This window comes from Eublepharis macularius, chromosome 11 (assembly GCF_028583425.1).
Source record: "Eublepharis macularius isolate TG4126 chromosome 11, MPM_Emac_v1.0, whole genome shotgun sequence".
In the NCBI taxonomy this organism is placed as follows: domain Eukaryota; kingdom Metazoa; phylum Chordata; class Lepidosauria; order Squamata; family Eublepharidae; genus Eublepharis; species Eublepharis macularius.
In genome coordinates, this window is record NC_072800.1 from 13,830,946 (window position 1) to 13,903,034 (window position 72,089).

The following is a 72,089-nucleotide window of genomic DNA, read 5'->3' on the forward strand; positions in this document are numbered from 1 at the left end:
TCCAACATTCCGCCAAGCTGCCTACATTTCCCATCAAAACTTGAGGGAAGCTGACAAGTGTCCAATCTGTGCCTTTTGTCACTTGTGGTTCTGCTCTGACTTGATGGCACATCACACATACACACACGAAGGATAACAAAGTCAAAGAATAAAAATCTGTAAGACTAAATTAAAACAACAAGGAGAGAAATGGTGCGCTGCTACTAAAAAGAGAGGTGTGTGGGAAGCAGTGGAACGTTCTTTCTTAGGAATGCCTCGCCACTGAAGAGCTTCCTCCTTTTCTCAACGCACTTCCATAGACATATGTGATCTTAGGATATGCGGCTGTAAGATCATATGTGATCTTAGGATATGCATTTAGGAATTAGCAGACCCCACCCCCCATCTCTATCACATATTAAAACCCTTTGGTAATTCAGTGAAAAACACTAAATAAGATATGGAGTTGTTTGTTTCTATTGACAGGGGCTTTTTTCTGGGAAAAGAGGTGGTGGAACTCAGTGGTGGAACTCAGGACTGCACAATGATATCACTTTCAGTCAGCTGGAACAAGGGGGGACTTTTTTAAAGTTTAAATTGCCCTCGGCGAAAATAGTCACATGGCCAGTGGCCCCGCCCCCTGATCTCCAGACAGAGGGGAGTGTAGATCGCCCTCTGCACCGCTCCAGAGGTGTGGAAGGCAATCTAAACTCCTCTCTGTCTGGAGATCAGGGGGCAGGGCCACTGGCCATGTGACCATTTTCAAGAGGTGCCGGAACTCCGTTCCACCACTTTCCAGCTGAAAAAAAGCCCTGCTGTTTACCGAAAGAAAACTGTAAGTGGTCATTGGCAGCACTTTAAGGAGATTGTTTATTACTGTGTTTATTACTGTGTGGGTGAGAACGTCCTAAAAGGTCCAACTTCTCTCTTCATTTTGCCAAAAGAAAGAAACTGGGATGGAATTTTTCCCCATGGGAAAAAAGCGATGGAATTCTACGGCGGGGTTACGCTCCAGATTTTCTGTTTACAAAAAGTAAGTAACTGTAATTTGGGGATATAGTTTATTCCTATGCAGTGGGGACATCTAAAAGACAAAGCTGTCAACCAATTTCTCTGTGTATCCTGCCAAAGTAAAATACAAGTGGAGTGGTCATTTTTCACTGACCGCCTTGATTAAGCTATTAATGCCAAAGCAAGTTAGAATTGCCACCATTATTATTGACCCACCTCCTGGGCTTTTAGCCAGAGAGACAGAGTCTCTCTACAGAAGACATCTTACACGGGGATGTTTAAGTGTAGGGAGATGCAATGTTAACTAGGAAGTGTAGTTTTAAAAGGCAGAGCCGAGGGAGATTAATCCTCTGAGGAGGATTAGGTGAAAATGGCAGAGCCTTCCAGGCTAACATTGCGTCTCTCTACACTTGAGTCTCCTGGTGTAAGATGTCTTATGTAGAGAGACTCTGAATTCTAGCAGGCAAAATCTTTTCTGGCAAGGAGAAATGTGATTGACAAAGCCTCGCTGGCTTCATTTCAGACCATCAGACTGCAGAGGAGAGAGCTGGAGGAAAAGTTGGCACCCTCAACCAGGCAGAGTGGCACTCTATTGGTTAGGGAGAGGGGGCACTGTGGGCTGTTCCTTTATAGGAATGGGCTGAGTTCCGGAATCTTTTGCCTGTCGTGTGTTCTCCAGTTGAATAATATCTTTCTAGTAGTCATCTAGCTACACACTTTGGACTAGTCACTTTGAAATAAAGACTGCTTCTATGCAAATACCCCAAAGCTAGCAGGATAGCTGCTGTTGGGGTTTGATTTTTGAAGAAGAAAAAGAGTCTTCTAGACTCAAAAGAAATAAATTGAAATTTAGTGATTAATTTATACTTCCCCATCCTCTTTAAACACATTATTTTTCTCCAAATTTGTTTTCACGATGTCAGGACCAGGGACACCAGCTCACCCCCATGCCATCTTATTTTCAGCCATCTATTTGTTTCTGTGTATTGTTTATCCAAGAGACATTTCTCTTTCACTGGGTATATTCATTAGGAAATAATTCTCTGAGAAGATACAGGCCACTGATTTTTTGCAATTTGCATCAGCGCACTCTTAAGTTATGTTGAAAGCTAAGCTTTTTGGTCCCCTTGCTTCAGAAGTGTATTAATATTTCCATGACCTTTATCGGATGGCAGACGAGAAGCATTAGGAATAAAATAACAGATAAACCTCGAGCGACGGGGCACTTGAAATTGCATATTTGTGATCCTGGGCCAAGAAGGAACATGAGGAATAAGAAACTGATCTTTGCAAATCCGTCACCAAAGTTTAAAATAATCCGCTACTCTGGGCTCAGATCTGCGGGCAGCACTAAGTTGTGTGAAGTGGAGCTCTTGCCAGAAATGGTAGCTCTGTATCAATTTCCGCTTCTATAAAAGAGCAAGATCCGGTTTCAACTGTACTTTAAAGACCAACTAGATTTCCAAGCTGGAGCTTTGACTCTTGAAAGCTCCTATCTTTGAGATCTAGTCGGTCTTTAAGGTGCTGTTGGACCCGGATCTTGCTCTTTGACTGCAGACTAACATGACTACCCACCTAAAACTCTTCCATAAAAGGATATAATTGTAATGTGTTTTCCCTGCCTTTTCTCCATATGATTGACTATTGATGACAGGGACTAGAAAACGTACAACAGAGTAATGACAATTGGGGCACAGGGTCAGGTGCAGGACACGTGGCCGAGAGGAACGAGTATGGCTCAAAGCACCGTCCCTACAATAACACCTTTTATTACGACCCACCTCACGATGATACATAACAGTGTACAAGATTTTGAGTTCCATAGAACTCCAGCATGCCAGAGGTTACAAAATACAAAAAGAGAGAGAAATCAGATCTTAAGCAAATTCTTCAGGTTTTCAAAAGATCGGCTTAAAATATGTTTTTCTTCTTTTAAAATTTTTTTTAAACCTCTGGCCTGATAAAAATGAACCTGTGTTTCTTTGGTGCCACATTGACTGATTTGTTTGCCTGTGATGTTCATCCACTCCTGAGGAAGACTGCAAGAAACATCAGGAACCTTGCCAGCCCTGAATGTTGGGCGGAGGGACTACAGTTCTCGCCTCTTGGGCATTACTTTGTTGGACACCACAGGACTGTGAAAATAATTTTGGCATTGTTTCATAATATGCACTTATGAGTTGACTCTTACCAGTCCTACAAATGCACTTTTGAATGTTTATGGCGCTTGCGTCCTTGAATTCAATTCTGTTTACTTATGTAATTTATGTGTGAATTGCTGTCACTGTACAACATACATACAGTTTGATTGTAACCAGGGCTTTTTTTCTGGGAAAAGAGGTGGTGGAACTCAGTGGGTTGCCCTCAGAGAAAATGCTGTATAATGAGGGAAACCCCAGGAACCTCACATCTGACAATAAATATATCAAACAACTTTAATCACAGATATCCATCTCATTCTATAAGAATACAAATTCAGTTCATACAAAAATACAAATTCAATTCATGTGATATTGTTCAGTTCATACAATATTACCTAGAGCCCACACTATATATGAATACAGCTAAAGTCCATACAATAGGACTAGGCTCGAGACCCGTGTAAGTCCAATGTATAAATATCAATAAGTAGCTAATGCGCCAATAGCGAGTCCCAAGTAGCTGTAATTCCTGTGTAGATTTCAAAGCGACTGATACCACGCTACATATGTAGGAGCCCCGATCGGGACTCCCAACGAATGGTGCGTAAATTTCGAAGCGGCTGAATCCGCGCTGAAGGTGCCAGAGCCCCCTCTGGGTCTCCTGGCAGATGGCAACGAGCCCGCCAGCAAAATGGTCACATGGCTGGTGGCCCCACCCCCTGATCTCCAGACAGAGGGGAGGTTAGATTGCCCTCTGCGCCAGCGTGGAGGTCAATCTAAACTCCCCTCTGTCTGGAGATCAGGGGGCGGGGCCACCAGCCATGTGACCATATTTAAGAGGTTCTGGAACTCCGTTCCCCCGCATTCTGTCCTAAGAGTCACAAAAGAGTCCTAAGATTCAGAGGAGTTAGCCGTGTTAGTCTGCGGTAGCAAAATCAAAAAGAGTCCAGTAGCACCTTTAAGACTAACCAATTTTATTGTAGCATAAACTTTCGAGAATCAAGTTCTCTTCATCAGATGATGAAGAGAACTGTGATTCTCGAAAGCTTATGCTACAATAAAATTGGTTAGTCTTAAAGGTGCTACTGGACTCTTTTTGAAAAGAGTCCTAAGAGTCACAAAACAAGCTTTTTTAGTGTACTCATGAAAATTATCTTGGCTATATATGTAAAGAATAAAACGCATCAAATGTGTACTAGTCTGCTAATTAGAGAGCCAAGTTTCATTACATTGTTCCATCGAGTGGATTCTTAGTTGCAAACCCAGACTTGCTGCCATGTAATGTGTGGAAAGGCCACTAACCAGATTTTTAAAAAAATGTAGCTGCAATCCATCATACACCCAACCAACATAAAACGGATTTGAGATTTTTTTTTAAAAAACAACACTTGGCCATTTTAAAAAAAGCAAGAAATTAAAGTTATTTTTCTGTACTGTGTTTAGGTTGTAGTATTGTCTAAAAATCTATTCAAAGTGTCAGGTAAATAGTTTGATGGTGAATGACTTCGGGTGAATTCCGTTTCAAAGCCTGCATGTTAACTGGTAAAGTTGTCACAGGCAAGCTACAAGTGGGATTTTCTTTTCACCATCAGCATCAAGTGCCCTTTTACACATGAAAACCAGCCTGTCCCTGTCCCAGAGCTCTTCTTTGACTGCACAGTTTTCTTTTTCAGTGGTTTAATGTCACACACACAGGAAGTCAGCCCTGTTCTTCTTCATTTAAATAACAATCAGGGCTTTTTTTCAGCTGGAACGCGGCGGAACAGAGTTCCAGAACCGCTTGAAAATGGTCACATGGCCGGTGGCCCCGCCCCCTGATCTCCAGACAGAGGGGAGTTGAGATTGCCCTCCACGCCGCCAAGAGGTGCCGAGGGCAATCTCAACTCCCCTCTGTCTGGAGATCAGGGGGCGGGGCCACCGGCCATGTGACCATTTTCTCAGTGTGCCCCCCACACTGAGTTCCACCACCTCTTTTCCCAGAAAAAAAGCCCCGGTAACAATAGTATAGTTTTAAAAAGACAAGACAAAGTTGGGGCACGAAGGAGACAGAGGCAGCTGGTGCCCGTTGTATCTGGTGGGGCAGAGGATGGCCAGCCACAGACGATGGTAAGGAGAGCAAACTAGGTCTGGTTTTGTATGGTGATTCCTGGATTTGTGCAATACTACAAAAAAAATTAAAGGTAGCAGTCCTTTTACACTTAACCTAATTCTTTTACACTTAACTTGCTTTGCCCACCCAAAGCAGACTCTCCTATTGCAACTGTATTTGTAACAACAGTAGAGATACCCAATACATGCCCCCGCCTTTCCTAAAACCCACTACTGAACACACAAGATGAGAACAGCAGGATGTATGAGACAAAGAAGGATATGTGCTCTCAATATAATCCATAGGCTTGCAGGGTCCCTGCAGATGGCAAGCAATCTCCCTACAACAATCCCCACCAGCCATGGCTTTTGTACGTTCAGCTCCCATGTTTCTTTGCAAAGCCTTTTTTGGTGGTCAAACTGCACCTCTCCTTCGTTTCTCACCAGCAGAAAAAGATGGTTGGGTCCAACCATGTATGTTGATATTTCAAGAAAGTCGATTCCCACCTCGTCATGGTGATAGCAAGTGGAACCAATTATCTAGAGGGCATGAGCTCTGCCTCTCCAGAAGTCTTGAAGCAGAAGCTGTTGGAAGAAATGTCATGTGCCTCAGAACTTCCACTCAAAGGTCACTGTAACTGGGTCTACACTACAGGATTGTTCTCTCCAAGTTAGTTGATACACCAGGGAAACGCAGTTTGGGCTTGACTCATCTTACAAGTACAAAGCAACATGGTGTCTTACAAATGTAAATGACTCAAACTTGGGAGCACAAAGAGATACCAGCCCCCAACTCAGAATATAGAGTTTTACTGACTTGCAAGGGAGAGGACAAAGGGAGACTATATATTCCCCGGCCATGAGGAAGAGGAAATAGTGGCTCTTAGCCATTTTGTCTCAAGACATAAAGAACTATGCCTTTATCTAGAGACTCCATCTTGACCACATGTTGAGGGACAATGGGAGCAGTCCTAACTCTGAGAGCAGAGGGAATTATGGGCTTTTAAATTACTGCATTTTCAAGAATTACTATCCTATCCTAATTAAACATTGTTTAGGATAAGCACCCAGTGTACGTACGAGGATTGTGTGTTTTCACCTTTTCTTTGTATCCTTGCTCAGCCTGATGTTTGAACATCCCATATGCACTCTTTTTATTTGTTGAATATATTTCCTTTTATTTTTAATACTGTAGTTTGAACTCTGTGAGCCACAATTTGCCCCAGCTGATCATGTTTATCCAGAGAGAGGAGACTCAAAGAAGGGAGGGAGGGCGGGCCACAGTTAAACCCCTTAAGCCTCTAGTATACAAATGAAGACACTCGTCCCCTGGACTAGCTAGGCACGGAGAGCAGCAAAATGCCCAAACAAAGCCTCTAAAGGCATTAGGAGAAATCACATTGCTCTGGTGGGAATTCCTTTGATACAGTCTGTGGTGGTAGCAGCTATTTAGGGGTGCAGCGAAAGGGGGGCACGCTGGATGGCGATTCAGGCCATCGTCATATGGCCATAAATATAGCACCAAGCTAGCGCCATCTCCCACTGAATGCTCACCTTATTCCGGTTCTGTTGCGATTTCGCCATTCTCCCCAAATCACGCTTTGTGACTCTTTATGTCGTCCTTATCTGCTTCCATGTGAATGCCCTGGATCGACTGTGAACGCTTTGCAACGATAAAGCACTCACTTCCATGATCATCTGTCCCACCTAACGTTGATTCTCCCACCCTACATTCCCAGAAGCCCCAGCGTGACCCGCAATTAAGCCTCAAAGTATTTTTTTTAAAAGGTAAGCCTTATAGAGCTATCGCGATATTCTGCCATGCAAGAACAACTGAAGCAGTTTACACCGAATGAGTACACTGACATTTCCTCTAAAATTTTAGTGCCAAGTAGCTGTGGATTCGCTGCCTGTCTTGCCCCCCTTTTAAATATATATATCAATGTTGACCCAGCACAACATTGGTATGAAGTGCGATATAGTGCAAATATGCAAAAAAAAAATTAATTAAAGGAGGGGTGGGATTTTTTTGGCCCCGTTTCTGGAGGCACTTTGACTGCCCGTCAAATTGCGCTTTTCCCTGTTAATGTGACCCACTGGAAGCGCAAGCAGTCGTCAAAAGATGGGAGAATCCGTTCTCATAACAATAACAGAGGAAACGATTTCTGGCGCAAAACTGACGAAATAAGGGTGTGTGTGTGTGATGACGGCCTCAGTTAGATGAGCATTGGAGAAGAGGCTGTTTGCGAGGGCCCTTTCTTCTCAAGCTGAAACGCTTTTTCTTGAGGTTACTCAAGCTTTGGATTTCCTGCCTTGAACGGAGCTGGACTCAATAGCCTATAAGTCTTATTCCAATTCTGGGACTGAAGAAATAATTAAAACTGGCTGGAAGTTTCAAAACAGTAATAAAGAGACTGTGTCACTTTGTAAGATGCTGGTGGGTCATTGATGCAGCAAGTAAAAAAACCCTAGTGCATACAAAGATAAATATTTTTATTACACATATATTGCTATCTATTTAAATATGTTATCAGGTAGAATATAAGATTTTCTCTATCACTTTCCTTTCACACAGTTTCGATTCTTGAGCATTTTTTGCCTGCCGTCCACAAACATCTCTTCTGTATTCCATTGGCTTTTGAGACTCATCATTGAATCAATGGATGAAGCTCACATTCAAATTTTAATTCTTTCTTTCACCTTCTTATTAAAAGAGTTTTGAGGTTCAGTGGGTGTAACAAGCTGTGACAAGGGGCCCAGATGTGGAAATTTAGTTGGCTGCCCTTGCTTAACCATGTGCCTACAAGGATAAGAGAAAAAGTGTAAATAATGTGAAATAAAATTTCAAGCTCAAGGTTATTGCTACTGAATTGGCTGCACTGTCACTTGTTGATCAAAACCACCTTACAGTTATAGGCATCCATCTTGGCACTGGCTTATGGCCCCCTACACACACTCCCACAAAGGCCTGAGAGCTGTTTCTCTGTGGTGTGATGTAGCATCAATGTAACATGCAGCACTGGAACCAGAGCGGGAGGGCCAGTGTCAGATAGTGGAAACCCATGCCCAGAAGTGGAAACTTTGCCAGCCCTTGCATGGGCCCAAGCTGATATTTCCAGGGCAAGTCCTTCTTAAATGCAGCAATGGCTATGGTTGCCATCCTCCAGGTTGCCTTCCTCCAAGCAGGGCCTGGAGATTTCCCAGAATTACAACGGATCTCCAGGTGACAGAGATCAATTCCCCTGGAGAATATGGCTGCCTTGGAGGGTGGACTCTATGGCATCATACTCAGCTGAGGCCCCTCCCTTCCCCAAACCCCACCCTCCCCAGGCTCCACTCCACAATCTCCAGATATTTCCCAATCCACAGTTGGCAACCCTCGCACTGAGCCACACATGGTGCCCTTGTGGTATGCCAGAGAGAGCGCTGCCAGGTCCCCACATTCATCTGGTGTAGACCTCTGTCCTTTTTTTAGGTCTCTTATTGAGCCTTAGGTTCGCTTATTTATTACTAGCTTGATACATGTGCTTTGCTATGGTATTCAATTACTTTAAATCCAGTTATAATACTTATAGGTGTGTAACTTTTTTTTTTTGAGTCAGCAACCCTAGTGAACTTTTAGGGGAAGGCTGGGAGGTGCATTTTTCCTCATTCAGTGACTCCCAATAGCAACTGCAGACTGTTTAGAATGTTGGGGGTAAGGACCAATCAGGCCACATAAGCAAATGACATCTGTTTTCCAACTGCTGGGGGTGGGGGTGGGCATGAGGTATGGAATGTTGTGAGCCCCAATCAGCCTGCATATGCAAATGACCTTGAAAGGCTGGCCCAATCAGGGAAGAGTGGTCAAGCTGGCAGTGGGTGGGGCGCAAGCAGGCAGCAGCCTGCCAGCCACACAGGGAAGCTATATCCCTTTAGGAAAACACATTTTACTCCTTTTTACCCCTTTAGGGGGTGAATTTCTTAAAATCTCTTATTAGTGGGTGTTTACATGATGAAAGGAATGTTCTCCCCATATTTCATGTTTCTAGATCCAGGGGTTTGGGCAGGGCATTGATGAGTCAGTCAGGAGGACACTTGGGTTTATATGTATAGAAGATTTATTGCCAGAGGCCAGCTGGAATTGACAGAGGCTTGGGACTGGTGTTGGCTGGCATCCTTCTGTGGGTCATCAGCGTGGATTTTTCTCAAGAAAAACCTGAAGAGGATTTTGAGAGGCTTTCATGTTGCTGCTAGTTATAATGGCATAGATACTTAGGAGCTTACAATTAATGTCAGGTGAGAGAAAAAGATGGTAGGAAGTGATATGAGGATTTAAAATTTGAATTTAAGTGGATGTGAAAGGGGAGGAGTTGACCTGTGACCTGGATATGACATCACAGGGTGTGACATCACACACACCCTGAGCTCTATTCCCAAACTCTGTCCTCTGCAGGCATTACTCCCAAATCTCTAGGAATTTCCGAAGCTGGAGTTGGCAACCATAATTCCATGGCCTTCCCTTTCTGAAGCTGAGGATTTCAAAAAAAGTTTATTATATGGCTGAGTTGGTGTGCGTGGGAGAACAGAGCTGGATTAAGGCATGCTGAGGTACTAAGCTATGTCAAACATAAGAGGCCCCATAGCATTATTTTAAAAATGAGCATTGTTCTAGCATTGAAATTTAGTATTTTTTTTTATTTAGAGACACATCATAATTTAGAAACATCATAATCTGAGGCCCTAGCCTCGAGTATAAATCTGGAGGGACAGGGGAGTCCCTTGTTCAAAGAAAAATAATCAGACATTTCCACTGGGAATATCCAGTTCCATAAAATGGAAATTTTCAGGCTTTGATCCACTGAAAGACATGCCTGTGACCTGTGGAAATCCACACAGCAAACCACTTTATTGACACCAATAGGATGTAACTCTTTGTGGATCAGGGCCTCTGTGTTTTAGAATTCTTTTCCCTCATCGTATTTGAAAAGGATATGCAAAATGTCGAAGGGAAATAAAAAGGAATTCGTTTTTTAAAAAAGGGGGGTTGGCAAAGAATCTTAAGAGCTTCACAGTGGAATTCGATTCTTGGTGCCTCCCCCCCGCCCTGGCTCCCAAATGTCATGCTTATTATTTAATTGTTCTTTAATGAAATAACCATAATTAGGATTTTCCTTCGAATGTATCTGAGCAAATTAAGTAACGTGCCTCACACTTACCCATGCATTCGTGAAATTGTGGATGGCGATGTTGGTGGAAGATTAGAATTTGCTGGTTGGGTAGCTGACCAGTGAACCTTGCCGGTGTATCCAGAGGTGTTGAGAGCGCTGAGGGGAAAAGTTAAAGGGAGAAGCGGAGGAGAGGAATTGATTAAATGGGCACAGGCTTGAAATAATGACTTCCTGATAGTGGTAATTAAGGCCAAGATGCTGGAGACTGTTGCTGCTTATCGGGGAAGAGTCAAGTGAAGCTGTGGGATGGAAACGTATAAAGCTGGGTGCAGACAGGAAACAGGTGATTTCTTCCGTGCCAATTGTTACAGCTCAACTGATTTTCCTTGGGCAAGCTGAAAGTGGGGACACATATGCTTGCTTTTTAAAATATCAAAATATTTGGGAGACGTTTACATATTTTACATTAGATATGGCATCCACATTTCCCAGAGTAAGAGCCACGCGGTTAAGCGATTCCACGATGTAAGCTGCGAAAATGGAACCCAAGCGTCTAAGAAAATCTGAAAACAAATTGTTTTTGCATCTGAAAGTTGAAATTCAGAACAAGAAGGCCTATCTTGTAATAGATGCCTCCGTTCCAGCTCAGAGCAAGCCATGTATGGCCCTTTTCACACTACTTACTGGCTTCCGAAACACCACGAAATGTAGTGCAAAAAACGCGGAAGATAGCGCCTTCTTGCAAGAGTTTTCTTTTTCTGTCTCTTTTTCTCATGGTTACCCTATTCTTCCTACAAGGATATCTGGGCCAGTGTGGTGTAGTGGTCAGAATCTTGGAAGAGGATCTGGGAGACCCATGTTTGAATCTGCACTCTGCTATGGAAGCTTGCCAGATGTTCTGAGGCTGGTCACATATTCTCAGCCTAACTCACCGCACAGTGGAGACAGATCAAGATGGGTAGCCATGTTCATCTGTCTAGCGGTAGAAGAGAGCAAGAAGTCAATAGCATCTATAAGACTAACAAAATTTGTGGTAGGGTATAAGCTTTCGCGAGACACAGCTCACGTCTTCGTTTTAATCCTCACAACACCCCTGTGAGATAGGCTAGGCTGGTTCATGGTTCAGTGGGGATTTGACCTCTCATGTTGGAGTCTCACATTGATGTTTGTGCTGTGGACCTACACACACTTTGGGGGAGGTGATTTCTAGCCGTTGCTAGGAGGAGGAACAGATATCAATGCTTGCGGAATGAAGGCTACGTTTACTTGTATGTAAAAGGCTGTCTTAAAATAATTGGCGCAGTGGCCTCACTTATAAGACAACTTTTGTCAAGTCAGGTGGAACCAACGACCCAGCCCAAAGAATGGAAGATGAGGATCCACGGCATGAAATTCCATTATACCTCGCAATCTATCCAGCGATATTGGAAATTAGTGCACATCTAATAACTGTGTAAGGACGGGGACATCTGAATTCTCATTACACACTGCAAAGAATTTTTATTTGTCAAATGGCCTGACCTTTAGCGTATGCAAACCTAGATCCGCTGCTGTCAATAACTGTTGTCACTGGCCACTTTCTTTTCAGAAAGGAGATGAGAAAAGATTTGCATCTACTTGCTAAGATGGCAGCAGGATTGGAGTCCGGTGGCACCTTTGAGACCAACAGACTGGCTGAATCCACACACCCACGGAGCATCCCGGCGTTGCGCTAAATGTTCGCTAAACACCCGGAAGTGTAGCGTCTTTCTAGCGCGATTTCTGAATCGCGCTAGAATCGCGATTTCTGAATCGCGCTAGAAAGATGCTACACTTCTGGGTGTTTAGCGAACATTTAGCGCAATGCCGGGACGCTCCGCGGGTGTGTGGATTCAGCCACTGTTCCTGCTCAGAAGCTGTAACCCAAAAAACCTGCTCACTGCCCCTCGTCATACATCTCTGACTTCTTCCTCCACCAGCAGCAGTATTCAGTGGTTGATTACGTCTTACTGAGTTCATGTACAGGAAGAGTGCCAATCAGAAATTGCTCAGCAGCACTATGCCTGACCTGCTGCCCCCTCTAAGCCTCTGAGCAAGCTGGTATCCAGTTGGCTTGACTCAATAAAAGAAACCACATCCTCCAGTTTGCAGGATCTGAGCAAGTCTGTTAATGACAGGACATTTTGGAGGCCTTTCATTCATAGGGTTGACTTGGGTCGGAGGCGACCTGGCGGCACATCACACACATCTACCCACTGAAAACTTGCCTGGTGATTCCATATTGCAAAGAAAATATAAAAGTATTGTTTTAATATTTGAATAGGTGGCCTGAACATTTTCTTAATAAGTAATTGCCATGGGCTGCATAGAGCATCAGTTAGCATGTAGAACTAGAATTTGGGAGATCCAGATTCAAATCCCCAGTCTGCCAGGAAGCTCAATTGGTGACCTTGGAGCATTCTCTCATCCTAATCTACCTCACAGGGCTATTGTGAGGATAAAATGGGGGAAGAGGGAACCCGATATGCCACCCTAAACACCTTGGAAAGAAAGCAGGATAAAAATGTCCTAGATAGAGACATATGCCTGAGGCTGAACCCCTTGTTACAAAGATTGTGTCTGGGGGCCAAGCTACAAGTGATGAATGACACTTGCCTGGCAAGTGAACAGAATAACATGTATTCCTCCCTGTTCACTTGCCATTCACTTGTGCACATGAACAGGCAAGTGAACAGGGAGGAATACACATGAGTCTGTTCACTTGCCAGGCAAGTGTCATTCATCACTTGTAGCTTGGCCCTGGGTCTGACTTGACATATGCCAAAAGCACACTTCAGATTCCTGACTACAAACTCAGATGTGCAGGGGCTGATTTGGATTAGGAATGCAGTGTGTGCAAAGAGGTTGCTTACACCTTCGTCTTCCACAGTTCTTCAAACTTGCAATGACCCCACAGAGGTGACATTTTCCCCACTGGAGAAACCACTGTGCACCCCATCAGTGCACACCGAGCCCCAACTGGAACAAATAGTACCCTGAGGTGGTTTCATGTTGGGAAAAATGGTACCTGCGGGTGGGGGAGGGGGGAGCCAGAAGCTCCATCCCCTCAAGTGCCCTGGTCCCAAGGCATCTGACGAAGAGAGCTGTGGCTCTTGAAAGCTTATGCTACAGTATAGTTGGTTAGTCTTAAAGGTGCTCCCGGATTCTTTACTATCTTGATCCCAATGTGAATCAGCTCCCTGCATACTATGGAATGAATAGCCAGCCGGGAATTTACAGCAAGAGATATCTGATGGAACATCTTTGTGGCAGACAACCCAACACATTTGCAATTCATAGTTAGACACTGAAATCGTCAGTAATCCCAAGACGCTTATTCAGCTCAGAAGCCAGGAGGGTGGACTCTGGGTCCAGGGGGAATTCGTTGGGGTTTCCGGGCCTAAACGGCCAAGCTCTGCAAGAAACTGCAATACTCAAGCATGTGAGTACACCAGGGCTTTTTCAGGGAAAAGACGTGGAGGAACTCAGGACTGCACAATGATGTCACTTTGGGTCAGCTGGAACAAGGGGGGAGTTTTTAAAAGTTTAAATCATCCTCTGCGAAAATGTTCACATGGCCGGTGGCCCCGCCCCCTGATCTCCAGACAGAGGGGAGTTTAGCTTGCCCTCTGCGCCACTCCCCTCTGTCTGGAGATCATGGGGCGGGGCCCCCAGCCATGTGACCATTTTCAAGAGGTGCCGGAACTCCGTTCCACTGCGTTCCAGCTGAAAAAAGCCCTGGTATAAACTCTACATGTATGAGCCAGCATGGTGTAGTGTTGTACTAGGAATGGGAAGACCTGGTTGTGAATCTCCCCTCTGCCATGGAAGCTTGCTGGGTGACCTTGGATCATTCAGTCTCTCTCTCAGCCTTCCCTACCTCATAGGGTTTTGGCGACGATAAAATAGAGGAGGGGAGAATGATGTTGCACACTCCTTTGGGTCTCCGTTGGGGATCAGCCCTGTGTCTCCCTCTTCTCTTTCATCCGGCACATCTGAGAATTCTCCACATGCTCAGATTTCCTCCAACCAGGGTTTTTTTCCAGTGGGAACGCAGTGGAACAGAGTTCCAGAACCTCTTGAAAATGGTCACATGGCTGGTGGCCCCGCCCCCTGATCTCCAGACAGAGGAGAGTTTAGATTGGAGGGCCATCTAAACCCCCCTCTGTCTGGAGATCAGGGGGCGGGGCCACCAGCCATGTGACCATTTTCTCCAAGGGCAATCCACTCCCACCACCTCTTTTCCCAGAAAAAAGCCCCGCCTCCAACGGACAGCGGCCAATTTCTCAGCATCACAGCACCCACTGAGATTCTCTAGACATCACAAGGGTGAGAGGGAGACACAGGGCTGTTGTTTTGGGCAATCCCAGAGGTTCCACCGATCCTCTGGACAGAAAGCAAGTGACATGCAACTGGACTGAGGATCCCCGATGGCATGAAACGTACAGCTTACCTAGAGCAACTGTGAGCACATAGTGCCAAGATCTGTCAGCCAGAGTTACAGGAATGCTCGCAGTGGAGAGGGGTGATTTATGCAGAGGCCTTGACATCTCATGGAGCATTTTGCACAGCCCTTCCCCCACCCTTCCTCCCCGTGAACGTTCCACAGGAAATCCCCGTCAGCAGGGCCCCCATTTTTTCCCCATTTACTCTTAGAACACCTGCAGAATGAAAGAGTTTCTGAAGGGCTGTAACCTCCGGGCGGCACTGGTGGGGAGGGGAGATCATTAAAGACTAAAGTCTGAAGGGTTCAGGAGGGGAGGAGACAGCGAAGAAGACACAACAGGAGCAAGAAGTGCTGCTGCAGATCCAAACGTAGACGCTGGGGGAGAAAGTTTCGCCCTGCTCGTGTGTCATTGTCAGCTTTTCAAAGAGATGTGTATGCCCTTGTGTCGATCGACAGCGCAGAACGAACGGCACTGTTGTTTATGGCCAAATCCTGCTTCCTGTAGAATTCTCAGGGATTGGAGGAGGGTTCTCCTCCAGCAATATACAACGGCAGGTGGGCAGCGGGGTGTGTTTCAGGGCGCACTCTCTGTGCACGAGAGAAAAATAATGCCCGTGGAGGTAGGGCCATATTGCCATATGAACTGAACCTAAATCACGCCACTTACTCCTCTCTCAGGAGCCCAGCAGTGGATGCGTTGCCTCGCCAACGCAGGTGCAGCACGGGTCTTTTGAAGGCGGACCGTTTGGGAAACCACTGTGCCGCTTTTTAGGCAATTCTGTGACCGTGCAGAGGAGGATGGGGGGCTCCTGAACCTCCACAGGGGTCACTTTTCTTGGCTTCAACATGGGACCCGACCCAAATCTCGCTCTTCTGTACAGTTATGACTGGGGGCCAAGCTACAAGTGACGCATGACGCATGAACGGCAAGTGAACGGACTCGTGTATTCCTCCCTGTTCACTTGCGCTCCACTTGAGCTCCACTTGATCATTACGTGAATGCACAAGCGAACAGGGAGGAATACACGTGAGTCTATTCACTTGCCGTTCAAGTGTCGTTCGTCACTACAGATTTGATCAGATCTAAAACAAACTTGCTGTCTAGCAAAAAATCAGATTGGCAATTGATCTTGTTCATGTTATACTTAAAAAGTACATAGATGTACAAGTGCTAGAGAATAACTGCCCTAATAATTTTCAGGTCCTACTTCTCAAAGGTGATCATTTTAGAAGTATACTCCGTGTTAACGTATAGATCCCTCCTCGGGGCTTATCACCCCAGAAAGGCGAGTGTATCTGGGATCTTCTGTCTGACACGATGGACAGGCGAACGTCTCGATGCTTAAAAGTAAGTTCCACTGATTTCAGTGAGACTTACTCTAAAGCTTCGGGGCATGGCATGTGAGTATATAAAACAAACAAACGGACAAACTCTGACTCGGACGCTTTTCAGGTCCATACTAATTAAATCCTTAAAAAGTTACTGAGAAGGCCATTTTAAACCCATGGGGGGAGAAGTTAATGCAAATATAATTTGAAAAAATGAAATGAAACATCAGTGATATCAAGATGCTCTTTTCTTCCTTTGGGGGGGGGAGGAGCTGTAGCTCAGTGGAAAGAGCCTCTGCCTTGCATGCAGAAGTTCCCAGGTTCAATCCCCAGCATTGCCTGTCAAAAAGGACCAGGAAGTAAGTGATGTGAAAGTCCTCTGCCAGAGACCTGGGTGGAGAATACTGACTTCGATGGACCGAGGGTCTGATTCAGTATAAGACGGCTTCTCGTGTGCTCACACGTGTGTCTCTGCTCAGTATCACTGCTGCTGGGGACCAATCTTTTTGTGAAGTGGACCACAAGCCAAGAATGTCTTGTGATAAGGTCACACTGGACTATACAAACCGGCCCCAGTGCCTTGCAACGGCTTTGCATTTTATCTGTTGAACTGGGGAACAGAGATCTGTGCACCTGAGGAGAGTCAGGTAACTGAGCTGGCTGGGCTTGCCTGCTCCGAAACAAATGTACCCAGGGGTCATTTCGTAGAAAAAGAGCTGCAGGAACTCATTAGCATAACTCATTAGCATATGCCACGCCCCTTGCCATCACCAGAAGTGTGTCATTAGCATAACTGATTTGCAAGTAAGTTATAATTGATTTGCATATGCCACACCCCCTGACCTCACCTATCCTGGCTGTTTTGGACCCAATCCTGGTCATTCAGTGCTGAAATTGGGCCCAAAATGGCAAAAAGGGGCTGAAAATGGCTGAAAAGGGGCCCAAAATGGTTAGAATTGGGCTGCTGCTGAGCGGGAATGTGATCCACCACCCATCAGAGGCCCAATCCTGGCCGTTTCGGGACCAATCCTGGCTGTTTTAGGACCAATCCTGGCCACTTTGGGCCCAATCCAGGCCAAAACGGGTCCAAAATGACCAAAAATCAGGTGGGCAGGGTCACTTGACATGTGACCTCTTTGGAGAACTACCGGAACTGCGTTCCTGCACGTTCGCCCTCGAAATGAGCCCTGAATGTACCACACATCTCTGCAGTCTATGATATATCTGCTGGGTGTGTCCCTGTTGCCATGTTTGGCCATCAGCTATCTACAAAACAGCTGAAATCAGTCGTGGCAAGAACAGAACAAAATAGTTTCAAGTTCCAGAGAACTTGAGAGAGACAGACTTACGGCGACTCCAAAGGGTTCTAAACTCAAGAGACATTCCGAGGTGGTTTGCCATTGCCTACCTCTGCATAGCAATCCTAGACTTCCTTGGATACCCCCCAGCCCAAGACTGACCACGGCCAACCCAGCTTAGCTTCCAAGATCAGAGAAAGTGGTGCTACCTTGACCATCCGGGTCAGGAGTACATTTCTTTTTATTTATGGGTCTTTCTCCCAGGAAAGGGTTCTTAGGATTTCAGCCTTAGTAAATTATAACAAAAATGACTGAGTCTTAACAGCATTGCAGACTAACAGATTTTGTTGTGGCATTAATTTTATGCCACATTAATCTGTTAATGTGCTGTTTGACTTTCAGTTACTTTACTTGAAAAAGTACATTTCACCCTGAAGAAAGATAAACTTTTGGGGACAGGTCCTTGAGACCATTGTCTGAAAAGCAGATGCAGTCCTGCTGTGGTTTGCAAATGGGCTACCTTCAGAGCACCCTTTCCAAAATGACACCTGCTGGGAACGATCTACTCCCAAACTCTTGAGCTTTGCAGGGAGGATTTGGTGACACAAAGAATAAAGCTTTAGCGTGTTCAGAGGACATCTAGTGGTCAAACACCATAACTACATGTTACTACGGAGATGCATCACTTACAGGGGTGAAAATTCAAAACTAGTCCCATGAATTTTTCTATGCCGTTAATTTTATAACTCTCCAGACATTACAGATATGACTCATGCAGAAACACATTGGATCGAAGGTGGGTAAATCTTATTCTTACAGACTCAACAAGAAATGTTTTTTTGGCTGTACGAGTCGATGCTTCCACAATCCATTGGGAGGGAAAGAGTATGTTTGCTAAACATCCAAATAAATCAGTAATAATCATGAAATCCTCCTGTCTATTTTAATGGGTATCAAGCTGCAATTTCTCCCAGCATTATTATGAGAGAATTATGAATCTTTCACATACTTCACAAGCAGTAAACTATCGAGCCCTCAGGTGCTTTGACTACACATAGGGTTGCCAGGCCCCCTCAATCTCCCGGTGGGAGATTGGGACCTGGCTCTTACCTGGGGAGGGGGGAGTGCGCGCATGCTTCGCGCGTGCGCTCCTCCAAGCGTGATGATGTCACTTTGAAGTGATGTCATCACACAGCCCCCCTGGCTTGCGCCGTTGGGGGCTGCTGCGGAGTGCGGGAACGCTCCTGCACTTCGCAGCAGCCCAAAACAGGGCCAATCCACACCAAAATGGGCGCGGATTGCTCCCGCGCTCCTCAGGGGCCCCAATCCAGGCCCAAACAGGCATCCTGGCAGCGGCTGTGCGCGGGGGCGCGCATGGAAGGTGCGTGCCCCCCTCCGCTGGCCAGGTAAATAGAGGCAGGAGTGGGAAGGAGGGGTGGGGGTGGGGGCGGGGGATCCCCCGCCCCCACCGGGGATCTGGCAGCCCTAACTACACACTAAACCTGTGCAGTGCCATCCTAAACACTCAGAATCCTAATTAGTTCTATTCAAAGGGGTTTACTCTCAGGAAAGCGTTCTTAGGATTGCACTGTAGCTGTTTGCAGTCTGAGGAATAAGAGTTCAGTCCGGCAAAGGGTTAGGTGTACCCAGGGGTCATTTTGTAGAAAAAGAGCTGGAAGAACTTATTAGCATAACTCATCAGCATATGCCACGGCCCTTGCCATCACTGGACATGTGTCATTAGCATAAGTGATTTGCATATGCCACACCCCCTGACATCAACTATCCTGGCCATTCAGGGCTGAAATTGGGCCCAAAATGGCAAAAAGGGGCTGCAAATAGCCGAAAAGGGGCCCAAAACGGTCAGGATCAGGCTGCTGCCGAGTGGGAGAGTGATCCACCACCCGTCAGAGGCCCGATACGGGCCATTTTGTCCCCAATCCACGCCGAAATTGGCCCAAATGGCTGAGAGTCAGGTGGGCAGGGCCATCTGACATGGGACCTCTTTGGGGAACTGCCGGAACTGCGTTCCTGCGCATTCCCCCATGAAATGAGCCCTGGGTGTACCTAAAAGCAGAAGTATATAATTTATTAGTCTAGAGAATCACATTGTGCTAAGTCTTGCCCGACAGAGCCCTTTCCAACAGCTGAGAATTATGGGTGAGGAGATCATCACATATTTGAATGACCTCCTGTATCAAATACTTGTACAAAGAAAATTAGCACATAACTGGGAAGCCCTCTACTCTAGCTTTCTTAGTGGCATGCTCATTTTCTAAGTACAAGGTGTTTTGTGTATATCAAGAGGTATTCCAACAGATGTCCCCCTTTGCGTGCCCAATCTGGAGAGGTACGGCTCACCATTTTATTAAAATTAAAGTGCTCAATTCAATGTATCTCATCAAAATCAAAGGGAATGAAGCTAGCAGACCCTTAACTTCTCATAGGCTACCCATTGAGTTAATAGCTGAGTCCATGTCTGAAGAACATGTGGTCTCGCCTGTCTACATACAACATCTTTATCTTGCCATTTCTCCAACAAGCTCGGGGCAGCATACATGGATTTCCCCTTTACCTGCTATTCCTCACAACAACCCTGTGAGGTAGGTGAGATTGAGAGGGATAGGGTGATGGCTTGAGGTCACCCAGCAAACTCCATGGCGGTGTAGGGATTTGAACCTGTGTCTCCCAGATCCTAGTCTGACACTCTAACCATTGCACCATACTGGCTGTCTCTCGAATTGTTACACCACCTGGCAGCATGACGTAGAAGGAAACTCCTACATTTTCTATGGCAAAAACTCAAACAGCAGTGACTATGTAAGCAAAGAAAAAGAAAATTACTTACTAAGACGATTTCACGTAGCAAGGCTTTACGGTACGAACTTTGCCATGCATAATTAAGTCAACATTCGCATTGTCAACATCGTCAAAATTCTCCGCACCAATATGGCCTCTGTTTGGAAGAGAGTGGGGAGCAAACGGCAAAGATATATTATTTATCATACAGCTGGCCAAGGCCGCTGAAGCCAGCTCAAAACTTTTCGTTATTTATTTAAAAGGGGTGCAAGAAGATACACAGGGACAAACTGCCCGATGTGTCCCAAGGTGAAAAGAAAGCCAGGTGTCGCTTGCAGAAGAACACGGCTGGAAACACTGTACCAGATATGCAAAGCGAACAGATTTGGGAAAGCTGAAAAGAATATGAGACAGGTGGAGTTCCCAGACCCCTGGGAGACTTTTACATTTCGCCCTCGAAAAGTGTGACAAGTTAAATCAGGTCTGAAAAACTTGTAAGTGACCAAGTTAAATGCCACCTCCCAGCCAGGTAATGCAGCATGCTGGGTGCTTTAATGCCCCCCCCCAGCTTTCCCTCAGTATTCAGGATAAAGCTATTCCACAATAGGAAAGTACATCAGATAGATGTGAACAATGCAGCATAACTTCATTTGCTGCAATTTCCATATTGGAGGAAATGAGGCAGTGCAGGCAATGGAAATGAATTCAGCCTTGCATAAGCTTCCACGCTGAATGCAACCTGCATGTTGTAGTTTGCCAGGTAGATAACAACCACTGTGGGGATGAAGGGCTGATGTCAGGAAAACAGCATGGTGTAGAGAACCATTTCCTCTTCACTGTAGACCAGGGCCTTTTCCAGACGGCCCCCTGTCTCGCGAAACATCGCGCATCGTCGCGCGTCGTCGCGCAGAAAACACGAAATATCGCGTTTTCTCGCGCGAGTTTTGCGCGACGTCGCGCAAAACTCGTGCGAGAAAACGCAGTATTTCGCGTTTTCTGCGCAACAACACGCGAAGACGCACGACGTTTCGCGAGGCGGGGGGCCGTCTGGAAATGGCCCAGATCTGAACTCCAGCCCTTTGTCTGGCTGCCATTTACACACACACACAATCACAGGAGATCCGATTGTGGGTTTCCCAATGTCATGTCTATTTTGGTTCTAAGTTATGACATTTCCCACCTATTGGGTGGGCTTGAGAACAATAAACAGTCTCAGTTGTCTGGCTCTCTCTGTTTCTCAGGTTGCCCACTTCACCCAACTGAACCTGAGCATGATAAAGATCCCTCATGGATCACAGTGAAAGGTCTTTCATTCAGGGATATAAACTTATTATAGGGAAACTTCTATTAAAATGGATGTCGAGGGATAAAAGTTTCCTTTCTACCACGTGTACACACACTGGGTGTAAGACGAGTCTATTGGATTGGACTAAAGATCCCTCAAATCAGGATTCTAGATCCAGTGTGGGTGTGGTGGGAGGGGTCAGTTATAAGCTTCTGGGAAGCTCACACAGGGCCAAGCTACAAGTGACGAATGACACTTGAACAGCAAGTGAACAGGCTCATGTGTATTCCTCCCTGTTCACTTGCACTCCATTTGATTGCGTGATCGAGTGGAGTGCAAGTGGGGCACAAGTGAACAAGGAGGAATACATGCAAGTCTGTTCACTTGCTGTTCAAGTGTCATTCGTCACTTGTAGCTTGGCTCACAGAGGGCATGAAATAGCACACCCTCCTCCACTTTTTATCCTATCATCAAGCGTTTAGAGGCACATTTAGCAATCGTCCATCAGTCTATCCTCCATGGATCTGTCCAGTCTTAAACCATTTACATTAGTGGTCATCAACTGTACATCTGGCAGTACGCTCAGTAAGAGAATTATCTTGTTTTCTGAAGAAGTACAGTCTTTTGAACATCCAATTGCCAATCAATTTCATTGTTCTAGTAATTACAAGCCACCCATTCTTTCTATACGATTCATGATTTTTAAAAAACATTACCATTACCCCCCGCCCCCCTTAGTAGTCTTTTTCCCCCCCTAAGGGCCAAGCTACAAGTGATGAATGACACTTGAACGGCAAGTGAACAGACTCATGTGTATTCCTCCCTGTTCACGTAGTGATCGAGTGGAGTGCAAGTGGAGCGCAAGTGAACAGGGAGGAATACACGTGAGTCTGTTCACTTGCCGTTCAAGTGTCATTCATACATGATCGAGTGGAGGGCAAGTGGAGCGCAAGTGAACAGGGAGGAATACACGTGAGTCTGTTCACTTGCCGTTCAAGTGTCATTTGTCACTTGTAGCTTGGCCCTACGTGATCGAGTGGAGGGCAAGTGGAGCGCAAGTGAACAGGGAGGAATACACGTGAGTCTGTTCACTTGCCGTTCAAGTGTCATTCATCACTTGTAGCTTGGCCCTACATGATCAAGTGGAGGGCAAGTGGAGCGCAAGTGAACAGGGAGGAATACACGTGAGTCTGTTCACTTGCCGTTCAAGTGTCATTCATCACTTGTAGCTTGGCCCTACATGATCGAGTGGAGGGCAAGTGGAGCGCAAGTGAACAGGGAGGAATACACGTGAGTCTGTTCACTTGCCGTTCAAGTGTCATTCATCACTTGTAGCTTGGCTCTAAGCTAAAAATCTGAGAGAGGGTGTTCCAGTCCTGTGAGCTCTTTTCAGGATGTTTCCTGATTAAGACGAACATAATAATGGAAAATTTTTACTTACGTATACAAAGGGATTTGCTCAGTTCGAGAACTTGGGCTGACGCTGTTTGAGAGAAAGCACACATCAGCTTACTGAAATCATTTTCTATAAATACAAAAATTGATATCTGGTATGATATGCACATTTTAATCCAGAAACAGGGAGAATAGCAAGAGTCACAAAAATGTTGGAAGGAATGCAGGTAAAAGGTTTGCTATGGCTCTGATAGTTTGCTGAGATGACTGCAGCATGGATCTGGGTGATTTCTCTCACTTTGCCCTCCCCCAATATGCCTCCAGTGCTGTTCTGGGGGAGCAGCAGCACTTGGAGACATGATTTGGGGGGCACAGCAGGCTACAGAAAATGGGAGGAGATTGGAAAGTTGGTGTCCATTAATGCAGCTTCGTTGTGCCAAAACAAGCGGGGAATCCGTGAGAATCACAGAGCGGGGGGGACTCTATTCTCCCTGCCCCACTGTTCCTACCTCCCCAGCTCACCCCAGATTCCCTGCAGTGGTGGCTCCCCCTGCCAGCACCCTTCCTGCTTCGTCACAGCACTGGCTACCTCCCCTGGCCTGACCCCCTCCAGCCTGCCCACCTCCTCCATCCCAGGGGATGGTGGGGCACCCTCCTTACCTGTCTCCGGCAGTGAGATAGGCAGCCCTGCCAGGCCCAACAGTGAGGGAGGCAGTCCCATTGGACCCAGTAGCAACTTGCCTGCCCACTCACAGCTTTGTTTATGGAGGAAGAGATAAGAGAGTTGTTTGGTAAACCGGGGCAGGTGGGCGGGGGGTGATGCCAATCCATAGGTTTCAGTATCCACTGATGGTGTCATTATTGAATTTTATAATATTGCAACAAATTAGACTCACAAATTAATTGGCTTGTGGGGTACAGTGAAGGATCTTGTCTGAAATCTGTCCCAGAGGCCTCCGGCAACCTAGAATAATGATCGTGATGCTTTTTAGGGGTGTAACGCTATTGCCATTATTATCATTATCATCATCATCATCATCGTTGTTGTTGTTGTTGGTATTGTTAACTGGTTCCAAAATACTTTTCAGTTCACAAAAGTGCTTTGCAAGTACACAGATCACGAAATGCTGTCCTGGAGCCCCTGGTTGGGCTATTAAACATAGCAGGTGAGAGAGGCTCGACTTAGTGAGTTGCACTTCTGCAGGCTTGGCCTAAATTAGAGAGTCAAATGGTCACACCAGGCTTATTCTGTGATGCAACCAGCCAAGGTGAGTACACTTTATGGACAGGGCAGAGGGTAACACATGTCCTAACGTCATCTATGCTAGTTAAGGTCCTTTGGGGGGGGGGGGACTGAGTGAGGTGAAGAGAGAAGGAATGGGGGCACGGAACAAAAGGACCTCATTTGGGAACTACAACTGCCACATTTGTCATGGGACAAGGTGTCTAGCTGCACAGATGAGAGATGTTCAGTAGATGCAACTTCTTTTACCAAAGTGCAGCACGATACTTTCAACAATAGTTAGGAATTCCTATTGTACAATGCTACATATGCAACTGCCTTAGCAGGCCATTGATCCATCTAACCTCGGGTTGCCGGCCCTGTAGCTGGCAATCCTGGGAGCTCTAGGGGACAGGGTCTGGGGAGGGGGTAGAGTTGAGGATGCTGTGACATCCCAGAAGAGAAGCCACAGCTCCCGTGATGCTCAAGAACCCCCCACCCCACCCCAATCTCTATATACCATAGAGATTTGACAAAATCCCTTAAGCATCATGGACAATATGATGTTATCCCCCCATTTTTTCTCATGCGGCTCAATTGAGTGAGTGTGGGCAATGGAGGGTTGGGACCAGAGTTTGTCTGCTATGGGTGGGCAAATGGTAAACCCAATCTAACTCCATCAGGACTGGGAACAGGATTTTCAGCCCTGCTTCTTGGGATATGTTTAACAGGACATACTAGGGACCAGAGCCTTTTTTCTGGGAAAAGAGGGGGTGGAACTCGGTGGTGGAACTCAGGACCGCACAATGACGTCACTTTGGGTCAGCTGGAACAAGGGGGGAGTTTTTTAAAGTTTAAACTGCCCTTGGTGAAAATGGTCACATGGTTGGTGGCCCCGCCCCCTGATCTCCAGACAGAGGGGAGCTTAGATCGCCCTCTGCATTTTCAAGAGGTGCCGGAACTCCGTTCCACCGTATTCCAGCTGAAAAAAAGCCCTGCTAGGGACTAAGGCCAAGCCTGCACTCTACCATTCAGCTGTGACAGTATAAAGAAACTAGACAAAGGGGTCTGTGCACAAAGTTCACTGACTTGGCTTATTTCTGGTGCTGCTTCGTATCGCTTTAGTTTAAAACACTGGGACACACAATCAGTCATGGCTTCTAGAGTTGGATCTATCTGGGGCTTGGGTAGTAACATTCTGTCCCAAGGAACGTCTTCATATCCGCTATTTCATTAATTAAAAATAAAAGAGAGAAAGAGATTTCACAGGCAATCATCATAGATGGGGTACAGACTCGGGTGAGATCCAGCCAGCTTTTAAATTGAATCTTGCCTAAATCCCCTCCCTACTACAGTGCCTCTCCCACATGGCTTTTGTATCTGCTGTTTCCATGATTCTCAGCATAGCCTTTTTAGGTGGCCAAAGAGTACCCCTCTGTCCTTTTTTACAAAAAAACTGGCTGGATCCAACTCTATTTCTATAGCATTACACTGAGTAAAATCAGATTTTTCTGCACATATGAGCAAGATTTTGTAATGCCGTACCAAAAGTGCTATAACATTCAACTGGCTCTATCAGAAAGTGATAAATAAATCATTATGTAGGCCCCAGAAACCTAATTAAAGGATTCTATGTTTGGGCTGTTAGCAGAGTCTATCATTTGGCATAGGAAGCGTGATTATAGGTGGCTGTGAGCTTGTTCTGCTGGCTGGTGTGTGTGCAGGAGTGAAAATAACGAAGGCATACACTTGTTTTATATTTAGAAAGGAAATAAGTGTTCTTTATTGTAGGAACTCCATACTCTGATACGAAAGGAGGAGAGACAGATCCTAACTATCTATCTAGTCTAAGGATGGGCATGAATGGCAGAGCAAGGCCTGCATCCATGCTGCCAAGATGGAGGGAGGAGAAGGAGAGAGGTGTTGCCTGGAGCAAAGCCAGGAAGAGAAGGAGAAGGAAGAAGTCAGGAGGAGGAAATCCTGAGAATAGCAATCTGCATATTAAAGGACAGTCAGAGAAGTAAACAGAGTGCCCTGACCGCTCTATCTTTCTAACTCTTTGGTTTGTCCCCCTTTGAAACCTGAGGAGAGAGACCGCGCTGGATTCTCCTCTTCCAACAGAAAGAAGCCTGGTTAATTCTCTGTGCTGAGCAACTGAGGCAACAGAGCTTCCTTCAGGAAAACGTGATAAGTAGAAGTACCAAGAAGCAAAAAAACCTATCCCCAACCTATGCGCCTACTCCATAAGATAGGCGAATGTTTATGCTAAGAGACAAGGAATCTGTGAGTTTCTTTTTACGTACTGCCACACATTAAACAAGGCAAACCACTGTGGCAGCCGTAAATGTGGACCCAACATCCCATAGCAGGGAAAGCATCACCAACATTATGCTTGACGGTGCCACGGCACACCTGCCACTAAACTTGGCCAATGTTCTCCTCGCCCATAATACTAACTAAAAGACCATTATTGTCACAGATGTGTGAGTATGTGGAGAAGGATTCGGCAAGATCCTTCTCAGTAAGGGCTGGCCCACCTTTGGGCAGGGGGAAAGGACAGGCTTCACCTTCCCCATGACAGTGGCTGAATCCACATGTCCCAGCATAGCGGTAAACTATCAGAATTATAGCATCTTCCTGGCGCGATTTCTGACGTCTCAGTGCTTGTTAATTGTAGTGCTTGTGTAAGTCTCAAATCAAGTCCAATTTACTATTGGACTATTTAAATAAGATTGTATTCGATAAGATTGCATTAGTTTCAATTCAATTTCCATTGGAGTGTTTGTATAATCTTTTATTATGCACTTTCTATTTTCACATTTTTTAAAAAATAAAATCTTTTTAAAAATTAAAAAAAGAGGGGCAGGACTCTAATCGGGAGAACTGGGTTTGATTCCCCACTCCTCCGCTGGGTGTAGAGTTGCCAGGCTCCAGGTGGTAGCTCCCGGAATTACAACGGCTCTCCAGGTCACAGACATCAATTACCCTGGAGAAAATGGCTGCTTTGGAGGGTGGACTCTATGGCATTATACTCCAACTAAGTCCCTCCCCTCCCCAAACTCCACCATTCCATGGCTCCACCCCACAAATCTCCAGGAATTTCCCAACACAGATCTGGCAACCCTGGCTGGGTGACCTTCGGTCAGTCACAGCTCTCTCAAAGCTCTCTCAGCTCCACCCACCTCACAGGGTGATTGTCATGAGGGACAATAATAGCACACTTCGTAGACCGCTCTGTGTGGGTGTTAAGTTATCCTGAAGGGCAGTATATAAATCGAATGTTGTTGTTGTTATTATTATTTCCGGTCCCTGGTAATGGCTGTAATTCCAAACCAAACCACTTACTATACATATAGTTCAGATTCAGCAACCTTTATTGGCATTACATCCATGTTAACAAAAACACTTGACGCAACCAGAACTCAATACACAATTCGCCTCATAGATGCAAGATACAAAAATTTAGCTACAGTTTCGATATCTTTTTGGTAGCCAATAGGAAGATAACTTTACATTTATCAGATATACATATAGTTGATTCTCTATTTTAGAGGCTAGTCTAAACAAAACACAGGTCACAGGGATATTTCCATTTTTATGTGATGTATTTTTTAGAAGACAAAGAGCATTTGGTGCACCGAGTTGGTAGCTTGCCATCTCAAGAATCCAACTCAAGAATTCTGTGATAATTTTACATGATATTTTTATCTGATGGCATTCTGAATGTTTATATTTTGCACAGTGAACAAGGCTTTTGGTATCTTCCTCCACAGAGTTCTGATTCCAAACCTTCTGAGAGAATGGCACTTCCTTAAGTGACGTCATCACACCCATTGGTTGGCGTGCTCCTCCATGGGAGCATGCTCACCGACAGGCACAGTGGCATCACTTCTGGGTAAGTGTTGGGCAAGTGCCACGTAAGTGCCAGGCCCTACCACTCTCACCGGGAGGGTAAGGGGACCAGGCAACCCTTTTTATATCCTGCCTTTTCACCCAAGGGGGACTCAAAGTGGCTTACCATCATTCTCCCTCTCTTCCATTTTGTCCTCACAGCAACCCTGTGAGGTAGGTTAGGTTGAGAGTATATGACTGGCCCAAGGTGACCCAGCAAGCTTCCATGGGTAGGGTGAGGGTTTGAATTTATAAGCTCAGGGCCTTTGCTACAAGCGACGAATTACACTTGAATGGCAAGTGAACAGGGAGGAATACACGTGAGTCTGTTCACTTGCCATTCAAGTGTCATTTGCAGGGCTTTTTTCTGGGAAAAGAGGTGGTGGAACTCAGTGGGTTGCCAGCACAGGGGGAAGCTCTTGCTGGGAGGTAGTACCCCGGGTACCACATGCATGTGTGCAAAGTGCGCGCATGCTCCCAGGACCGCACAGTGACGTCACTGGGTCAGCTGGAAGTTTTTTAAAGTTTAAATCGGCCTTGGCAAAAATGGTCACATGGCTGGTGGCCCCGCCCCCTGCTCTCCAGACAGAGGGGAGTTTAGATTGCCCTCCGCGCAACAGCATGGAGGGCAATCTAAACTCCCCTCTGTCTGGAGAGCAGGGGGCGGGGCCACCAGCCATGTGACCATTTTCAAGAGGTGCCGGAACGCCATTCCATCACGTTCCTGCTGAAAAAAAACCCTGGTCATTCGTCACTTATAGCTTGGCCCTCAGATTATCAGTTGCCACTGGAGGTGCCCCCCTCCCCCAATCTTACTGTGGAAAGGCCATGAGGCTTCTACAGCTCAGCAATCTCTCTCAGGTACATCTTGTGCCTCAAGTTCTGATGGTGGCAGAGCCATCTTACGATTCTGCTATGCTAATGGTCCCCTAAAGCTAACGTCAGGTTACTCTAGCTTAGTTTTCCCAGAAGAGAAACTGAAATGAAAGAAATGAGCATTGAATAGTAAAAAAACACCTCACCAGGGAACAGAATAACAACAACAACATTCGATTTATATACCGCCCTTCAGGACAACTTAATGCCCACTCAGAGCGGTTTACAAAGTATGTTATTATTATCCCCACAACAAAACACCCCGTGAGGTGGGTGGGGCTGAGAGAGTTCCGGAGAGCCGTGACTAGCCCAAGGTCACCCAGCTGGCTTCAAGTGGAGGAGTGGGGAATCAAACCCGGCTCTCCTTATTAGAGTCCTGCCGCTCTTAACCACTACACCAAACTGGCTCTCAACACTACCAGAGCTTATGGCGACTCAGCCAACACCAACCAGTCACAGAACAGCACTATAAGGGCATCATCTGTGTGTTGTTCTCTGATTAGTGGCTGTCTGCAGAATTGTTGTGGTGTTGCCTCGTTCTATTATTATGTTCATTTCAAACTGAGAGCCAGTGTAGTGTCGTGGCTAGAGTGACAAACTAGGCTTTTGTCAATCCAGGTTCAATTCTCCACTCTGCTAGAAACAGACCTTTGTGTCGCCGAGGTATACATATACTTCCGGGCTTTCTCATCTTGGCAGGCTTCAGAGGAAGGATCACTTGACTGCATGAGAAAACACAGTAGAAGGAGCACTTAGTAGAATTACTTTTCAAATCAAGTGGTGAAGCCTACAAAAGAGAATGTCAATCAATACGTTGGGTCTTTAAGCTGTCCAAGATCCTTTCCTGTTTTTTTTCCAAACTGTATCACTTCAAAAGCACATTTATAGGATCCCCATCTCTTTCCTTTCCTGGCCTTGATCCTATACCTTTAACATAAGACTGGCACTGAGATACAAACAGTGCGGTCCTATGCAGAATGACACCATTCTAAGGGCCAAGCTACAAGTGACGAATGACACTTGAACGGCAAGTGAACAGACTTGCGTGTATTCCTGTTCACTTGCGCTCCACTTGTGCTCCATAGTGATCAAGTGGAGCACAAGTGGAGTGCAAGTGAACAGGGAGGAATACACGCGAGTCTGTTCACTTGCCGTTCAAGTGTCATTCGTCACTGTGATCAAGTGGAGCGCAAGTGGAGTGCAAGTGAAGAGGGAGGAATACACGTAAGTCTGTTCACTTGCCGTTCAAGTGTCATTCGTCACTTGTAGCTTGGCTCTAAGTCCTGTGACTTCAATGGACTTAGGAAGGTCTAACTCAGGCTAGGATTTCACTGTAACAGTGCAAGCCCTATGAACCGTTACAACAGCCTAGACTGGAGTAATAGCATAGGATTACATTGGAAGCAAAGATTTTCTATCTCCATGCCAAGAGAATCTCCAGCTGAAAAATACAGATGTGCGAAGAGAAAGAGACAGGAATTGGACCAGCAAAAAAGGGGCAGCTTTGTGCATTTACAAAGGGTTTCTCTAGCCCTGTACATGTTATAGTGAATGTGTGCACATCTGTTTGGAAGAAAGACCCAATATATATTTGCTTTCAAAATAAAGCCAGGGTCCTGAGTAAACACAGAATTTAAATGGCATGTTCAATTGGGTACGTGTTGAAGGTTATTATAGAATTATTCAATGCATGTACAAAGAAAAATGTGTACACTGTATATAGGCTGCATGCTAGCTGTTCCTTCCATCTGTTCACTTTAACAGATGTAAGGGCTTCAATGCTACTGCTAATAATGAATGCATTCAGTGCTATTTTGTGCCTTAATTGCTCTTGCAAGCATGTGTATAGTAGAACACGAGGACTTACCCACTTTGTGTGTGTGTACAAAACTTGCAGGAACAATCGTGCAGAATGGATTAAAAACTCTTCAGGTCTTGAAAGGATTGAGACTTCCCCCCAATCAATTAGTAATGCCTTACATTTAAAATACCCTAACTACTGCAAATAGAAAAGCAAAGGCATATAACATCAATCAGATTCATTAGACTGAAACATTTCACAGTGGATATCTCCATGTGAAGAAAAGGGTCTACTCTTTATCCCTTCTTCTGTTAATCTGCCCCTAGCAGGAATAAAAAATATCCACTGCAACTACCAGGGGGGGATTACAAAGGATAGCAATGAGCTATTCTCTTGGACATGCCTTATTTTTCAGTATTAACATTAGATAGGATCTCACTAATTCATGACTTGCTTTGGCAAAATCGTCTGTTCTCTCCCAAAGACTACTTATAGTTCTCTGATGACTGAATGTCTGCAACAACATTGATCTGAATTTGTGTGCCAAGTTTGTGCAAATGGTGAAACTGAGTAGCTACGAACAAAATTACCTTAGCGCCTGAGTCCTCTTTAAATATAAACGTATGCGGTGAGAAACATTCTTTAACTTCAGGTAGAACAGGCATAACTTTTACAGGATTTATCCATTCTGAAAGAAAGCATCACACTGTTTGTGCTTGGCAGAATACTGCAGAATTTAGATTCCTTCTTAACCAGGGAACAAAGGGGATTTTGCAATTTGTAGTGGCGACACAGAGGGTGCAGTGATGAAACTCCAATGGCAGCGAAACGCCAATGGCAGTGGAATATTAATGAACATTCTATCGACTAGGGGAGGATAAAAGCAAAATAATGTTTGCAACAGTCACCCCTTGTGAGTTGAAGTGAAAGGTCAGATGGCTGAGAAGAAACTCCTCACCAAAAACGTTAAGGACAGGAGAAGCTATGAAGGCAAGATAGGCAGACGGAGATCTAGAAGGCTAAACCAGAAAGAAGTTCTAGAAGTAGGAAATGAAGAGACAAGGCGCTGTGCAGAGGACACTGAATATACAAACAAGAGACTGAACGGGGGAAGGTGAAGGAGAGATGGGCAGGGAAAACAGGAGCAAGGAAATGAGGACTAATAGAAGAGGAAGGAAGTTGAGGAAAATGTAAGGGCAGGAGAGGAATGCCTACAATTTCTGCAACCAGGGGTCATTTTGTAGAAAAAGAGCGGGAGGAACTTATTAGCATAACTCATTAGCATATGCCACACCCCTTGTCAGCACCGGAAGTGTGTCATTAACATAACTGATTTGCATATGCCACACCCCAGACATCGCCTATCCTGGCTATTTTGGACCCAATCCTGGCCATTCAGGGCCGAAATTGGCCCCAAAATGGCAAAAGGGGCTGAAAATGGCTGAAAAGGGGCCCAAAATGGTCAGGATCGGGCCACTGCTGGGTGGGAGAGTGATTCACCACCCGTCAGAGGCCTGATCTGGGCCATTTTGCCCCCATTCTAGGCTGAAACGGGCCCAAAATGGCCAAGAGTCAGGTGGGCGGGGCCATCTGACATGTGACCTCTTTGGGGAACTGCCGGAACTGCGTTCCTGTGCGTTCCCCCTCGAAATGAGCCCTGCCTGCAACAGAGTGGCAGGGAATGCAGGGTATGCAAATGGATGATTAATATTTAGGAGGTCTGGAAAAGACAGTAATGTTTGGAAAAGTTGAAGTTAGTAGGAAAAGAAGACCCAACGTGAGATAGCTTGATTCAATGAAGGAAGCCAGGGCCTTTGGTTTGCAAGACCTGAGCAAAGCTGTTAATGATAGGATGCTCTGGAGGTCCTTAATTCGTAGGGTTTCCATAAGTTGGAAGCAACTTGACAGCACATAACTCACCCATGCAAAGGAAGAGAATCCTGGTAATCAAAATATTGAGGCTATTCACTGGGAAGTTAGGGAACTCTCAGATGTAGCCAGGGCTTTTTTTCTGGGAAAAGACGTGGTGGAACTCAGTGGTGGAAGTCAAGACCGCACAATGATGTCACTTTGGGTCAGCTGGAACAAGGGGGGAGTTTTTAAAAGTTTAAATTGCCCTCTGCGAAAATGGTCGCATGGCCGGTGGCCTCGCCCCCTGATTTCCAGACAGAGGGGAGTTTAGATTGCCCTCTGCACCACTTGGTGGCGCGGAGGGCAATCTAAACTCCCCTCTGTCTGGAGATCAGGCGGTGGGGCCACCGGCTATGTGACCATTTTTAAGAGGTGGCAGAACTCCGTTCCACTGCGTTCTCGCTGAAAAAAAGCTCTGGATGTAGCAATCTCCAAGACCACTCCTAGTATGAGAGAATAGCAGCAGACAAACTCCTGGACCTGGAGTCTCTGTTTTAGAGATGCATCAGCAGCTCAGAACAGTTGCCTGTTCTGCTCCATCTTGGTTTCTTCTTGACAGCAGCTAATCTCACAAGAATTAACCAGATTATCTAAACACTGGAAACATGCATTTTGCTACATTTCTGTTTAGGAATGGGAGTTCATGATGATCTCCTGGACAATGTCAGAACTGTGGCTAGATAAAATCCTTACTCCAGTCTGCCTTCTGCAATTAGACAAAAGTCCATTGTTTCCAAAAAGCATTTAATGAAGAAAAAGATTATTATAGTCCACTGGCCTGAATGCAATATCCAGGTTGGTACATATGCATTGTTACCAATGCCAGGCAAAGCAAGAGATACATATTAAATATCATAGCTGACCCATCCTCCCCCCACAGTTCTCAAAATATTCCCTTTGAAGCTGCAAAAGCGAAAGCTTCCCCAAGGCCGGTTCTTGGTGGAACGTCGGTAGCCAAAACAATGCTGGTTTGTGAGATAGCTGCCTGGGAACCTCTGCACCTGGGGAAGAAAGCACTGAACACTGAAAGGATTAAATATGGAGTCGGTTAAGCATAGGTATACAAAAGAGCATTCTGATCCTGACATTCTGCCCCCCCTAAGAAACCCCTCCCCAGTTTATGTGGATAGCGAGAGTGGAACGCTTTTACCAGCCTAGGGGCATGGACATGTACAGCACTGACCCACTCATCAAACCCAGAATCAAAGTCCTTCCACCTAATTAGGTAAAACAGCTGTTTTCGTTTAATTTTAGAGTCCAGTATTTGTTGTACTTCGTAGTGGGTCTGGTCATCGATTAACGTTGAAATAGGGGGGCCTTTGATGTGCCACTGGTTATCTGTTGGAGCCTTTTTTAGGAGGCTGACATGGAAAGTATCATGCACGTAGCGTAGGTTCTTTGGCAAATCTAAAGCAACAGTCACTTTGTTGATTACTTTACGCACTGGGAAAGGTCCTAAAAACCTTAAAGCTAGTTTCCTGCTGGTTTGAGATAATTTTAGGTTTTTTGTAGACAGGTAGACAAGATCGCCAGGTTGTAAATCCCATTCCGCCGTACGGTGGCAGTCTGCGTATTTCTTGTAGTCCTGTTTGGCTTTGTCGAGGTGTTTTTTGATTAGAGTCCATTGTTGAGCTGCTTCCCCCCACCACTCGGTGACGTCCTGAGAAGCTGTAGTTGGAGGGGGGAGCGCTTCGAACGGGAACGGCTTGAAGTGGAAGCCATAAACTACTTTGAAGGGAGTTTCTCCGGTAGACGCGTGTACACTGTTATTATAGGAGAACTCTGCTAACGGGAGCAAATCAACCCAATTGTCTTGTTGGAAGTTAATGTAGCATCTTAGAAATTGTTCTAGTATCTGGTTAGTTTTTTCGGATTGTCCGTCTGTTTCTGGGTGATGGCTTGAACTAAGCCCTTGTTCAATTCCCAGTAGTTGCAAAAGCTCCCGCCAGAAGTTGGCAACGAATTGCCCGCCGCGATCCGAAATCACCTTGGATGGAAAAGAATGTATTTTCACAATGTTTTTCATAAAAATATCGGCTAGTTTTCTAGCGGAGGGAATGGTGGTGCACGGTATAAAGTGTGCTTGCTTGGAAAACAAATCGACTACGACCAAAATACAATTATGTCCCTTAGAGGGAGGTAGATCAGTAATAAAGTCCATAGAAATAATCTCCCATGGTCGACTTGGCGTTTCTAAGGGTTGCAAAAGCCCCGGAGGCTTGCCCTTTCGGGATTTGGCGCTGAGACAGATGGGGCAAGAGGCTACGTATTGGGAAATGTCCTTGCGCATGCCTGGCCACCAAAATTGGCGTTGCACCAAGTGGAGCGTTTTTAAGTAACCATAGTGACCCGCTGTGGGGGCATCGTGACATCGTTGTAAAACATCCTTTCTCAGACTTTTAGGCACGTAAAAACGGTCTCCCCAAAGCCATTCCCCCGTGGCGGATTGTTGCAGTTTGTCTTTGGGCGCCTCCCCCCCCTCCTTCTCCACCTCGGCTTTCAGCTTTTCTCTCCACCCCTGATCGGGTGACGGGGAGGGCTTAGCGCGGCTGCGCGTAGTCATCACACCCCCTAATTGCGTAGGCGAAAACACCGTGTCGACCGTCTCCTCCCTTTTGCTTTTATGTTGGGGCATGCGTGATAGAGCGTCAGCGAGGAAGTTAGTTTTGCCTGGTAGGAAGTTTAAGGTAAAATTGAACTTTGAGAAAAATTCCGCCCACCGCAATTGCTTGGCGTTTAGTCTGCGAGGGCTGCGCAGGGCCTCTAAGTTTTTGTGATCTGTCCAGACTTCAAACGGATGTCGGGCGCCTTCTAGCCAATGTCTCCAATTTGTGAGCGCCGCTTTAACAGCGAAGGCTTCCTTTTCCCACACATTCCAGTTTCTCTCTGCCTCAGAAAACTTTCTAGAAAGGAAGGCGCAAGGTTTAAGATTTCCGTCCTCTCCTCGCTGCAATAATACACCCCCAATTGCCATATCGCTGGCATCGACCTGTACTATGAAGGGGCGGTTTTCGTCGGGGTGTTGTAGGACGGGTTCTGAGACAAATTGCTCTTTTAATTGATTGAATGCTGCCTCGCATTCGGGGGTCCATGAGAGCTTCGCCCCAGGTTTTTTTGCGTGCTCCCCCTTGTCTTTCGTTTTTAACAGTTCAGTTAAGGGGAGCGTGGTCTGGGCGAAATTAGCAATGAAGTCTCTATAGAAATTGGCAAACCCTAGAAACGACTGCAATTCTTTTCTGGTGGAGGGGACTTGCCAATTTAATACAGCTTGTATTTTCTCTGGGTCCATTTTCAAGCCCTCTGGCGATATACAATAGCCCAGATAAGTGAGTTTTGTTTTGTGGAACTCACATTTTGAAAGTTTAATAGGCAGTTTGTTATTCATGAGTGTAGTTAGCACCTTTTGTACCAGTTCCACATGTTCCTCCTCCGTTTGTGAGTAAATCAACACATCATCAAGATACACCACTACCCCCTGGTACAGAAATTCATGTAGGACTTCATTGATCATGGACATGAAAACCGACGGGGCGCCAGTCAAGCCGAAAGGCATTACTAAGTATTCATATTGTCCGAGTGGGGTATTAAACGCGGTTTTCCATTCATCCCCTTCTCGGATACGGACATGAAAGTAAGCATCTTTTAAATCCAATTTAGTAAAGATCTTACCTTGGGCCACGACGTTGAGTAGATCTTTGATGAGTGGAATGGGGTAGGCGTTGCTAGCGGACACAGCGTTTAGTCCTCGAAAGTCAGTACACAGTCTCAAGCCCCCATCCTTCTTTTTCACGAACAACACTGGGGCTGCATGGGGACTATTAGCTGGGCGGATGAACCCCCTTTGCAAATTGAGATCAATGAACTTCCGAAGTTCGTCTCTTTCGTTGGGGCTCATAGGGTATAACCGACCCTTTGGCAGTGAGGCCCCTGGTAAAATCTCCACAGCACAGTCTGTCCTCCTATGCGGAGGGAGCGTATTGGCCTCTTCTTCTGTGAAGGCTTTAGTGAATGCCCTATATTGTTTAGGTATTTGGTTAATTTCTTCTTGGGTGAGTAGAGCTGAATCAGACATAGTGGGATTTCTTCCCCAGTTTTGATCCCAACGATGATTTTTGCACGATTCATGGGTGAAAGTAATACTCCCTTCTGCCCAATCAATGTGGGGGTTGTGATCACACAACCATCGGCTTCCCAGTATCAGGGGATATTTAGCTGTGGCACTAATGACAAAGGATCTGACTTCCCAATGTGGTCCCATGCCGGTTATGATCGGAGCAGTCTCTGTGGTAACCGGATTCATGTTAGTGCCATCCATTTGTTCAAAAATGACAGGTATATCCAAATCTTTCACTGGGAGTACTAGCCCATTAACTAAGGCAGGTGCAATAATGTCTCTAGAGCAGCCCGAATCAATAAGCGCTTGCACACGGATGTGCATCTTCTTGTCAGCATTTACTAATGTTACAGGAATGAACAGTATGGACCCCGGGGGTCGGTTCAACACCGGACCAGACTTACGTGTGATCTGCCGTTTGGGTCCTTTTACGACAGATCCATTTCGTTTCCCGACTCCGGGCTCTCGGGATTTCCTTCCCCGATCAGGGCTGTTTGATCGTCCTCGGTGATCTCCTCCAACTCCAGTCCTCTATCTGGGAAACTTTTTCTTGGCGCTCCCCTACTCCTCGGGGCAGCTCTGGGTACCGGCGAAGGGCGCGGTAGCACCGGGCTGGTTAGGGGAGCTGGGCGTCGTAATTGGAGCGGAGGTCTTTGAACAGGCCGATATGGGCATTGCGCTGCGAAATGGCCACCCTGGCCGCACTGTAAGCACAATCCCTGTTGCCATCTAGCATCTCGCGCTCCCCGGGTGGCATACCCAGTTCCCCTGCTCCCTCTCAGAGACAAAGGTGTGGAGGAGCGTCTTTGGCTCGGGGGTTGCTGATGTTGTTCCGCTAGGCGAACTTCCAGGAGTCGATTTTCAACTTCGCAAGTCAACTGTATCCATCCTAACAGTGTAGGCGGATTGTCTTGCATGAGCGCTCGGTCTAGTAATTTTGGATTCAATCCTTGTTTATACAAGATGATCTTGGTGGACTCCTCGCACCTCGGGCATTTGGCAGCGAGCTGTCGGAATTGTGTGGCATAGTCTCTAGCCGACATGCTGCCTTGTCTAATTGCTTGCAACTCCGTTCTAGCCCGAGTTTCCTCCAAGGGATCTTCATATTGTGCCCGAATGGCATCCACTAACCCTTGGAGAGTCTCTAACTCGGGGGCCCCCACATTATATAGTCCCACGTACCAGTCAGCAGCTTTACCTTGGAGACGCGATCCCAGATGCTCTATCTGACTGGCTTCGCTTCCAAACAGGTGTCCCCAACGATTAAAAAATTGCACCACTTGTACCAGGAAAAATCCCAATTTGGAAGGGTCTCCATCAAAAGTAGCGTCCAGTTTGACCCATCCCATGGGTAAATCCTGTCTGGGGGTTTGATCTGGCATGGGATAAACGTCCATTGGCCCCAGTTGCAGCGGGGGCTGCCGCGGGTGGGGATACGGTTGAGGTTGGGGGGTCGGTTGCCTCGGCGTCGGCTGCGGGTGCAGAGGTTGTAGGGGCGGAGGGGCCACCGGCCCCGTTAGCGGTATCGACCCCGGAGACGGCAGGGGTCCCCTCGGTGTCGGCTGGCGCGGCGTCGGTCGGGTTGGCGCTGGTCGGGTGGGGCGAGGTCCCCTCGGCGAGGTCTGCGTTCCTTGAACCACCCACGGCGTAATTGGTTGACTTGCTTGGGTTGTCGGTGGGTAAACTATAGGGGAAGTCGGCCCGCGTGGTTGTGCCGGCAAAGTTCCTGGAACCACCGTCGGTGTGGTGGGCTGACTTGCTTGGGTGGTTGGCGGAGGAATTATAGGGGAAGCCGGTCTGCGCGGCGGTTCTTCCTCCTCCTCCTCCGTCTCCTCGCTGCTGCTGGTATCAGTGGTTGCAGGCTGGTCTGGGTACCGGTCGTCCGGACACGGTTCACCACCTTCTCCCGTCAAGAGGGATCCCCCTCCAGTGGCCCCAATCGCCTCACCCGTTTCCGACGGTTGCTGCGGCCATATCTGGTCTTGCAAGTTAGCCAGACTCTGGCTAATGCCAGACAGGCCCGTTGGCGGGGCCCTGTCTCTGTCTCCCGCCACTAAGACTGAAAGCAGATGTACAGCGTTGGCTAGACTCTCTTCCATATTCTGTAGTCTGTTCTCCAACCTCTGTACTCTGTCTGTGGACTGCTGCGGATCCCCCGTATCCCCAGTAGTTGGAGGGGTTGTCGGGTGGTCCGTGCTCAGCGTCTGTTGCCACGGCAGGGGTGCTTCCACCCCTTGTTCCTCCTGCGACCGTGCAGCAAGCACACCTTTGGTTAATCCAGTGATTGCTGAAATCCCAGAATCAATGGCAACGGTTCTACTCTGGAGCTGTGCCCATTGGTGCTCTCCGACATCTGGTTCCCCCGCTCTCGGGGTGACTTCGGCATAGTCCCAGCTCAGAGCACTTCGTTGGGAAGTATCCCCTTCCGTTCGCTCAGCCGTCCGGTTCCAGAACAGCCATGGACGGCCCTCAGCTTGCTCCGGTATAGATCCCAGGCTACGCCGGCTGTCCAACTGTATTTGGGTAAACATCGCGCTGATCCTCCGCTCCCTCGTCTCTCTGGGCCGGGCGCCCCACTGCGTCGGGGTCGGCACGCTGAACAATGGAACGGCTGATGCGCTGGGCCTCGTTCTCTCCGTACTGGGAGCGAGGGTAAAAATGGTTGTAACCGTGGATCCTTGTCTCCTTGGTACAACTTGAGAGGATTCCGAGCCTCGGGGACCGGGAGAGACATACGGATCGAACAAAGGGTCCCGGGGCGGGACAGCTTTGGAGTCCGTTTGATCCGGTTGAGGCATCGGAAAGATGATTGGTAACAAAATGTCAGAACTGTGGCTAGATAAAATCCTTACTCCAGTCTGCCTTCTGCAATTAGACAAAAGTCCATTGTTTCCAAAAAGCATTTAATGAAGAAAAAGATTATTATAGTCCACTGGCCTGAATGCAATATCCAGGTTGGTACATATGCATTGTTACCAATGCCAGGCAAAGCAAGAGATACATATTAAATATCATAGCTGACCCATCCTCCCCCCACAGTTCTCAAAATATTCCCTTTGAAGCTGCAAAAGTGAAAGCTTCCCCAAGGCCGGTTCTTGGTGGAACGTCGGTAGCCAAAACAATGCTGGTCTGTGAGATAGCTGCCTGGGAACCTCTGCACCTGGGGAAGAAAGCACTGAACACTGAAAGGATTAAATATGGAGTCGGTTAAGCATAAGTATACAAAAGAGCATTCTGATCCTGACAGACAAGTGATTTAGATACAAAAAGCAATCACTGGGTATATGTATGTCTGTGTGACATGGATTGGATGCTACAGAAGGGTTTTCTGCTCTGTGTCTTGTGTTGGTTCCCTCATAAAAAAATACCCCACCCCAGGGGAAGAAAAACAGGCTTAATACTACTTCCCATCTGTTTTCACCAGGACTTTAGAGTCTCTCTACATGAGACATCTGACACATGAAGAACACGTGTCAGGAGATGCAATGGTAGCTGGGAAGGGTAGTTTTAAAAGACAGAGGCGGTGGCAGGGCAAAGGCTTTGCTATACACTGAGCTGTGTGAAGGGGCTATGAAATGCCAGAAGGGAAACTTCAGCCCATTATAACCTTTCCAGGTCCAAGCCCTGTTCTGGAAGGCATCTCCAGCCCATTTCCATTCCTTGCTGCCCACATGGCGATCCCACACAGTTTTAGATGGGAGAGCTGAAATTGACAGAGCCTTTGGGGTGGCGAAAATGAAATTGACAAATCCTCTGAGGAGCGATCTCCGCCGGCTCTGTCTTTCGTGGCTAACATTGTGTCTCCCTACACTTGATGAACACGTGCCGAGGCATCTTGTGTAGAGAAACTCTCAGAGGAGACAATAGAAATAGTAAGTTGGATAGGCCTAATCCCTCTGCCTCCTTCCTTTTTTCTGTTTGCTGTTGTATCTTTGTTTACCCAGAATTCTAATCTCAGGGACTTTCTTCCTTCTGGAATCCTCTTCCTCTTCCTATCTCTGTGCTCTCTCTCTCTCTCTCTCTCTCTCTCTCTCTCTCTCGCATCTCCATGAGGCCAAGATGTGCGCTTTGCATCTGCTTTCACACCTGATGCATAATGCACTTGATTGCTAGAGTGCCTTGAAAGTGCGTTATCCAACAAGTGTGAAAGCAGCTAACTGGGATACCTGTTCTGCCTTCCTGTAAGATGGATTCCTTTAACAATAAAAAACATCAATTTATTTTCTAAAATAACAAGCCTCATGTGAATGTTATTCTAAAGCAACCTCCCCTTTTCACTGTGTAAATCAAGCTCTAACAACAATTTGGGTGGGGAGAGATACCCTCTGTCTGGAGATCAGGGGGCGGGGCCACCAGCCATGTGACCATTTTCGAGGTTCTGGAACTCCATTCCACTGCATTCCTGCTGAAAAAAAGCCCTGCAGATGCGTCTATTGGGTGCCCAGATAATCTTGCAAAAGCTGGTGAGATTTGCCCCAGCCCACAAGAAGTAGAGTTGTAGCAGAAGCAGCGATGTTCTGAAGAGACCCTGGAGAATGGAGAGTCCAAGCCAGGCAGCCCGAGTTCGTTTTCTCACACTAGGAATGGTCTGTTGCTCTCCCCTGTGAGCCCTACTGCCATCAGCAAAACCTGAGCCTACAGGGGTGACAACAGTAATGAGAATGCAATTTACTTGCAGCTTGTGCCTTGAGAGAAACTTCTGGCACCCATCGGGAGTTCCAGCGTCGGTCTTGGTTTAGCCCTTTCAGTAGCAGGGCAGGCCTTCCACATGAAGTCTCAGCTCTCCTGTGCGGGACAGGTACGGCTTGCTGAGGAAGTGGTGCGTCTCTGCCACCCTTAGGGGATTCAGGGATTGTACCGGAGGATACATTCTGGTCAGCGTCAGCTCCTGGGCTCACAAATCCTGAGAAGGTGTTAACGGCTGGCACATCATCCCGGTGTGGAGCAAAAGGGTAGTTTTTCTCTTCAGGCGGAGTGTACGGATTGGATTTGAGAAAAGAATGACTGTACTTGTCTTCAAAACTAGGAAAATAATGCCTGTCCTCTGGTCCTCTCACAAAAGGCATATACATTCTCTTGAGCAGACCCTCGTGCTGCTTCTGAGTCATCTTGTAATATGAATTGGAGGGAGGCTCTAAGCGTTTCAGAGGACTAAATTGCCTTGCTGTAACCTCAGAAGCCATGGTTATTTGGGATTATTTCCAATATCAGATATCACGGTTTCCAGTTGCTCTCCCGTCCTGTCCAGCAAGTCTCAACCAAAGCGGAGATAATCTACCGGAAAGCCCAATTAGGCTTCTTTTTCCAAGTGGGGAATGTTTTCTTTCCTAAGTAAGGAAACAAGGTGGGGAAAGGAATGAAGTTGTCAATTAAGCAAACAGCCTCAGTGTTGCTTAGCGACGGTGGAACATGAGCACACAATGAAAGTTATCACCATGCGCTTCCTAGGGATTCCAGGAGAAAATATTACCAACTTTCTGTTTATGAGTGAAGCCATCATTCTCTCTGCTTACCACACAAATGAGATATTTTCTCTTTTGCCTAATGCATAACAGTTTTAGCTGCCCTATATATCCTATTTTACCTCTCCCTTTTCTCAAAGTGTTCCGGGACTAAGGGCTAAACTACACATTAATGAGTCGTCGCTCGCTTTCCCAGCAGTCACACAGCAGCTGTGGGGAACATCACGTTTAAAGCCTGCGGTGGTCTGAATTACTGTACTTGTCTTTGAAACAGAGGAAATAATACCTATCTTCTTGTCCTCTCACAAGAGGCATATACGTTTTCTTTAGGAGACCTTCATGCTGCATTTGAGTCATCTGGTGAAGTGAATTGGCGGGAAGATTTAGTGATTCAGGTCTGGGGTGTGAGGTAGAGGAAGGACTAGTGGCCCCCCCTCTCCAGTGCTATTTTCCTGTGTTGAAACAGCCCCAGTGCTGCACTCCAAAGTCTCGATTACGTATTTAGGAATTTTAGTACATAAATGAGGACACATTGCCGACATACAATTAATCCTCAAAAGGTGCAAGTCACAGGAATTGTGCAATGCATAGAGCTGGGCTTAATAATTAACATACATTTATTTTGCAGAAGTGTTTTGCGGGCATTTTATAGCAGTCTCGTCTTGCTCACTGTGAGATATCTGAATTTCTCTTCAGCTATGACATTCACTAAATGCCCCAAGGAACTCACTGCCTCATGTACTTTGTATGATTATTGCCAGGATAAATGATGCTATTCCTTAGTGTACAATGGTCAGGAAATTAAGGGCTGCTTTTGGCCAACTGTAATTTTATACAATAGCTGCCTTTTAATGTTTACTTACATATAATTTTATTTACTTTACATGCCTGTGATTTGGACCCTAGGCAGGTAACAATGCTACAACAACTTCTAACATCACAAATTAAAATTAGAATGTAACAACAATTAAAACATTGTAAAATTTCAGCAAATCAGCTAGTATAAGCATAATATAAGCAACAGCAGTTGCCTCTTAAATAGGGTTGCCGATGCCAACCTCCAGAACTCCCAGAATAATAATTGCTCTCCAAACTACAAAAATCAGTTCTCCTGGAGAAAACAGCTGCTTTGGAGGATGGACCCTATGTATGGCTGCCAGGTCCCCTGGTGGGGGCAGGGAATTCCCTGCTCCCCCTGCCCCTCCCCACCATTCACCAGGCCAGTGGGGGGAAAAGGCAATAGGCCTCCTGGGTGCGCTTCCAGCGCAGTGCAATGATGTCATTCCCAGAAGTGACATCATCACATAGGGCCCAGGAGCACTCCTGTACTTTGCGTCAGCCAATTTGGGTCGCAAATGGGCTGAGTTGGCCCCAGTTTAGGGCCCAAATTGCCCCAGTGCGAAGCGCGGGAGCTCTCCTTGGCCCTGCGCAATGATGTCACTCCTGAAAGACAAGAAAAGTGAGTGCTGGGTTCCCCCCACTCCCGTTGGGAGGGTAAGAGTACCTGGCAAAAAAACCCCTATGGTATTATACCCTGCTGAGGTCCCTCCCCAAACCCCAAATTTCCTGACCTGGAGTTGGCCACCCTGCTCGTAAAATAGTCGATCAATTGAACATTCAAATGCCTCTTGGTCATCCTTCATCTTACACATTATGAGGGGACCCCAAACCTGTGATTTGTGCCCCCCTCTGAACTGCCATCCAAGTGGAGGTCCTCCTTCTCTCTTCTGGGAGACCATTTCCTGGAAGAGGGGCAGGGACAGCTCCGGAAGAAGCCCACAAGTAGGCAGTGGCTAATCACCCCTTAGTGGGGACACTAAGGGGTTATTGAAGTCTGCCACAAATCATAGTACTGGCTAGTGCTGATCTTCAACGTTCTTTCTCTTTCAGAGTTATCTCTAACTTTTATGCACACCTCTGTAAGTAATAAGCAGAGAACTTGCCATGAAAAGAGAGTGTGCCTTACATGTGTGTGAAGGTAGAAGAATTCAGTACTGCAATCAACTTCAATCAGTCTTGCTGCCTTTAGTTCCCAAAATATGTTCGGGAAAAATTGCTTTGGTATCAAATATCATTTCCAAAAAATGCCAAGTAATCAGGGTAAATTGTGTTGTAGAAATGTAATGCACAGTATTATTTTATCGTGCTCACTTTGAAGTATGAAGTATGTAGGAAATAAAGAACTAGAATGCCAATGAAGCACCAGAGACTAAAGCACCCCATTAATTATTTAATCAAAATAATCTCAAATGACTAGACTAGCTGGATTAATAAATCCTAAAAGTGTTTCCTTTGGAGAGCCTGAGAATCCCTGATATACTTTCGCCACCTTACTCAATAAAGCCAGATTTACACATGCAGGAAAATGAGGTGGTAGAATGTTGATACACTAGAATGGATCCTCAGGTGATGGATTTCAGTTCTGAATAATCCTTCACCTAAAAAATGCCCCCTCCATTCAAGTAAAAAACTAGCACAGTGTAGAGAAAGCATGTGCCCCCACTTTTCGCTTGCTGTGTTGTTTTTTGTTTGCAGGGAGTTTTGCAGGGAGTTTTTTCTGTTGATGGACGGCCGGCCAGACACGGCCCCAGACAATCTGGCCAGAGCTTTGGAGGCTGTGACGGCATGGTTGAAACAGAGCAGGCTGAAATTGAAACCAGTGAAGACGGAGGTCCTGCAGCTGGGACGGGGGCTGCCAGATGTTGGGATCCAGCTCCCTGCCCTGGATGGGACACCACTGGCAACTTTGCCAGTGGTAAAGAGTCTGGGTGTGTTCCTGGATGCCTCCCTATCGATGGAGGCCCAGGTCACGGCGGTTGCCAAGTCTGCATTTTTCCATCTTCGTCAGATCAGGCAACTTGCCCCCTACCTGACGCCCCAGGACCTGGCTACAGTGATCCATGCAATGGTCACCTCCAGGCTAGATTACTGTAACTCACTCTACGCTGGGCTACCCCTGGGCCTGATCCGGAAACTACAACTGGTCCAGAATGCGGCGGCACGGGTCCTGACTGGTATACCTTACCAGTCACACATCACACCTGTCCTGCGCCAGCTGCACTGGCTTCCAGTTGAATTCCGAATCAGGTTCAAAGTGTTGGTTCTTACCTTTAAAGCCCTGAGTGGGTTGGGACCGGCATATCTTCGGGACCGCCTCTCCCTGTACGTTCCCCGGAGATCGCTCCGATCAGCGAATAAATATTTACTTGTGGTCCCCGGCCCTAAGGAAGCCCGCCTCGCTTCAACCAGGGCCAGGGCTTTTTCAGTCCTGGCCCCAGCCTGGTGGAACGCTCTGTCAATGGAGACCCGGGCCCAGCGGGACATATTATCGTTCCGCCGGGCCTGTAAGACAGAGCTGTTCCGCCAGGCGTTTGGTGATTGAAGGGGGCGGTGCCATGTTGGCCTCCCACCTTTGGGGTGGGGAAGGTTCTCCCCACCACTGCACCTTGTTAATTTGTTTTATTATTTGTATATTGATTTTAGTTTTTGTTTTTATCAATTTTAACTGTTCACCGCCCAGAGCCCCTGGGATGGGCGGTATATAAATTGAATAAATAAATAAATAAATAAAATACAGATGAGCCGTTCCAAAATGTGATCCTTTGCTTGTAGTCCACTGTTGTCTTGCATGTGTAAATTAGGATTGAAATTCTTAGTGGGGTCATAGGTCATAGGTCAGAGGCGACTTGATGGCACATAACACACACAGGGTTTCCAATCTCTAAGCAGGGCCTGAAGATTTCCTGGAATTACAACTGATCTCCAGGCGTCAGAAATCAGATTGCCTGGAGAAAATGGCTGTTTTGGAGGGTGGACCCTTATGGCATTATATCCTGCTGAGGTCCCTTCTCTCCTCTAACCCTGCCTGCCCCAGCTCAGCCCCCAATCTTCCAAAATTTCCCAACCCACAGTTGGCAACTCCATGGAGTGGTGCTAAGTGAACACCCAAAAAGGTTTTCAGATGGGTTGCGGTGTGACCTGTTTCAGCAAAAACACTAAATACTCCTGGCAAAATTTATTGTAGCATGAGCTTTTGTGGCCAAGAGGTTACAGAGGACTAGCTGCCTTGTTGGACGAATGCAGCAAAAATAAACAGGAGCCTTTCAGCAATTCAAATTATTGACAAGATTTTATTCCAGCATGAGAGTCAGAGTGGAGTAGAGGTTAGAGGGTCAGATAAGGAACTAGGAAAACCCAGGTTAAAACTCCCACCCTGCCATGGAAGCCTTGGGCCAGTCACACACTCTTGGCCTAACCTACCTCATAGGGTTGTTGCGAGGATAAGAAGGAGAACAATTAAGCCACTTTAGGCCCCCATTGGGAAGAAAGGTGGGGTATAAATGAAGTAAATATTTAATAAATAAATAAGCATTCACAGGGAGAAAGCATTCACAGAGGAGAGCCAACTTCTTCAGAGGCTTACACTGCAATTCTATGCCGAGTTGGGCCACTCTAAGCCCATGGAGTCAATTGCCTTAGATTGGAGTAACTCTACATAGGATTACACTGTTAATTGATCGTTGCCATAATGACATTTTATGCTGGAGGTGCATGACATAAAATTACTTGGGCACAAAATAACTGCATAGTGAGGATTCCCCCATAGCCACTGAAGAAGTATGCTCTAGGCTAGGGTTACCAGCCTCCAGGTAGTGGCTGGAGATCTCCCGGAATTACAACTGGTCTACAGGCCACAGAGATCAACTCACCTGGAGAAAATGGCTACTTTGGGGGGGGGGGTTATGGAATTCTGCCATGCCAAGGTCCTTTCTCTCCCCAAACGCCACTTCTCCGGGTTTCTCCAGGTTTCACCCCCCAGATCTCCAGGAATTTCCCAACTTGGAGCTGGCAACCCTACTCTAGACTATGGAAGTGTATTTATTTATTTAATTTAGTTGTGTCATTTATAGTCCGCCTTTCTGAGACTCAAGGCAGATTACACAGTGTGAGATTAGCACAGTCAGTATAAAGGACATTTCCATAAACAATGCTCTAGGGTAAACAAACACAAGTTTACAAAGACCTAGCATTAGCAAGGAGCCAATACAGAGTTGAAGAAATGCTGAAACAGAATATAAGTAACTCTAATGCTGGAATAAACTCTTTTTAGGTGCCACAATATAAATTGGCTAAGAGAAACGAGACGCCGTCATTGATTAAAACGAGCGCCAACCCTCGTTCGTTCGCCTCACAAGCCCTTTCCCTAGAAGCCGTTGCCAGGACAACCGCCCTCTCTACGCCAAGGGTAAAGAGGGAAGACGAGCCTTCGTGGGTGACGAGTGCGCAGGCGCAAACAGTCTTCCTCCGCGTGCGGTGCCGGCTTCTCGCAGCCACTTCGTTCCAACCATTGTGACGAGGCGCGTTCGAGGCTCGGCGGGGTAACGAACTTCGCTGAGGGGCGCCCGCGCGGAAAAGGGACGAAGGAAGGCGGGAGGGCGGGCCGGCCGGCCCAGGAGCGTCGGTGAGCGGGCGGGGATGCGGAGCCGGGGACGGCGGAGGAGACCCAGGCCTTCCTCCGCCTTCTTAGGCCTCCACGGCCCCCTGCTCCGCCTGGCATGGCTTCTGCTGCTGGGACTCTCCTCAGGTAAAAGGCGCGCGGGTGGGCGGCTGCGCCCATGGCTCGGGGGCCGGGTGCCAACCTCCAGGTGCGGCCTGGAGATCTCCCGGAATCGCAGTGGCTCTCCAGTCGACAGAGTTTGGCTCCCCGAGAGGAAATTGGCTGCTTTGGAGGAGGGTGGACGATGTGGCATTGTACCCCACTGAGCTCCTTCCCTTCCCCAGGCTCCAGCTTCAAATCTCCAGGGATTTTCCTGACCCAGAGTTGGCAACCCTGCCGCCACAATGTGTAGCCTCAAGAGTGATGGTGGTGGAATGCCCTTCCTTCGTGCCTTGCAGGTTGCTGGCGCCCTTTAAATTGCTGGCCTTTAAATTGCTGGCCTTTGTAGCTTTGTAGCTGCAAAGATGGCACGGAAGGAAGCCACCCTCTTTCCTCTTTGCATGTTGTCCTCCCTGGTCACTGTGTATCCCCCCCCCCCCACTTAGGTTTGCATTCTCATAGGTTTGTCATAAGTTTGCAAACTCCAGGTTGGGAATTTCCTGGAGATTTGAGGATGGATCCTGGGGAGGCAGAGGGAGGGACTTCAGTGGAATATAATGTCACAGCAGCCACCCATCTAAGCAGCCATTTTCTCAATTAATGATAGTTAAATGTTGAATAATTTTTTTCATTTAAGCTAACCCGACTATATAGTTTATTACTCATTGGTTGATTTAATAACAAGGTTCTTTAGGATGAAGAGGGAATATGCCCGAGTATTGTTTTGTGTTGTATATCCAGACGAGTTAGCCGTGTTAGTCTGTAGTTGCAAACTAGTAAAGAGTCCAGTAGCTCCTTTAAGACTAACCAACTTTATTAATGCATCTGATGAAGAGAGCTGTGGCTTTTGAAAGGTTATGCTACAATAAAGCTGGTTAGTCTTAAAGGTACTACTGGACTCTTTGCTAATTTGTGTTGTATCCTCTAAAACTATATTTTAAGTGCTATATGGTCATTGCACTTTGATAGTCCTTGTAATGCATAATCTTCAATTTTTTTCTTTTTAAACTTTTGTTTCCCTTCCCCCTTTCCTTTCTGTACTCCTTTATCTGTTTTAAAAAATAAAAATAATAATCTTTTTAAAAAGCAGGCATTTTCTCCTGTGAACTGATCTCTTGTTTAGAGATCATAGGTAATTCTGGGAGATTGTTGGCCCCCACCTGGACGTTGGCAAGCCTATGTGCATTTCCGAAAAAGAAGACCCTTTGTAGTGTGAACCTTTGCTTTCCACCTTATGATTATCAAAACATGTTTTAGTTATTGCATGTGTACACAATCACGTGAAATACCATAAAGTAGCTTTTAGATTTTTCAGTTGGCTTTCATACACAGGATTCTGTTAAGTGCCTTATTATGGACTAGTAATGTTTTATTCCAGTAAGCTTTCATAGACTACAGATAATTTCTTCCATTTATAAGGAGGGCCACCACGCACGCTGAACTGTTTCGGGATTTCTTTTTCAAGAGCGCATTATATTGGTGGTTGTGCGGTTCCACAATGCTTCACTCACTCCTCTATCTCCATATGGATACCAGATATCCGCAGGGAGGTCTGATATCCTCCCTGCGGGCTTGACGTCCCAGCTGCGGATTCTCCTGGTCGGGAGTTGGTCATTGGAACGTGTTCGTTGTAAGACCGCTGCAGTCAAGAAGAAAGGAATATATTTTACGTTAATTAAGAGACTTTATTGGGATGTAATACCTTGGGGGAGGTTTGGCTTATTGGTTTGTGCATTCCTTGTGTTAATTTGGAATACTAAAGGAGTTGGCATTATCAGCCTTATTTAGAAGAACTTTATATAAAAGTGTTTGGTAACTTTTGCCATATTAGTGTGTTTGCATAATTTATAATATTGTGTTGGTTTGCAGATCTTACTGTTATGGGGTGTTACTTATATACCGCTCCTAATACCTGCTGGGTTAAGGCAGTGGGTGGGCAAAGCCACCTGCTCTGCTTCTGATCTCAGCTGAGTGAAGGGGGGGTGGGCTTGCCAAGTGCTCTGCTATGAATATCAGCTGGGTTAAGGTCGAGGGTGGCATTGCCACCTGCTCTGCTCCTAATAACACCTGTGTTAATGTGGGAGGGGAAATTCCACCTGGTCCGCACCTAATACCAGCTGGGATAAGGCGGGGGATGGGCATTGCCATCTGCTGCACTCCTAATACCAGCTGGATTAAGGCACGTGGTGGGCACTGCCAACTGCTCTGCTCCTTATACCAGTTGGGTTAAGGTGGGGAGTGGGCATTGGCACCTGCTTCACCACTAATACAAGCTGGGTTAAGGCAGGGGAAGGCATTGCCACCTGCTCCGCTCCTAATACCTGCTGGGTTAAGGCAGGGGGTGGGCATTGCCATCTGCTGTGCTCCTAATACCAGCTGGGTTAAGATGGGGGGTGGGCATTGCCACCTGCTCCACTCCTAATACCAGCTGGGTTAAGGCAGGGGGTGGGCATTGCCATCTGCTCTGCTCCTAATACCTGCTGGGTTAAGATGGGGGTGGGTTGGCATTGCCAACTGCTCTACTCCTGATCCCAACTAGTTGAAAGGGGGGTAGGCATTGCCACCGGCTCCACTGCTGATACCAAATGGGTTAAGGCGGGGGTTAGGCATTGCCACCTGCTCTGCACCTAATACCAGCTGGGTTAAGGAGGGGAGAGGGCATTGCCACCTGCTCCGCTCCTAATACCAACTGGATTAAGGTGAGGGGTGGGCATTGCCACCTGCTCCACTCCTAATACCAGCTGGGTTAAGGCAGGGAGAGGGCATTGCTGCCTGCTCCACTCCTAATACCAACTGGGTTAAGGTGTGTGTGTGGGGGGGGCATTGCCACCTTCTCCGCTCCTAATACCAGCTGGATGTAGGCAGGGGTGGGCATTGCCAACTGCTCTGCTCCTGATCCCAACTGGTTCAAAGCGGGGAGGGCATTGCCACTTTTTCCACTGGTGATACCAACTGGGTTAAGACAGCGGTTAGGCATTGCCACCTGCTCCGCTCCTAATACCAACTGGGTTAAGGTGGGGGTGGGCACCACCTGCTCCGTTCCTAATACCAGCCGTGTTAAGGTGGGGGTGAGCATTGCCACCTGCTCCGCTCCTAATACCAGCTGAGTGAAGGCAGGGGGTGGGCATTGCCACCTGCTCCACTCCTAATATCAGCTGGGTTATGTTGCGTGGTGGGCCACCTGCCTCCCTCCTATTACCAGCTGGGTGAAGGTGGGAGGCAGGCATTACCACCATGGCAGTACATCATTATAATGTTGCACTGTAGTGATCTGTCATTTACTGATTTTAAAAAGCTCTTTGGTGTGTATGTGGGGAAATAGCAATAGTAGGGTAAGGAAAATAGTGCCGATGTGAGAAAGAGCTGTAAAAATGCACACTTTCGCATTGTCATGACATCCAGAGACACATTGATTATCATCTTTCCAAAAAGATTATACCACACAAAGTTTGAGGAAGACTGGATGCAAAGTGGGAGAAAACGTGGAAATCTGGGTGCTCCCAAGAACAACACCGCAGCATGGAAGCAAAAGTGGAGCAAAACATCCGTGCGGAAACAGCTAGTATTGCAGCATTGTCAGACCATTGCTAGTTCAATTTGCAAGTTTGGCAAAAGCTACCCTTTGTAACCGCCACAGATCTGTCGCTGTCCTTCATTCCTTAGTGGCCTCTAGATTAAAATACTTGGGGTTGGTGGTGAAAACGGTCTGGAAACTACCACTTGTGCAAAATGTTGTTGCTGGGCTGGTGTGAATCAGCAAATTAGCATCAAGCCGGTATTGAAAGAGTTGCATTGGTTACCAGGACATTTTTAGATCCAATTCAGGGTCTCCTAGAAAGTCCTGCACCGTGCATCCATGCTTCAAGTCCCATCTTATTTAGAGGGCCAGACTGGTTTCTAAAAGAAGCTGGATCTTCTCAGGTGCTACCTGAGGCCAGAGGTCTGGAATTCCCTGCCATGTTCTCTTTGTCTGGCCCTCTCTATACAGGTGTACCATTGAAATGGGAAAACCTTTATGTTTTGATTAGCTTTTGAAAGTTAGAATTTGTTTTTGGGGAGGTGGGAATAGATTTTTTCTTCTGGTTGCTCATATTTTTGATTTAGCTGTTGTGCTGTTTGGATATCTCTATTTTAAAACTATTGGAAGTGTAAAATATCTCTTTTTCTATATTGTCTTGCATTTCTGTTTGAAAACTGGGGTATAAATTTTGTTAATGAATGACTGAATAAACAGTGGCTCTCTTCCCCCTTCTATTAGAGAATCACAACTTAAAGTTGTTACAATAATGTGGCAGCACCCAGAATTAAAGAGGCCCAATAAATCTCAAAGTTATGCTACTATTCCAAAAGTTCTGAGGCTGAAGACCAGTGAGCCACACAGGCATGTGGTAACTTTAATACAGTTTCTAAAACTGATTACTGACAGTTAGCTCAACGAGAAAGCTGTGCTACAAATGAACACCATGAGGTAAATGAAATAAATGAAGTCAAAGGGAGCTCTAACTCTCGAAAGCTCATATCTTAGAAATCTAGTTGGCCTTTAAGGACCTGAATTCTGCTCTTCTATTACAGACCAAAACGGCTACCCGCCTGAAACTATCTTAGTGAGTGAATGAAGTCTATTTAGGCTTATTGGCCAGAATGTGGGAAGGCTGGAGTGGGCGTCGTTCCTACTGGCTGAAACCACTATTGTCTACTTATTTTTCCTTGCATCTCTTGAAGTGAAAGAGTAAAAATGATAAGTAAAAATCCAGGGATGAGGATTATAACCCATCCCTGAATGGTCAAACTTCTCCCAGACCTCCATAGCAAAAGCAGCTGGTCTAGTTTCTAATGCTGGAAAGTTTGCATAGGGCCTTGGGAAGGTTGAAGTTCTGCATCACCCTGCTCTCTTGGTTAGCAACAACTAATTTGGCTGGAGGGTGCCTTTGAATTGGGGGAGAGGTCATGTGGCCTGCCAGGAAGTTTTCGTTTGCACCAACCACTGTTCCTTCCTTTCCTCTGTCCTGCTTTTGAGCTGGTAATAGGAACTTCAGATGGGGGCTTAATTTGTCTAGGAGCTCCAATTGCTGGTTGCCTTATCCATTGTGTATACCTATATTTTGGGGTAGATACATGCTTTATCTATAGTGTAAGCATTGTGGAGTGGACAAAGATTCTGGGTTAGTGCTGTTTCCTTTAGCTCCTGAATGAACACTCCTGGGAACTAGAAATTTAAATATTCTTGAGAAAGTGACTACTTGTGTGTTCTCATTTGTCTCTTTACTTCATTTCACCTTTCTCTTCAGTGGGTACTCAAAGTGGCTGACATTGGGTTTTTTTATCCTCCATTTTATCCTTACAACAATCCTGACCGTTAGTCTCTCAGATTGCAGTCTTATCACTACACCGCATTGGCTCTGTTATGTTAGATCTGATTTATCAACGTTTACTGATACTGCTATAATACTTTCTCTGTATATATTATTACAAACAGGGTATTCAGTTTTTGTTTAGAATGGCAGTAGACAACCTGTTTTACTTCAGTGCCCACTCCCATGCCCTGTTCAGTGTTCACCTGTGAAGATGATGTAGTGCTGGCAAACAAAATGTGCTGGCAAACAAAATGATGGTGTGTGTGTATGTGTGTGTGTGCAAAATAAGGGCTGTGCTTGGCTAGACATGATGGGAGCATGTGCCACTGTCGGCACGAGTGCTGGAGCATTGCCTGCTCTTGTTTAGAATCTTCATTACATGAAGTTGCGTGATTTGAAACAAACGTTATAAATATAGCCAAGGTTGATATTGATCTGAGAATAGCAGTGTAATATAACAGAGACCCAGGCTTGATTCATACTTGGAGGTGGTAGGGAGAAGGAATTGCATCCTACAGATTTTCAGGCTTCTTTGATTTTCAGGCTTACTTAAGATATAGTACTCGAGCTGCTGCTGGAAAAGTAATAATATGGTGGCTGAGTCCTTTGCCAGGTTTACAGGCCATTTTCTGCCCCAATATTTGAAGTAAATATAGAGCATAATATAACCATCAGTTAAGTACCTTGTTCTATTGATTTTAGTAAGATTGTGAAAGCTCTCCCATTGAAGTCAGTGTGGGAGTCTAGAGTTATTGAAGAGCTCCATCTTGTGGATATGGGTGTTATTAAGTACATTAACTTGAGAAGCTTTTGTTACAAGTTTAGAAGTACTAAGAAAAAAAAGGTGAAAATGTATTTAATAGATTCTTTCATGTTCTGGATGTTTTGTAAGTAGATTTTCTAGTACTACCTGAAACTTTAAAGAGATTTTCAGGCACAGATGTTACAATGAAAAATCCCAAAATACTACACATCTGGCCTAAAGTTAGCCCACTAAATCCTTTGTTAAATCAAAGCATCAGGAACACTTAAATGTACTGTGTTAATTTGATCTGATTGTGAAAGTGGGATCATGTTGCCCTGAGAAACAGGTAGCTAAAAGTTAACAGGGTGCACCACAAAACCTCAATAGGTTTTAACTAGAGTTAAAAAAACCTGTCCTACTCAGTTATTATTATGCCATGATATATTTTAGAGTTAATCACAGGCATTCATCTTGGGTATTTCATTATTTCTGTATTATTGGTTTGTAATATTTCTGAGCTATAAGTCTTTGATGCCAAAAGTACTTGAGGGGTTACACTAAACCCAAACGAGCAGACTCTCCCCGGGGGCCAGAGGGCGTCATCTGTTGTGTCGGAACTGACACCCAGAGGATCCAACGTGGATCGGAAGCAAAGCGCAGGCTCTTTGAAACGTCGATATCCTGAATCGACGAAACTGGTACGAGCCTCTTTGGAACCTATCTCCAAGAGAGCAAAGTCTAAAACCAAACATCTAAAGAGGCCTGCCTCCACTGCTTCTCATAAGGAGAAACGGCACTCGGCTTCCTCAACTCCTTCTCTCATAATAGAGGAAGAAACATTGTGCCCTCCACCTACACCGTCTCCTCCACCGACACCTGCCTTTCAGCAGGATGAAGAAGAGCGTTTTGGCGCTGACCTGGAACAAGCCTTTTCAGCAGCATCAGTTCCAAACCCTTATCAAATGGATCCGAAGGTCCTGGTTCCGGCACCGCTGGTTCTGATATTGGGCTTCACTTCACAGCCCGTTCAACCATTTCAATATACTCCTATCTCCTGGACGCTCGCTTCTGTTCCGACCACCTCAAACCCTGCATTCCTAGCATGGCCGTATTCTCACGCTCAACAGCCACCCCTTCCAAACTGGCAGGAGTTTATTTCATATTTACAGTCAGCTCCAGTACCTCCTTCTTCGGTACCACCGGGACAGGCTCAGCATCCACTTGCTGAAGCTCCGGGCACATCGGTGCATCAATACTCGTCTTGCACTGCCCATTCTGCCTCGTGTTCTGAGGAAGATATAGAGACCTTGTCACAGTCAGACAGGATCTCGGAGTTGGCTTCAGACCCTTCTCCTGACGAAGTGTTGGGAGATATTACAAGACCTTCTCCTACTGAAGATTACCACCTTTTTTCTCAGCAAATGCTCAGGTTGGCTAAGGCACTAGACTTGGACATCTCATCTTCCACACCTAAGCCAAAAAGCAAGGCTCTGGACTCTGATAATACATCGTCCGTTGCCTTCCCCATAGTAGTAGATCTCCTTGACATAGCCTGTACAATTTGGGAGAAGCCAGCGTCCACCCCAGCCACCTCATGCAAGATGGAAGGCTACTACAAACTGAGACAACAAGATTCTTTATTTCTTTTCAACCATCCTCGACCATCCTCCTTGGTCATGGAGGAAGTTCAACCCAAACACAAGTATGGATCCCACTCCTCTCCCAGCGATAAAGAAGGATGTAAGCTCGATTCGCTGGGGAGGAAGTTGTATTCGTCTGCAGCCTTGACTTTTAGAATTATCAGGCCATCATGGGTTCTTATAACCTATTCTTATGGTAACGACTCTCATCCTACCTGTCTGATCTACCAGAGGACAAGAAACCTCTTGTGCATGTGTTATAGAATGAGGCCGTCAAACTTGTGAAACAACAAATGACTGCAGCAAAACATGAGGCTGACTGGACAGCAAGAACCATGGCTTCGGCCATTGTGCTCCATAGACACTCACGTTTACGATCTACAGCCTTGACGCCTGACAGATGTTCAAAGATAGAGGATTTTCCCTTTGAGGGTACACCGCTCTTCTCCGAAAAGACAGACGAGTCCCTCACGCAAATTAAAAACAATAGACACGAATCAACAATACCAACAACAGCATTACAAATATCGTAATCAAGGCAGACAGTACTACCAGCCTAGAAACCGTAGATATGGCAGTCAACCCTATCAACCTTATCAGGTCCACAAGGGATACACTTCCTATCACCGAAGTATGGGGAGGCAATCAAGTAGGCCATGAAGTAAACAGACCCAGTCTCCCAAACAAACCCAGAATCCAAAACCCGTTTTCTGACTGACTGCCATACCAGAGGTGCAATCTGAGTTTTTTCTCAACAGATTAGCACCTTTTGTTTCCCAATATGATTTCTGGGTACTTGCCATCGTTAGGCACCGTTTACATCCCTTGTCTCCTGAGGGGAGATTTACAGCACATCCTTCCCAGGAACTGCATCTGGCAATCTCTGAGCTGTTATCAAAGGGAGCCATTTAGAAGGTTCCTCCTCAGGACTCTACATTTGAGTTTTATTCCAAATACTTTACAGTTGACAAGAAGGGGGTGGAGTCAGACCCATTTTGGATTTAAGGAAACAATGATTTCATTAAAGTTGAAAAATTTCGCATGTTGACTCTTTCTAATGTCCTTCAATATTTGGAATCTGATTCTTGGTTTGCGGTTTTAGATTTGAAAGATGCCTACTTCCATATCTCCATATACCATGTGTACAGAAAATACCTACGTTTCTGTTACAATGAGGAAATATTTGAATATGCCGCCCTACCTTTTGGGCTATCCTCAGTCCCTCATGTTTTTACTAAATGCATGGCTGTCGTGGTGGCTCACCTTAGGTCTAGAGGGTGTGCCATTTATCCTTATCTAGATGATTGGCTTTTGGTGGGCCACTCTAGCGACGCTCTAATTTGATGTATTGAAATTTCTACTCAGACTATTTCTGGGTTGGGCTTGTTGATCAATTGGAAGAAGTCCTTCTTAGAACCGACTCAACAGGTGCAATTCATAGGTGCCACTTTAGATTGCCAGAGCAGGTAGGGCTTTCCTACCTGAGGACAAGCTGGAGTCCCTCCAGGCACTAGTATGACATTTTGGGAGCAATCGCTTTCAGCCTGCCATTCGTATTCAAAGGTTATTGGGACTTATGGCATCTACCACCTGTGTGGTAGATCTCTTCATGAGTCCACTCCAAAACTGGTTCATTAGGAACTTTGACCCCACCAGAGAATCACAATCTAGATGCATCTCCATCCCTAGAGCCATTATATGGTCTCTTAGATGGTGGCTGAGTCGGGACAACCTCAGTAGGGGAACACCTGTTGGCATACATCCACCTGAGGTACGTCTAATCACTGATGCCTCACTTGTGGGTTGGGGGACCCACATTGGGGAGTTTTCCATTCGGAATACATGGTTGGTAGCTGAATCCAGATTACACAGAAATATCTTGGGATTGAGAGCCATTTGTTACTAACTTACATCTTTTTCAGGCTTGCTAAAGAACAAGAGAGTTCAGATGCAGATGGACAACACCACTGCACTCTATTACCTGAACGAGCAGGGAAGAACAGCTTCTCTAACTCTCTGCAAGGAAGCCACACGTCTGTGGATGTGGGCTACCCACAACAGCACCTTCCCACAAGCGAAACACATTGCTGGTAAATCAAACGACAGGGTGGACACTCTGAGCAGACTGTTCAGACCACAGCACGAGTGGTTGATTGCCAACAAGTATATCCGTCCAATCTTCGAGGAGTGGGGTTTCCCACAAATCGACCTCTTTGCCACTTGGGAAAATACCAAGGCCAGAAGGTTCTGCTCTCAAGCCGGTCTGGACTGGGACTCAATAGGGGATGTGTTCCAGATACCCTGGGACAAGGGTCTCTTTTATGCATTCCCCCATACCCCTATTACCCCAAGTGTTGTGCAAAATTAGACATTACCACACAGATTGTATTCTCATCGCACCCTTCTGGCCCCGCAGGGACTGGTTCCCATTCCTCTGGGATATGGCCCAGGAGTGGTTTATCAAACTCCCTCAGGTGCCAGATCTACAGTCACAGGGTCGTATCCTACATCACGACATTACCACACTCAACCTTGCAGCATGGAGACTGTTCCCCAAACATTTACTTTTTCAGAAGACGTAGCTCAAATCCTGTGGTTGTTGTGGGTTTTCCGGGCTGTATTGCCGTGGTCTTGGCATTGTAGTTCCTGATGTTTCGCCAGCAGCTGTGGCTGGCATCTTCAGAGGTGTAGCACCAAAAGACAGAGATCTCTCAGTGTCACAGTGTGGAAAAGATGTTGGCAGGTCATTTGTATCTACTCAGGAGGGGTGGGGTTGAGCTGAGTCATCCTGTAAGAGTTTCCCAGGGTGTGGAATGCTAATGGCGGGAGGCTTCACTGTATCCTGAGGAGGTTCTTTTGCATATGGATTGGTGCTTGATGTGCTAATCTTCTCTGCAGGGCTATTGTCGGGTATAGAGTGTTTTGTTAGCCTGGTGTTTTTCAGAACTGGAAACCATGTTCTGTTCATTCTTAAGGTTTCTTCTTTCCTGTTGAAGTTTTGCTTATGCTTGTGAACACCAGGCTAACAAAACACTCTATACTCGACAATAGCCCTGCAGAGAAGATTAGCACATCAAGCACCAATCCATATGCAAAAGAACCTCCTCAGGATACAGTGAAGCCTCCCGCCATTAGCATTCCACACCCTGGGAAACAGGATGACTCAGATCAACCCCACCCCTCCTGAGTAGATACAAATGACCTGCCAACATCTTTTCCACACTGTGACACTGAGAGATCTCTGTCTTTTGGTGCTACACCTCTGAAGATGCCAGCCACAGCTGCTGGCGAAATGTCAGGAACTACAATGCCAAGACCATGGCAATACAGCCCGGAAAACCCACAACAACCATCGTTCTCCGGCCGTGAAAGCCTTCGACAATACAGCTCAAATCCTGTTGAATGCCAGGAAACTTATCGACTAAAGTGTCATATGAATTTAAATGGAACAATTTCACAAGATGGGTATCAGAGAAGGGGTATTCACCTTTCACTTGTCCCATACCTATAGTTTTTGATTACCTTCTCTCCCTCCTTCGCAGGGGCATTCATCAGTTAAGGTTCACCTTGCAGCTATTTCAGCTTTTCATGAATCCGTGGACGGCAGGACACCCTTTTCCCATTGTGCCTCTAAACAATTCTTAAAGGGGGCATTGCGTACTTTCCCACCTAGATCTACTCCTGTTCCTCAGTGGAGCCTATCTTTAGTCCTGGCACAGTTGATGTTGCTGCTGTTTGAACGCTTAGCCCACTGTTCACTAGCCCCCCTATCATGGAAGGTGGCATTTTTGGTGGCCATTATGTCCCTCAAGAGGGTGGGGGAATTGGGGATCTAAGGATAGACCCTCCATACCTACAGTTTCCCCCCCAGAAGGTTGTTCTCCATCCCAGTATTCAGTTTGTCCCCAAGGTGGTGTCTAAATTTCCCCTTAACCAGAGGTTATCCTTACCAGTTTTCTTCCCAAACTCCATCTCGGATTCAGAATGCACACTGCACAGATTAGATGTTAAGAGAGCATTACTGTATTATATCCATAGAACTCAGTCTTTCAGGAAATCAGAGTCACTGTTCTTTTGCTATGCTGGCCCACGTAAGGGTCTACCGGTTTGTAACCAGTCTCTTTCCAGATGAATTGTTGCAGCGGTCAAAAGATGTTACGTGACTTTATAAACTCCTTGCCCTATGAAAATCAGGGCTCATTCCACATGGAGCCAGTCATCTTCAGTAGCCTTCCTCAAGGGCACATCGCTTCAAGACATCTGCCAAGCAGCCACTGGGTCCTCTGCTGATACTTTCATCAGACACTATGCAGTAGACAAACTCTAGATCGGATGCTGCTGTGGGGAATACGATTCTATAGTCATTATTCAAATAGAGATTCATTTGAACATCCTCACACCCATCCCCCCCCCACACACACACACAAAGAAAAAGAACAATAAAAGAATAACCCTCTGGCGATGTGGGAGAACTGAGGGCTAAGGGGGCGCTCCTCGATCTTGCACTAGGGCGGGAAGGTACCGCACATGCGCAGATCAGGGGAGACGCCCCCCTCAGGAGACCTAGAGCCAGAGAAATCTCCAGAGCAGGCCTGCGCAGGCACAGTCCCAATGTGTGTCTGCACAGAGGACACTCGACGAACAACAGTTACAGGTAAGTGCAACACTGTTTTCTCTCTTGGGTATGGAATACCAGCGTATCTACCTGACAAGACTGCAAATGGTAAAGCATTAAGACGTGCCAACATAAAGAACCTCTATATCCAAGAAATATAACAGGGAGAGTGGGATATAAATTTAATAAATAAATAATTACGTGTGCTTAAATCCATTGATTTAAAAAAAAATCCTGATCAGCCAGCTTTCATGACAATCCTTTTTGAAGTTCAAATGCTTACGGTCTTTTTTGTTTCTGTTTTGACAGTTCATGGTTCTTCCAACGTAGACACGAATGGATTGAAAGTCGTAGGATCAACCAATTTGCCAGGTATACGTTAAAGATATTTAATTAATTTAGGATGATTTTTCTTGAGAATTGTGTGGAGGTTTCAAACACTGAAATTAATTTTTTTTTTAAAAAAAATTATATAATTATGCAATTATACCGAGAAAAGAATGTATTGAATAATAAAGGTAGTTTTAAAACAGACAATGCAGTTGGCAGCGCATGTGGTGTTTTGACTGTAATCAAACCTGGGCAGATCAGAGAAAAGGACAGAAAAGGACAGTCTCTTTCTGACACAATACTTTCCTTTGATAACCCTGCGGATGTAGGAATGTCTCACGGAGATTTACATGTGGCTTCTCTTGATACAAACATATCTCAACTTTTCCTTGTTTTTTCTATTCACTTGCAACATGCAACTTGTGTTTGGGCACTCTTGCCACATTACTTTGTTTTTTATCTTTGTTTGTAAGGAAACCAATATGTAAGATGTTAATTTGGTTTTCCCATAAACATGAGGAATCAATTCGGAATGACGCTATACAATTACAAACGCAGGTGCAACTCTCTGCTCGTGGGAGGGATGGCCTATACTTGTGTGTGAGATGGTGCTGGTGACGATTGTGCCCCAAAGTCCATTTTCTGTTGTTGTCTAAACAATACATAGATATAATTATTCATAAAAACGCAGTTTTCAGTTTTGTGGCCAGACTTCTCATAGAATCATAGAGTTGGAAGGGGCCATACAGACCATCTAGTCCAACCCCCTGCCCAGTGCAGGATCAGCCTAAAGCATCCCTGACAAGTATTCATCCAGCCTCTTCTTGAAAATTGCCAGTGAGGGGGAGCTCACCACCTCCCTAGGCAGCTGATTCCACTTTTGAACTACTCTGACCGTGAAAAAGTTTTTCCTAATATCCAGCTGGTACCTAGAAACTTCTGTTTGCACCTGGCTTTGTAGTGGTGGAGTGAGGCAGTACAGGTGACTTGTCTACCACTCTGATGAGTAGGAGCAACCAAGCACGATTCATGGTGGAAACCACGTTGCCATGGCCTGTGCCTGAGAAATGTAAGGGGCCTTGATCCAAGTGTGGGGCTGGTTTGTGCCTATTCTTTCCCTCCCTTGTATTCTGTACAGGTTTTCCTTGCTATGGACTTCAGTCTTTTGCTGGTTTGTAGAGCTCGGAACACATTTTACCGTGCCATAGTTGCCTTACTCATAACAAGGTGCTTCTTGTAAATAGCAATTTAAGTGACTTTGTTCACTGTATTTTCTACAACGACTAAAGGCTTATATACTTGAGCATGGCCCTTGTGGAGTTGGGGTGATCATTCTGTGTGCTTCATGTTGGCTATGTTGCAGACTGTTGGCTGTGGGGCACCATGGGATGGTTTGTGTTGCTGATTGCCTCAGGCCTCTCTGCCTCCCTAGATTACCAACAGATGGGCTGGGTCCTATTCTGTCCTCAGTTGGGCTGCCCAGAACATCATTTCATGCCTGTCTACTGTATGCCAAATGTAATGGAAATTGTAGCAATGAAAATGTGGTTTGCTTATACCTGGTGTCTGTGTGTGTCAGCCTTTCTTCCCTTCCTTGACTATTATGTCTGGTGTAATTGTGTTGCATTTGTAATGTATAAATATAATGGATTCTGATCACAGTAATCATAACTCTTTATACTTTCAGTCAAAGTTTATGTCAAGTTGAATCATAACAGCCCACGTATTCTCTGTGTTACAAATCATCTAAGAAATTCAGAATTGATTGATCCAATATTCCAATGGCATGGACCAGGAGGTGACATGGTTACAGGTAGGGTGTTTTCCTCATCAGAAAGTAATCTTTCCTGTTTTATTTCTAAACAAAAGTAGTACGTTTGTAAAAATTATTTATGCCTTAGTTGTTTTTTAGTTGGTTTGCAGCGCTCCCAATTCTTGAATGCTTTCATCGTTTGTATTTACTTTTTCATTTTACTTGTGCGGGTCATAAGAGACCAGGAAACATATCTATGGCCAGTCCAGCAAAAGTAAAGCAAATTTAGAGTTTTAACCATGTTCTTAATTCTCCTATTGAAATTGGTGGGACTAGAAAGTTCTTTATTTTGGTTTGGGCTTGTTAATAGTTATTACTGATTGTATTCAGAGATTTTTTTTATGAGAATGAGTCTGAAGACTTTTTGGCTTATGTTTCCTTTCACTTGAATTTATTTATTTATTTATTACTTCTGTTTACGTTTCTCACTGAGACTCAAGGTGGATTACAAAGTGTAAGTCAGTACAGTCAAATACTGGGACATTCAGTAAATAATACAATAGAGTAAGGATGGTAGTAATTTGAAAACAAGCAGAAATCCAATACAGAGAAGGGGGGAGATGCTGAAACAAAGCATAAGCAGATTAATATGACAAATGAAGCAACGTGGAACTATCCAGTAGGATCATACTTGCAGCAACAGGCAAAGATTAAAAACTTCCTGATCTGGAACAAACTGCAGTTTGTTGTGACAGCTAAATCAGGTGGAATGACATCTAGAGTTTCTTCTGTTGACTACAAATCAGGATTTGAAGCCAGATTTTAATCCTGTTCTTTTTTCATTTTGAAGAAGGAAAGAAAGCACATGTGACATCTGAATTCAGCCACTGTACAGAATAAGGCAAACCTCTCAGCGGCACAGGTGGAATTCAGAATGCAGTTAAGAAACCCCCAAGAGCCTGATGCTGCCAATATTAAATGTCTGTATATCTGAGTGATTTCCATGAGGGATTTGCATGGTTAACTCCCTCCAGTTAACATAAGGGACTTAAAAGGGTTCAGTGCTATCTGGATCATGTTTAGACTAATAGTACAGTGATCTGGCAAACAAAGGGATCAAGTTCTGGCAGGTAGTCCAGAGGAGGAAGACTCAGCTGCATGGCCTTCCTAGCTGATTGGGCACAGAGCAAGTAGTCACCCTCCCTTCTTCATTTTGACATCCTTACGTAAGAGGACTGCTCTGGCAAATGGCCAGTTCAAAGGGATAAGGGCCTTGCCAGAGGCGTGAGCCTGTTGGCACAAGCAGAAGAGCAGGAACACAAGGGCCCGTGGCTCTTCGCCTGGGGTGCCCAGCTGTTGCACACAAAGAGTAGAAGGCGGTCCACCACCACCAGAGAGGGAGAGCCGCACTAGCTACTGGGAAAAAAATAGAATAAATAGCTGTTTCAGTGTAGAAAAGACTCAGTAAAGTGGCTCTACCTGAAATTTCTGTGGGGGGAAAGAACTTTCATTTGTAGAGTGCAGCATTCAGCTCTCTCCCCTAGCACTGCTGTCCTAAATGCTTCTTAGAAAGCTGCTTCTGAGGGACAAGGAATCCCTAACCCACCCCCCCCCCGCCCCCAGCAGCATCAAGGAGCATTTGGAAGCTTGGAGAGGGGGATTAACAAAACCACCACCCCTCCCACCAGTGGAAATTGTCTGTGGAATCCACGCCCATAATTTATAGAAAATTTAGTAATTGGTTCTAGAACTAGAGTTACGTTTGAAGGATGTCACTTTTCTGAAATCTACTGCCCCTTACAACATTGTTTTAATTTATTAGAAGTGTAAACTTAGTGTTTATTCTCAGAGCGTTCAGATGTTCACTTTTGCAGTCTGTTTGCTGCATCTAATTTTCTCTTGAACTTGTACATCCCTTCTTAGTGCAGGGGAAAATGTTATGAATTAAATAGGTTTATCTTCTTGATTTAAACATCAAATCTCAGTGATCCTTACTTGTGTTACTGGAATATGTGGGGTTCTGGTCAAGTTAGGAAGAGATAACATCTTCAAATAACTCTGGTACTGCCTAGTTATTTTCCTTCCTGTCTTGACGTGAGAGGAATGCAGATTTCTGACACTCCTACCAGCTCGAGAGTTCTCCCTGTAGTGTAAAATAAACAAACAGCTCCATAGGAAAGGCAACCGTAATTGAGAACAGCACCTGTTGGTGAGATCGTTATTATTAAGACCTAATAATTATTTATGCATCTTTTTACTATAGTGGTACTGTTTTGATAGGATTGCCATTAAGCTCAGGACAAAAAAGTTAAAATATCATGTTGTAATAGTTGTCATTCTGAGCAGTTTGCAGCAATAATTTCTTATGCCTTTAAACTAAACTTTATTTTACTTTTTCAAATAGAAAATCAAACTGTGAAAATAACACCAACAGGAACTTTACTATTCCGATACTTTAAACCTGAAATGAGTGGAGTTTATACATGTTCCCTTGTATTTAAGCCAACCACAGAGCAAACTGAAAAAAGCTATTTGATCAAATATGTTATTTATGGTAAGATACTAACATTTCTTTCTATCCTGTAGGCAGTTTCTTCTTTAAAATAGTAGTTGGATTTGCTGAAATTATAGGGGAAATCCAGTGTGCAGTTAAACATGCTTAAGCCCCATTGAATTCCATAGTAATTAAGCACACTTAGTTATATGCTTCATTTCACTCTTAATGAGATAAAATAATTGGAATCTCACTAACAGGGAACATATGTGCTGTAGCCACAGACAGACTTTCTCCAGGCTTCTCAATTGGGAAATTATAAATCATCAGTTTTTAAAAAAAGGTTTATGAAGCCTAAATTGAAAAGTAAAAGAAAAGAAAAAAACACCCTCCTAAGAGTTCCTGAGCAGTATAATCCCTGTGTTTTGAAAGTACTGATGAGGCTTTATTTTCTGTATTACTTGTTTTCCCGTCTCCCTTCTTAAGAACAGAGCTTGGATGCAGTTTTGTTATGCTGTGATCTATACCTTACGTTACAATGAACATTGAAATTCAAAAACATTTTTGTTCCCCTTTACCTGGAACTGAGAAACTGTTGTCACATTCTGTTACGCAAAACGTCATACTATGTTTGAATGCCTCGGTTATAATACAATAGTGTCCTTCAATACATTTTATCCATTCTTTATCAGATCTCTTTTAGGTTTGATCTGGTCCAACTGAAGCCAGTAAAAAAAAACTTTTTGCTTTCAGTTGAACATTATTGAGTTATCAGGTATTTCTGAAAATTGTATAGATGGCTGACTATGGAGGGCAGAATAGATATTCCAGCGGATTACTTGCTGAGCATCTGATTTCATTCTTTATCAATTAGCCGCGCACTTAACAAAATAGTGTATGTTTATTCTGGCTTGCAAAGTCTTCTTCCTCAGCCCCCCGTATGCCAAAGACGATGTCAGTTCTGCTTAATGTTTTTACTCTTTGTATTTTCCCCCCTGTACATATTTATTCAGCTTGCCGTATCATCTGGTGAGATATGAAGTGGTTCAGAGACCTCAGTACCTTCAGCCTTCCTATTAGAGCTCTGGTACTACCTAGTTCTGCTTTACTCAGGCCTGATTCAGCTACCTAGTGCCCCCCATGTGGTCATCTGTGGGTAGAGGTGGGCCTGCTGGTGGCTCTCACAACCTAGTTTTGGTGGTGCTTGTATGCACCATTGCCTCCATCCTGTGCAGGTTTTCTAAAGTTCTCCATACTTAATAAACTATAATTGTAATAATAGTGTGCTGTCAAGTTGCAACCAGGGATGTGCAAATCGGGTTTCCTATTCGGGTAAAACACCCGAATTGGATCCAATTCACAAAGATTCAGGATTTCCGGATCGGACCCAGCATCCTGGGCCCGATTCAGAAACCCCGAATCTAAGCTTCCTGAAGTGATTCATATTGCTTTGGGAAGCTTTGGAACATGGGGTTTTAAATGCCCCTTTCTGTGCTGCTGCAGAAAGCTTCATATCGCTTCAGGAAGCTTCGGAACATGGGGTTTTAAATGCCCCTTTCTGTGCTGCTGCAGAAAGCTTCATATCGCTTCAGGAAGCTTCGGAACATGGGGTTTTAAATGCCCCTTTCCGTGTTGCTGCGCACGGGGAAATCTCCGCCAAGCAGCTGATCTGCCCCGACAGCCACAGTGAAAAGGCCCTTGAAACTCCATCTGGGTCGTGGGGGGATTCCCCCTGTGACCCAGATGGAGTTTAAAGGGTCTGCCGGAAACCCCGCCAAGCAGCTGATGTGCGCCAGCGGGATTTGAACCCCCCTGCTGCTTATTTCACCTGATGGGAGAGGAAGGAGGGGATTCCCTCCTCCCCCTCCTATTGGGTGAAATAAGCGGCGGGGGAGGGTAGTTTGTCAGTGTGCTCTGAGTCTTTACAGAGCACATTGCAGCGGGTCAAACAAGGGATTCCCGAAGCGGCTTGCCTTATTTCCAACCCTTTTTCTGCTTCGGGTTTCCCGAAGCGGGAAAACCAATTTTTTTTTTGGCACATCCTAATTGCAACTGACTCATGGTCACCCCAAGATAATGGGGTGTTCAAGGCAAGAGATGAACTTAAGTGGTTTGCCATTGGCTTCCTGTGCATAAACAACACCGGTTTTTCTTGGTGGTCTCCCATCCAAGTACTAACCGTCGCTGATCCTGCTTAGCTTCCAAACTCTGGTGAGATTCGCTTAAACTGGGCTATGGACCATGCTTTTGTTAAAATAGTAAGAATCATGAGATCCCTTATCCTGGCTGCATTTTTCTGTCCCAGTTAAGTGGTAGTATCAATTTTATTTTGTAGAACTTGATCACAAATGAAGAAGGGTCTGTTGTTCAAAGGGGAAAAGTGAAGAATCCCACAAGCCATGCCCGATCCCTTAAGTGCCCCTAAAGGAGCTCTTTGGGTCCTGGCTGCCATTTGCCAGGAATGGATTTTCCTTTCTTCTCTGCAAATAAATCACTTAACTAGAAAAGAGACGTTAACTAGAAAAAGATGTTAACTAGAAAAGGGACAAATAAGTAACTGTTAATGATGAATCAGCAATTTTATATTTTAACTTTGATTTTGTCTTTTGAAATACTGTGAAGAAAAAGAGGAAGTTTGAGCATTAATCTTGTGTTATTCTTCTGCAGCTTATTCTGATCCTAACTTTCACTATGAGTTTACAGCTCGATATCATGCAGCTCCCTGCAACAGTATCTACAATACGTCCTTTGAGAAGAAATTGCTTCAGATACTGAGCAAGCTGGTTGTTGGGCTTTCCTGTGAGATTACCTTACTTAGGTCCGAGTGCCATCATGTAAAAATGCAGAGAGCTGGATTGCAAAATGTAATCTTCTTTACTTTTACAGGTAACTTTTTTTTAAAAAGAGAGTTCGCTAGAAGAAAAGTTTGATTTACAAAATGACGTATATCGAAAACAGTTTTACTGTAATCCGTCAAGTGCAGTGGAAGTTTACACATACTTGAAATGCCAGGGCCGTCTGAAGGAACTTGTGTGACACATAATCCAAATACAGGGCCCTGTCATACAAGTGATCAGTCTTTGGCAACGTTCTGGTTTCTAGCCCAGCAAGTAACTAGGTGGCTTTTGTTCTGTTGCGAAAAGGAACATTCTGTGTGATGCGCGTGTGTGCACATACACAAACTGCCTAATTGTTAAAATAGTAAGAAACCAGTTTTCTTCAAAATTTAGGCTGTAAACTGTCATAGGGGACAGGAAGCATCCAAGTAGGAAATGGTAGAATTTGTGGAGAGGGATTTCTTTCTCAGAACAGTGGCATAAAGTTGGGGCATTTTCCTACTGATTTAGGGAGAGTTCTTGGTTTGTTTCAACTGAACTAGTTGGGTGGAACAATGCATTTTTAGAAATGGGATGTTTTCTGAAACAAAACATAATAGTGGGAAACTTCCTGTCCCTTGGTGATGTTTGAGATGGGGATTGTGGACCAGAAAAGTCATGAAGCAGAGCATTATCAAATTATCTCATCCATGGTTGTGGTGAAGTCGTGGCTCAGTGGAAGAGCCTCTGTTTTGCATGCAGAAGGTCCTAGGTTCAGTCCCCAGCACCTCCAGCTAAGGGGATGATGTGAAAGGTAATGGGACAGACTTTCTGGTTACTAGTTACTCTTTCAGAGACCCTGGAGAGCTGCTGCTGACAGTATTGGCCTTGATGGACCAGCGGTCCAGTTCCATAGTAGGCAGCTTCATGTGCTCACATGCTCATGGTTGCATTCCAGGTTTCTTCATTTTGCAGGGGACATACCATCAGGTGCTGGGTTAACATGCGGGAGGATTTGGGCTTCCCTTTGAATGTTTGAAAACATAGAGGAGTACACATTGATGCCTAGGAAACAGAAACCACAAGTATCTTGTGCTTCAGTTTATCTTTATAGCCCTCTTGTCCAAAATACAAAATTCTCCTCCCCATAGGCAGAGACAGCTTATGTGCTTCCCAGGGTGTGTTTGTGTGTGTGGTGTGAATGTTTTTTTTAAAAAAATAGTTCCATAAAGGTTACTTACCTACCTTAATTTTCACTAAGTCTGTGCACATCTATGTTAAGTATTTGTGACTGCCTGGGGGGAAAAAGGTTAAACCTCCCATCTTCTAGTTTTAAAAAATTGTGGCTGCTTGGAGAAGGTAAAATCTTCCCACATGGTGATGAGGCAAGTGGCTGTTGAACCACCTGATCTGGATGATTTAGGAGAGCAGAAATAGAGGGGAAGGTATTTTGTCTTTCCTTCCATTCTGCTCCAGGGGCACATCTGCAGCTGGTTCATGTAAACTGGCAGTATTGGTGGCAGTGTCAAATGAGCACGTCAACTATGTTCTTTTTATTGCATGCCAGCACTTCATATTTTAATGCCAGCGAGTTAGAACGTTGTATTTCCACAGTTGTTAAACTTATGCACTGATGTGTGGTAGAGATTGGCACAAAATGGAACATGAACCAAAAAGGACCACGAACCAGCCCAGTTCGTGGTTCTCGAACCAGCAGTTCGAGTTGAAGCTCCTTTCCACAAACTTCCAAACTGGTATGCTGGTTCGTTTTGTTCAAAAAGCAGAGCCTCTTAGCAGCACAGAAAGGGGCATTTAAACCCGTCGATCAGCTACTTGTCAGGGAAATCCCCGACAAGCAGCTGATCATTTAAACAGTGGGGCTTGACTGGCTGGCCAGGAACTCCTGGCCGACCAGCCAAGCCCCACCCGCAGTTTAAATGGCCATTTCCCTGCAGCTTGGAGCGGCGGGGAAATGGCCATTTAAACAGCGGGGCTGTTTAAGGTTGATTTTTATCTCTCTTCTAAAACAAAATCTGTGTTTGTTTTTAAAAATACCAATGTTGTTCCATTATTTTGAACTGAAGCCCAGCCATTGGTCCTGTCATATATGCCTCCTGCATATCTGCCATGAATGTATATGGGTTCTGCCTCTGACTTTTGAGTGTGGGAAATTCTTTATTGCTCCATGCCAGAGGGTTATCATGCAAATGTTTGCTTTCTTTTTCTTGCTCCACTGAGCCCGTGTCCTTGTCATGTATGCAAGCATCCATGCCATTGTTGTATTCTGCATTTTATACTGAGAGTGATATAAGCATCCATGCCATTGTTATGTTCTGCATCCATGCCATTATTGTGTTCTGCATCTTACACTGCCATCTTAAACTCATACTGATATAATGCCAAAGTTATATACTGTATCTTATGCACTTTATATGTCACCTGAGGGTGTCTAGACTGCTAATACTAATTTCCAGAGGAGCAAGTGGCCTCTTTGTTATCTCTAAGAAATATGCACTTTCACTTCTGAGTGTCCTTGGACCGGAGCTGCAGCTGTGTACCTGTGTATCTTTTCACAGGTGGGAATGATTCCACTCTGTACTTTGTCTAGACTAAACTACTTTGTTCCCATGTAACTTTTTGGGTTTTCGTGCCTGAATGCAAACGGGCCAGTGGGCGGAAGAACGTCCCCTATAATTAGTAGTCCTATTGTTTGAATAATCACTTCTGCCAACTTCTACCTACAAGTGTACACCTGAACTGAATAGATCTCTAAATAAAGTTTCTTCAACCAATGCACCTGCCTGCTTGCTGTGAGGGGCTTGGGGATCTTAACTGCCAGGGTCTGCCACCCTAGGACTGACAGTCCTTGACAGCCAGCCAAAGCTGGCTCGTAGTGTGCTCTTCCTGAGAACCAACGATAAGTCCATCTTTCTCACTGCCTGCTCTAAATAATGTCTCACTCCAACCCCCTCCTCCCATTAATGGTCCGTGTCCCAAAGGCGGGATATTCCCTATAACTAACATTGCTAGCCCCACATACGTCATTTCTGCCAATTCCACTGTCTATGCACCTTGTACTGAATGGATCTCTAATAAAGTTACTTCAACTGAAACACCTGTATGTTAACTGTGGAGAACTTTGGGGACCTAACCGCCAGGGACTGCCACGTCCATCTCACATGGTACTGTCTACTGTAGCAGGTATTAGTTCTCTAAACTCTCACGCAGGCCTGTTTGAAATTTTTTGGCGTTTTTTTACTGAAGTTGCTGTTTGAAAGTGGAACATGTTTGTGCTCTGTCGTTGAACTCTGGCTTCATCACATACTTATGGCTTATGTGTACAGTGAAGATTAATCTGAGACTGGTGAGATGGGTATAATTTTTCGTTCACACTTGTGTAACGATAAAAATTTACTCAAGTGTGAATATAAAGTTTTGAGTTTTTGTTAGATACTGTTAATTTCCTTGGAAAGGGCAGGCTGTTATTCTGTATGCTGAGTGTTTCCTTAGTAAAGCAGAATATTTTGTTACAGTTTCTTCTCTAGACGTTGAAAAAAGCAGAAGTACGTGTCAGAAGAATGCATGTGACCTATCAAAAAGATTACGAAAGGTAGTAGAATATTTAAAAATAAGCATTAAGGAAAATTGCTCTCTCTTTCTGGCTCCTAACTTGTTAAAATAGTGAATACAATGGGATTAAAAATCTTGTTCTACAAGTAGGGCGGGGGTGTTCTGGAAAAAAAAAGAAATACTCATCGTCTGAAGGGGCAGGGCTGGTTCACTTTACCATTCATGAATGATTTGAAGTTCTCTAATGGATCAGTAGGACTAAATAACTGGATGCTGAGGATAGGAATAAACTGTTCTTGCCAGTTGAACCCCCCCCCCTCCATATCTGCACTAAGTTCAGTGCTATTTAATTTGTTTTTAATTGATTGGGAGTTACAGGTAAGCATTCAGGTAGCCAAGTTTGTGGGAACCCTCAGTAGGCAAGAACTGTTACGCTTGGATTTCTGCACCCCACCCCACCCCCCCATGTGCGACATTATTCACTCTGAGGAAGACTCAAGAAGACTACTTGAAATAGTCTTTCAGCATCTACTGAGCTCATGGCCTCCAAAACCATACATGTCAGATCTGCCAAACTCCACATGCAGGTCTGGTTTCTCCTCCATTTTGCCTCCAAGGGGATAATAATCTAAGATTCTCAGTGCTTTCACAATAGCTTTGCTGTGGTAGTGGAGACTACATGTTCCATTGTCAGGATGCAGCTTTCCTGACTCCCCCTTCCCACAGCAGCCTACTGGTCCGTATAAAATACGGCTCCTGGGGGAAAGGAGACCCTGAGGAAAGTCATGATGGAGGCCTGCAGCAGCAAGGGGGGGAATCAGTGGAAACTGCCAGTTTAGTCGGGATCCAACTCCTTGTTTCACTGCCTTCGGGGGGGCGATATGACCTGTGTTGCACCCACAGACCATAGATGAAGCAGAAAGAACTCTGCTCGTCTGGTTCACTTCCATTCTGTATTG

The 72,089-nt window shown here is 45.6% G+C and overlaps 1 protein-coding gene across 1 annotated transcript; it reads right to left on the minus strand.

Annotated features, from left to right (window-relative positions):
* Nucleotides 1–7,895: 7,895 nt before the first annotated feature.
* On the minus strand, nt 7,896–41,938 carry SPATA48 (spermatogenesis associated 48). Its single transcript, XM_054990840.1, has 9 exons — nt 41,428–41,938; nt 31,321–31,418; nt 29,578–29,651; nt 25,252–25,387; nt 23,837–23,904; nt 22,987–23,028; nt 20,310–20,417; nt 10,418–10,525; nt 7,896–8,019 (listed from the first exon to the last, which is right to left on the minus strand). The coding sequence occupies exons 1-9, from the start codon at nt 41,936–41,938 to the stop codon at nt 7,896–7,898; spliced, it is 1,269 nt and encodes a 422-aa protein (XP_054846815.1).
* Between the last annotated feature and the right edge of the window lie 30,151 nt (nt 41,939–72,089).

What these genes read in the sequence shown, in the direction of transcription:
- SPATA48 (XM_054990840.1), bottom strand. Translation starts at nt 41,938, where the DNA reads ATGGCTTCTGAGGTTACAGCAAGGCAATTTAGTCCTCTGAAACGCTTA. An exon ending in TCTCAAGGCACAAGCTGCAA is followed by an intron (nt 31,419 to 41,427) that starts GTAAATTGCATT and finishes GCTTTCTTTCAG; the next exon opens with AATGGATAAATCCTGTAAAA. An exon ending in TATACCTCGGCGACACAAAG is followed by an intron (nt 25,388 to 29,577) that starts GTCTGTTTCTAG and finishes TTAATGAAATAG; the next exon opens with CGGATATGAAGACGTTCCTT.